This window comes from Gossypium arboreum, chromosome 1 (genome assembly GCF_025698485.1).
Source record: "Gossypium arboreum isolate Shixiya-1 chromosome 1, ASM2569848v2, whole genome shotgun sequence".
Taxonomy (NCBI): domain Eukaryota; kingdom Viridiplantae; phylum Streptophyta; class Magnoliopsida; order Malvales; family Malvaceae; genus Gossypium; species Gossypium arboreum.
The window spans coordinates 119769857-119837548 of NC_069070.1; the positions used below are offsets into that span (position 1 = coordinate 119769857).

General features: G+C 32.5%; 2 protein-coding genes and 1 long non-coding RNA gene across 6 annotated transcripts; 1 reads left to right on the top strand and 2 right to left on the bottom strand.

The window, feature by feature from the left end:
• The first annotated feature begins 33272 nt into the window (after positions 1 to 33272).
• LOC108482853 (gibberellin 2-beta-dioxygenase 1-like) lies at positions 33273 to 35073 on the top strand. The gene is made up of 3 exons (XM_017785939.2): positions 33273 to 33729; positions 33819 to 34182; positions 34624 to 35073. Exons 1-3 carry the CDS (start codon positions 33350 to 33352, stop codon positions 34873 to 34875), a joined length of 996 nt encoding a protein of 331 aa, XP_017641428.1. The 5' UTR covers positions 33273 to 33349; the 3' UTR covers positions 34876 to 35073.
• Positions 35074 to 37109: 2036 nt separating this feature from the next.
• LOC108482856 (uncharacterized) lies at positions 37110 to 40073 on the bottom strand. Of its 2 annotated transcripts, none has more exons than XR_008286180.1 (5): positions 39791 to 40073; positions 38701 to 38774; positions 38299 to 38350; positions 38082 to 38168; positions 37110 to 37449 (listed from the first exon to the last, which is right to left on the bottom strand). It is a non-coding gene; the product is annotated as an uncharacterized LOC108482856 (long non-coding RNA). The 2 variants fall into 2 exon arrangements; XR_001870964.2 differs by lacking the exon at positions 39791 to 40073 and adding an exon at positions 38977 to 39172.
• A 4566-nt stretch (positions 40074 to 44639) lies between these two features.
• LOC108482852 (interactor of constitutive active ROPs 4) lies at positions 44640 to 48328 on the bottom strand. 3 transcript variants are annotated; one of them, XM_017785937.2, is made up of 3 exons: positions 48088 to 48328; positions 46236 to 46317; positions 44640 to 46017 (listed from the first exon to the last, which is right to left on the bottom strand). In XM_017785937.2, exons 2-3 carry the CDS (start codon positions 46247 to 46249, stop codon positions 44877 to 44879), a joined length of 1155 nt encoding a protein of 384 aa, XP_017641426.1. In that variant the 5' UTR covers positions 46250 to 46317; positions 48088 to 48328; the 3' UTR covers positions 44640 to 44876. The 3 variants fall into 3 exon arrangements, with proteins under 3 accessions (XP_017641426.1, XP_017641427.1, XP_052887312.1); XM_017785938.2 differs by having other exon boundaries at positions 46236 to 46325; XM_053031352.1 differs by lacking the exon at positions 48088 to 48328 and adding an exon at positions 48005 to 48023.
• Positions 48329 to 67692: the final 19364 nt, after the last annotated feature.

Below are 67692 nucleotides of genomic sequence, written 5' to 3' on the forward strand. Positions count from 1 at the left end.
TTTGGGGAAGACCACTTTAAAGCAATTAGCTATGATCTTCATTACCAACTTGTAAAGAACGGAGCATAGATTTATTGGTCTGAATTGCCCAAAACTCTCAGGGTTTGAAACTTTTGGTAACAGAACTCATTGCATTGTTTAACTCCTGATCAATGGTATGACCCGCAAAGACTTTCTGCACCCACTCGCAGACAGCCCCACCAATTGAATCTCACTGATTCTAGAAGAAGGGTGCAAGAAACCCATCACTACCTAGTGCTTTTATTGTACAAATTTAAAAGGAGTAAAAATACATGGTTATGTTAAATATAGTAAAGTTTCTAATTTTAATAGGTTTTGGAATTGATTTTAATTTTTGAATTTGTTTCACAATTTTAAAAAAATAGTTGGACTAATAAATAAAGAGTTTATTTCATTATAATTCATGCTAAATGAATTTTTATTATAAACATATATTCTTTAAAAGTTGAATTGTGAAACAAATTTAAAATATTATAGTATATTATATTATAATTTATGCTAATTAGATTTTATTATAAGAATTTTTATGCTAATTAGATTTTATATAATAAGGATTGGGTTTTAAAATTTAAAAAAAAACGAAAACATTTAGTATAAATAGATTTCATCAATAAAAAGTTGATAGAGTCATTAAATGTATATAGCATATAATACTAATAACAATAATAATTTAAGACATTAATTTTATTGATTTACAAAATATATAAAAAATATAAAATTATTTAAATTTATTTATAATATCAATCATAAAATTAAATTTATACTAAACTATAAAATAATTTAATTATATTAATTGATATATCAAATTAAGTGGTGCGGATAAAAAAACTAATTTATCATATGCATTACCTAAAAGAGATACAGGTCGGCAAAAATTTTATCCATCGTCCGAAATTAAATGAATGGTCACAAACTATGTATCATTATTCATTTCAAGCCAAGAATTGAAATATCATAGTAATGACCAATAAAGAAGCAACTTTCAATTTCGTGTCCCTTTTTTTTCTAATGTGGATTTTTCATGTGTTTTGACAATACATTACCAATCAATTTTACTAGATATAGAAGTCTAAAATTAAAAAAAAAAAAAAACAAAATACGTAAACTGTGCAATTCTACGTGGAGTAATTGGATCCATACCAAATTTTAAAGTCATAAAAATTCAATTTCAAACCAATAGAATATATAGCTATAACTAGATGAGTAGATAGTAGTCATTGCCCCCTCTCTCACAATGATAAATTTATTATTAAAAATTTTGTCAAAATCGTAAATTATTATAACAATAAAATTATATTTTAATTTCTTAAAAATTTATAATTTATTTTTACCTTTAAGGTCACTCTTAAAATAACCTGAAAAGCAACATCTTGACCTCACTTCAAATAAGACCTTTCATACACGTATTTTCTCCATTATCATCTTTAACCTCATGAAAAAAACAGTGTGAAAGAGCATCCCGAGATATATAGAGGCATCTTGTACATACTCAATCACACAAGTTACTCCAATCTTCAACCATCTTAGCATATAGAGGCATCAACAATCGATTTCTTCAAAATATCAACAACGACACGAGATTTTTTTTCTTCTTTCTTGCAGTGAAAAACTGACCCAAGAATGAATAGTCGTTTTCTACTATGATTACAGTTAATTATTAGACGTGCACATAAGAATTTCTTCAATTTTTTTCATTAAATTTGAGGGTTACTTCAATCGATTTGTGTGACAGCAATGGATATCCAAATGGGAGCCAAAAGGGTCCACCCCTTTTTAATTTCCCAAAGAAAAATATTTCTTATATTTTTATATCTAATAATTGTTCAACTTTTTACATATAAATTATGATCAAACATTTTTGTGCACAAGTTCCTCAATCAAATAATTAAAAAGTTCAGATAATTCAAGATTTGAACCGACCATTTCCATAGAATGCTATATAATATTAAAAAGTATAAAATAGTGCTTTTAGACACTGAGTTTTCTAGATTTCTAATCATTAAAAGGAGGACCAACATTTTAAAAGCATGCTTGATATTTTTCCATGCGTATTATAACACGTTTCTTATAAAATTAATTACCAGAAAATATTCAGATACAAGCTTGATGATTATCTAATTATTATTAATAAAAATTGGTTGAGTTTTAATTGATTGATATTAATATTATTATTAATATAAGAAGAAATGGGTTTAAATGCTGAAGAGTAATATTATATAAAAAAAGCAGATATGATAATAATTTATAATGATATTAATATTAAAAATTATTATTAATGAGAAAATATATTATTATTATAAATAGAATTACCATTTTGGATTTACTTCAACCATATATATTTGATGGTAATTCAATTTTTGAAGTACATATCGCACATATAATATGGGATTAGGTATGAATATTTACTCCAATTTGAGAGTATATTTAAAATAATAATTTTAAATGATTTTTTTGAAAATTTTAAAATAAAGGAAAAAATATATCGACATCAAAAGTGGCCGACAGCGAAAGGTACAGACGAGATAAAGCCACGTAATGTAATAAAGAACGTGGCGCTCGCAGGGATCCACGCGTTTTATACAAATGGAGGCTGCTCTTTTTAGGATTTAATTTATTGTTATTTTTATTGGAAATACCCAAAAAGTGTTTTTCTTTTTGATTTTTTTTTATTTTAGAGAATTCTGCCAAATGTTGATGGATCAAATTCATCTGGGATTTCCTTCTTCTTCTTCTTTTTGCATTCGAATAATCTGAATTATTATTTATTAATTTAATTTAAGTTTAATTATAAAAATATAGGGCAAGTCAAAATTGTGAAAAGGTAATAAGAAAAAGGATTTCAAATTACAAATTGATCCAACCTATAAATAAATAGGATTTAGACTTAATGGTCAACCTTTCATTTCGTTATTGTTTTTATAGGACAAAAAGGATAAATGTAATTGACTACATATGAATATAGCAAATAAATGTTGTATCACATTGCACATGCTTTGTTTTTTACACTTTTAACATTTTTCCCCTTCTAGGCATCTTTGAATGTTCATTCATAGCCCACTGCTCGCCTACTTATTATATTCTATGGTATGGAAGCTTGAAATTTATATTTTTCCTTTTTTTATTGAAATAACATTATTTTGGGAAATAATAATTATAATAATAAATATGCATACTCATGTACGGATTCGTACCTAACAAATATAGCTTTTATTACCATTACTCACTTTCTGGAGAGGGTGTAACTTGTATGAATACTACTAGTATATTATTTTTAATATAATTTTAATTGTTGAGGTAAGGTTTGTTGCAGTGAGTTGAGTGGAATTTGGTAGTGCTGATTATAATTCATCACGAATATAGGGAATTTACTTGTCATATTTGAGTTAAAAATTTAATGAAGTAAAATTTTTGAACAAGTTATTGTGCTGATATTTTGAAGATACTATGTTTCATCTATGAAAATTGATCCATGGCCATTGAAGATTGGATTAGATTCAAGTGAATCAAGACAACCCTTATTTTGTGAAGAACTGGTTGAGATTGTGATATTGATTTTGGAAGGCCATATCTTCATCAAGTTATGCTTTTATTAAATGAATTGTAATAGTTATTTTTAAAGAGTTGCTATGTATTCATTCAATTAGCATTTTAGCGAGCCAAGATTGATATATGTTAAGAGACTTGTCTAAGTTATGTATGAGAGCATATTCGGAGCACTTGAATTTGTTAACTAAGAAATTATTTTGTGTGAGAGTGCAAACTGAATTGTAAACCTTTAGTGTTTACTTCCTAAATTTTTAATGGGAGAATTTAGAGGTGAGTCTTTTAGCCTTTAGGTACAAAAGTGAGATTTCTATACTTGGGGAGTGATAGAATGTGATTCATTTATTATATTGTGAATTAAAAATAGTAGAATTACTCACTAAGCTCGACTCCGCAAACATAAGGAAACCGAATTGCATAAACAAACCTTGGTGTTATTTGTGTTTTCGTTTGCACAGTTTTTCATAATGCCAAGCTGTAGTGGCTACTACAATCAAGCACTTCCATTAACTGTTGTGTTGTCATAGTCAGATTTATTAAATCCTAAGTTATTTAGGAAAATTTTGAATTAAATTGAAAAGTTTTCTAGTCTGACGGGTCTTTTTTGTAAATAAATGTTTTTGGCGGGCTATTGAGTAAAAGTCGAACTTCAACTTTAGTCCGATTACTTAAGAACTATATAGTTCTTAGTAGGAGACAAAATTATTAATATTATTCTAGGTGGTCGTTGATTTGGTATTGATGAAGGATGTGTGAGAGGATTATACATAGGAGAGGTGTTAATCTCCAAGATTGCTCTTTCATTTTTTTTTTGTTCCTTCTTCATCTTTCCTCTGGTTTGTCATAGAAGAGAGAATGCTTTAGGAGCGTTGGTGCATAGAGGATGAAATAAAGGTTTGAGGTTTAGAAATCGAAAATTTCATAAGCTGGTAAGCTTCTAAACCCTTCCATGCTAAAGGATATAAGAAAAGGAAATAAGGTTGAGGATTTTAATTACCTATCGAATCTGTTCTGTTAATTATTTAAATGGCCTCTGTATGAGAGCAAAGTATGCTTCTTATGATGATAAAGTATGCTTCAATGAAATCTTCCATTTCCAAGTAGTCAAAAATAGGTCAACTGCAATCAAGTAAGGTATGGAAATCCATTAAGTTCTTTGGAACTTATTTGTGTTATTATGTATTGCATGTGTAGTGGGCCAAATTTGCCCGGCCCGAATAAAAACAAAAAGATAAATAAAAACAATAAATATTATAAAAATCCAGATATCAATAGTCCATTATCTGTCCAGTTACAACCCAAAATCAAACCAAATTAACCCCAATGATCCAAGACCCAAATTACAAGTCCATTTACAAAATGACATAGCCCAATACCCCAAACGGCCCAGAAACTGAGCCCAATTTTGGCAAACCCTAAGGCAAGGGTCTCCTTGCGCCGCAGCCCTCACTAGCGGCCTAACCACATCGCGCCAGACAACGCCTCCAACAGTACCAGCGCACAGCCCTCGTACGCCACGCCCGCACCTCCGTACGATGCCATCGGACTCCGTACCTGTGAAAAAGACACACAGAGCAGCAGCGAATAGGGAAGAAGAAAAATAGCATTTTCATTTTTTGATTTTTCTTTCTTTTCGGCTATAAAGGCCATGTAATAGCCTAGGTGAGTTTTTTACGCAACATAAAGGCACAATAGGCTATACAGGCACAATCGATACATTTTGAAATACAAAAAAAAGCAACGAGCATTCGAAGGTGATTCCGATTCAAAATTTCTGAGATTTTTCCTTTTCTTCTTGGCTTAGTATCATTCTTCCTGGAATTTCTTTTTGTTCTTTCGCATTTTGGGTTGTATAAAAGAGAGAGGAAATGAAACCTTACCTCGTGAATACGCCGTGAGATCTCTTCTGCTTCGTTGAAATCGGGGTCCGAGGAGAGTGTAAGGCGGAAAGAAAATCACCTTGAGGCTCGAACAGGTTGATCTCCATTCATTGCGGTGGATTGGCATGGCAGATGGAGGGTCAAGGTTCGTTTGAGGGGAGTAAAAATAGAGGCTAGGGTTTGGGGGGCTGGCTTAATCTACTGATTGAGCCATTTTATAGGACCTCAAACGGTGTCGCATTGACATCAAAGCCCGACCCGATTCAATTCCAAACTCGATGACCCGCATGTTTTTATGGTGAGGGACTATTTGCACATTAAATCCCTCCCTTTTGTACCGTACTTTAATCAGCCCATATATGTATTTCATTGTTTTTTTTAAATTATCTCTGCAATTTGTGTGCGTTTACAATTTGGCCCGCATTTAAACGCTGCGCCTTGGGAGCCGGTATATTTCCAGTTTAGGTCCCTCTACATGCTTGCGCTTTAATTATCGGTCCCTTTATTATTCTTGTTTTATTTTCAAATTGTCCCTGCAATTTTAGTTTAATTCCAATTAAGTTTTCTTTCTTTCTTTCTTTCTTTCTTTATTTATTTTGTTGTAGCCTTTTATCCTTAATTATTCATTTACATATTTTAAAATACTTAGGAAATTGTTTCGTTCTTATTGTAAATCTTTTTTGTAATGTCATTTTCACATTTTGTATGTTTCATGTAACTGTTTTATATACGCTATTATGTATACACATATACTTTGTATTAAAGTCTTTTATATACTATTATCAACCTCATATTATTTTTGTCATATGATTCCTTAAATTTATTTTTGTACTTTATTATATAATTCTCTGAAATACATCTTTTAAATTATTATTATTATTATATATATATATACCCATATGTAACTATATATATTTATTTATTTATTTTCTTTTAAATTTTTCTGTTTAAAGTGTTCTTCTATATGCATATATATATATATATATAGATAGATATTATAACAAGGCTCATTTTACTAATCCTATATTATTTTATGTATATAATTTCTTAAATTTGCTCCCACTCTTTATTGTATAATCTTACATAATATATCTCTCAAATCACTATTATATAATTTGTCATAAAATTAGTTTAAGCATGCATGAATTTCTATGTTTTTACAAATAATTATTTTTAAAAGTTATTTATATATGCATATAATTTGTAGGTCATTATGTTTTTAAAGATTATATCATATTATACTTTATTATTATTATTATTTTTTACACATATTTAAAATTTTTACACTATAAATCCTCATTTTAAAACCAATATTATTTAATGCTTTAGTATGATATTCGATTAAAACATTCATTTTATAATATATATTTTATAAATAGATTTGAAATGCACCAATTCATTAATTTGCATGTCGATAAATTATTGGTTCATTAGATCATCTTTGTTTCGACATCGCCTTATACTACTTTGACTTTTAAATTCTATTTTGTTTTGCATATATTTTGTTGGTTGTTTTATATTGTAGCATATACATTATCATTGCATGGTATTCATCTTGTTGATATGTCAATTATTGTTCATACGCGATTGGAATTAGGTTATAATTTAGGTTAATTATTTAATTGTTTATTCTGCTAGTTGATTAATATTCTCATTCATCAAGTATGGTATCTCATATGTACATATTACCCCATTCATCATTTTCCATTTGATTTTCGAAATGTGGTTTTATAAAATCCAAATTTTATGATTAATTTCGTCTCATTCCAAAAAATGCATTAATATGTTTTAAGCTAGTTTTATAAGTATTCATTTAGAAATTCTTTAAAACAAAGATGAGATTCGATATTTGGCAATTCGTGGAATAGTGCCCTAACGTGTTGGGTTGCAATTTCGCGTTTGCTCAAAATAATCAAATATCCCTTCAAAATTTCACGCATGTCTACTAAAAATCATTTAAAACGAAGGCAATATTCGGCGTTTGACAATTCGGGAATCATGCCCTAACGTGTTGGGTTGTGATTTCCCATTTGCTCAAAACAATCGAATATTCTTTTAGGTTTTCACTCATGTTTATTAAAAACCTTTCAAAACAAAGGATGTTTGACGTTTGGCGATTTGAGAATCGTGCCCTATCGTGCTGGGTTGCGCTTTTTCATTTGTTCTAAACAATCGAAGATCCCTTCGGAATTTCACTCGTATTTTCTAAAGTGAGGCAATGTTCAATGTTTGGAAATTCGAGGAATCCTGCCCTATTGTGCTGGGTTTCGGTTTTTCATTGGACCAAATAGTTGGGCATCCTTTTGTAATTTTCAAATTATAAACTTTCGGATGTCGAAACAAGAAGATTTTGGCAACCAACTCGGGTTATTCAAATGTTATTAAAAGGAACCACATTTCAAAAACATTTTTAAATTTCAGACATAAGGACAATATTTAATCGATTTGGTACCAATTTTGAGCATAATGAGGGTGCTAATCCTTCCTCATACGTAATCGACTCCCGAACCCGTTTTCTCATATTTACGTAGACCAAAATTTTTGTTTTAGTAAAAAGAAATATTTTATTAAAATAACCAAATTTCTAGGTGATCCGATCACACCTAAACAAAAAAGGATTGGTGGCGACTCCATTTCCATTTTTCAAAAAGTCGATTGCCCGTTTTTTAAATTTAAAATTTTTACAAAGATGGTTTCGACAGCATGTAACTTAGGAATTGTAAGAGTTCGAAAAGGGACTAGGCCAGAGTTCATTATGCAATGAAAACTTTGTTTCTTAGTCGTAACTTGCATGTAACTTAGGAATTGTAAGAGTTCGAGAAGGGACTAGGCCGGAGTTCATTATGCAATGAAAACTTTGTTTCTTAGTCGTAACTTGCATACAGCGGAGAGACCTAGTGGCGGAGTCTCAAGGTTTTTGTTGTAAATGAAATTAAGTGATTTTTAATAGGTTAAGGTTTACTAGGTAATATTGTTGTATACTAAATTAAAGTTTTATTAACGACATAAATTCTTGGAAATTTTTTAATGTACTTAGTGACAGTATCAAATTCTTGTCTTTATTATTTTATTATTGCAGTTAATAATACTTAAAGTACAAGTTAAAGTTTAAATTGGAATGTAGTATCTTATAGTTCGGACCCGCAACCGGTTTGAGTATAGGTATTACATGTGTTATTCAAGAAATGAAAATTGTAGGTAGCGGCACAAAATAATAATGAAAATCATACATTTTCTTGGTGTTGGAAACAAAACCCTAAAATATGATTTTTTAGTAATTCTTTAGATGTTATTTTAAAGTGCTAAATATTAATTTTAATTGATATACAACTGTAACACTAATTAATGTGTTATTTGATAAATTGAAATATTAAGTGCTGAAAAAATAAGTGTTGAAAATTAAAGCTATAAAATTTGTTTGATATATTTCTTAAAATTAATTAAGAATGATAATTAAATTGTTTGATAAATATAGAGTTTAAATTATAAAAAATATTTTACATTTTGTCGTTAATTTTAAGCATTTCATCTTATTCTAAACAAAAAAAAACAAATTTTAAACATAAAATTTTTATAGGATAATATAATATTAAAAATAAATAAATAAAATAGAATTAATTGAAAATATTCTCCATTAAGTGATAAGTAACTTTTATATACTTATTATTTTTTACACTTTTTGTAAAAAAATTATCGAATTGTTTTAATTGTGGATTATCAAACATGTGTAACAAAATTAAATCATCGAAAATATTATTTTTCAATATTTATCAACTAATACCTAAATAAAAATTAATCTAAAATAATAGGCCTAGTTTAATATGAATTAAAAACAATTAATTAATAATAACTATTACACTAACAATGAAAATATTATTGATATAATTATTTAATCTGATATAAACATAAAATGTATATATTAATTTTATATTAAGATTTAATAGAAATATTATCAATAAAATAAATATTATCATATTTAAAATAAAATCATATTTATAGATTTAATTTTTATTAACTATAAAAAATTATTTTAATATAATTAAGTATTATCATATTTTAAAAATATTCTTAATTTACCCAATTATATTCAATAATTTTATGAATTTACAATTTTATTAATTAATAATATATTATGCTATTTTTTTACTTTTAAAAGATTTGACCAAATTAATTAATTTCGCATTAATATATTATGATATTTATTAATATCACTTCTATTATTATCACACAATAATATTAATAAATTATTTTAATATCAATTTAGTAATATAATTAACAATAAAGGATATCTTTTTAATTAAAAGTTTTTTAAACTCGTACTTATATGCATACTAGCTTCTAATGTCACACGTGTTATATGTGAATTTATGTATTTAATATTTAATTAATTTTTTAATTATTGTATTTTTAATTACAAAATTAGCATAAAATAATATTTTTATTTGAATTTTTAATATAATTAAAATATATTACCTTATCAATTCAAGTATTATAATAAAAAAATTTCAAATAATAATTAAAGCATTTTTAACATATTCAATATATAATTTATTTTTAATTTATGTAATTAGTGTAACATACATTGCTCAAAACAATATAATTAAGATGTTTAAAATTCTATTCGAGTAATAGCTCTATTTTACATCAACAAAATTAACACAACTTTTTATGTCAAAGTTTTTAAAATAATAATTAAGAAATATAATTATAATTATCACAATTTTTTCCTGATAATTCTATTCTACATCGGCACAACCTTTTAACTAATAATTGTAACTTAATTTTAATTATTTTTAAATGTATAAGTATTACAATCCTATTAAATTATAATTATTTTTAAATGAAATTTTAGTAATATGATTGAAAATAAAAGATATTTGTCTGTTTAAACTCGTGTTTTTTATATAGATTATAATTATAAATAATATAAAACAATTGATTTAGCTAGTAGTAAGAGAATAATGATATTCAAAGAATAGAATAACATGCTTTTTGAGAACTCTTTTAAGACATAAATACTTTTTGAAGGACAAACCTTGGTCGATTAGAAGCTTACTTTCATTGGTGTTGCCTAATTTGTCAATATCATGGTTCAATGACATGGACTAATAATAGACATGCACTAATAATAGGAGTAAGAATACTGTACCAAAATTGACTGTTAAAGTCGTTGATTAAACATTTGCCTAAAAAACACAACATGTACTTGATTAAACAAATTAGAATTAATTTGTATAGGGAGATGAATTTGAAACATTAACATGCCATCTCCCAACTGTATCCATGTGATCTTAAATTATTGTGTAGAAGCTGAAATTCCATTGTCAAACAAACACTATTCCTCTTTAAACAAAATGGTTTGATATTATTTCTTGTGGAAGTTTTGTTTTTTAATTTTTCAAGTGTTAAAAAATGAACAATCGATTAATAAAATGAGAATATTTCATCAAAATTTTAAGAAAATAAATCATCGTATTGCATATATTTAGACTTAAACCTTAAATCTAAAGTTTATAGGACATTTTTGGGTGAGAATGCTACTACTTGAGTTAGAGCATATGTTTGAGTTCAACTATGTCAAGCATGATTCACTTTTTCAAACAACCAATCAAATGCTTTCATTCAATGAATTTATTCCCTCTCAACATACGAAACTTTGCAGATTTCTCTCCACGAAATCAACCTCCCCATTCTAAATTTATTATTCAAGAATTATTTTTGGTAGCAATTAGCTAGATATTTGGTTTAATAACAAATTGTAGCGACGTAAAAATTAGCTTTAGCTTCGGTCGCTAATTGTGGCGATTAAAAACTTGGAAATTAAAGTTTGATTTAAAATAAACCGGGAGTCGCCACCGATCCTTTTTATGAGGTGTGACCGGACACTGTTAGATTTCCTTTTTAAAACGAGAAAAGGCCGAGTTAAGGTCTACGTTAAAAGCCGAGAAAAATTAGGGTTCGAGTTTGATTCTGCGCGAGGAAGGTATTAGCACCCTCGCGACGCCCAAAAATTGGTATCTCATAAACAAGTGTTGTCTTGATTTTCAAAAATATGAGTTCAAAGTAATATTCAATCGTGATCCGATTCAAAACACGAAAACTTTCAATTTTGATTTCCTTTTTGAGAAGGGTATACCGATTAAACACGAACCGACAAATTCCACTCAACATAGCAATGGAACCGTCGACTTGGTATTAAACCGATATATTGCCTTTGATTATCGAAATTAATTTAGAAACAAAACGTGATTTTTAAAACGTGTAAGACAAAACGAATACGAAAATAAATAAACAAATGAAAGGACTAGGTATACATATTTAAGCGGATGACAAACATAACAAAAAATATTAAAACAATAACCGTGCATGCAAGATTAAATATGATATAGTATTGAATACAAGAACACAAAAGAATACGATGAATATACACATGAAAATAATTAAGAGTGTATATGTAAAATATGTATATGTAAATATTAATGGTATTAGCAAGATGTATAAGATAATAAAATATATAACTAGTGATGTTAAATATATATTCATAATATTTACGTATGTACACAAAATAAATATCGAGGAACACATGCATCTAAAGAACATATATACCAATATATATAACGATATTATGAAAGGAACGAAACAAATAATGCATAAGGTTAAAACGAGGTTTGAATAAAATTATTACCTATATACATATATAATAATAAAATGGATACATGAAGTGACATGAGAAATATACGTATGAATTTAGTATACAAGGCTAACAATTGAATAGAATCATACACATGCACAATATTAGAATGTATATACATACATAATAATAATGTTAGAACACCTATTAATAATATTACGTAGATATATGCATATATGTATAATAATGATGAAAATAATAATAATAATAAAGAAAATAGGATAATAATAAATATAATAGTAAAAAGATAATACTATATTAAATGTGTATATATATATATAATAACACACATATGCTAATATGAATAACGATAATAATACTACTAATAATAATAAAATACGAAGAAGTATATATAACATAATAATAATATTAAAATACAATAATTAAAAATAATATTATATATGAATATATACAATATTCACATGTAAAAAACGTATACTAATACATAGTAATAATAATAACAATAATAATAATAATACTAATAATAATAATAATAATAAATAAGAAAAAAAGGACAAAAAATGAACTAAAAACAAAGCTTTGGGACGAATTTTTAAAAAAAATAAAAGGGAAGGGACCTATTTGAATGCGCTTAGAACGATAGGGGGCTTACAGCGCAATTTTCTGGCGCATTTAAACGGTGCGTATCATAGGGGGACCAAATTGCAGAACGCAACAATCAACGGGGCCAATTTTAAAAAAAATATAAACTAAATTGTAAAACGCCTAAAAAGCGGAAGGGTCATTCGCGCAATTAGACCCTTCCGCAAAAACACGCGGATCCTAACCCTGGAGCGGATCGGTCGACCCGACCTGTCTCAAAACGGCGTCGTTTTTGTGTTTAAATCCGGGTACCAAAACGGTACCGTTTCGCTGGGCTATAAATAGCCTAAAAATCTGAAAAAAAAATCATTTGTGAGGTGGGAAAGAAAAAAAAAGAAAGAAAGAAAGGGAGAGAAAAGAAAGGGGAGAGGGAGGGAGCCCCGGTGGGACTCCGGCCAGGGGTCCGGTCGCCGGACGGTCGCAGGACCACCGTCTGTCTCAGCCAAGCCACGCACGCGGTGGCCGGAAAAAAAAATCTGATTTTTTGTTTTTTTATTCTGTTATTTTATTGTATTTTTTGATAAATATATGTGTATGAATTCGCCAAAAACGAAATTAGAAAAAAACAATCACCTTAGATCGGTTCTGATTTTAGCTCCTGATTTGTTGATTTTGTTTTTTTGTGTTGATGTCTACCTCGGACTGGTATTCTTGTTATATCTACTGACTTTTTCGAAATGTATGTGTATTCAAAGATCTAAAAAAGGGGGCCGTTTACAGTGTTCCATTCGGCTTTTTATAGCCTGTTTTGTTACATATTTTGTTATTATTTTTGCCATTCTTCTCTGCTTTTTTGTCTGCTGTTGTTTGTTGTTTTGCAGGGCATGGGCGATGGTGGCATGAGGAGCTACTGGCGCTTGTGGCATGGGTTAATGTCGATGTCGAACAGTGGAAGCCGAACATGGGGCTAGGGTTTTGTTGCAAATGGGTGGGTAGTTAATGGGGTAGTTGGGCTTGGGTTTAGTTGTTTAGGCTTAGTGGGCTTATTGGGTTAGGGGTTTTGATTAGGGTAGGTTAGTTTAGGTATTGGGTATGGGTTTGGCATTTTGGTAATTGGGTTTTGGGTATTTGTAAAAGGCCCAAAATTGGCCTACAACAGCTGCCCCTCTTTGCTCATTGTCGTGTAACGAGAATAGGGCAAAGATACAAAGAAAGGCCAATTTTGCCCAATACTGTCAAGTATTGACTTCTTTGGTGCGCTTCTTGTTCAGGTAATCTCATCTTGTAGCTTTGGTTCACTCCACTGCATCTTCTGATGTACGCCTTGTAGCTTCAATTTGCTCCAATGTAACTTCACGGATATGAGATTTGTAGCTTCAATTTACTTTCATGTAACTTCAGAAAGATGAGATCTACATCTTCAATCTGCTCTTCTATTGCTTCAGTTGAGATGAGATTTGTGGTCTTCTCTTCTGTAACTTTAGAAAGGCAAGATCTGATATCCTCGATCAGCTCCACTGCAACTTCCGGGAGTCAAGACTTGCAACTTTGACCTGCTCCATTGCAACTTCAGGGAGGCCACATTTGGTGTCTTTCATCAACTTCAATCTTTATTCTTCACTCGACATGTAATCTTGAGTTCAACTCATTTCTCGCAATATGAATTGACTCCTTAAAAACAGACATTAAAAACAAAAATTGAAAATAACGCAGCACGTAAGCCACAGCTCAACTCGTCTCTCACAACATGAGCTGGTCTTTTGAAACTTAATTTGAAAAGCGGATTTTAAAAATACCTAAGGCTCAACTCACTTCTCGCAATATGGATTGATTCTTTTGAAAAACAAAAATTAAAAGGTATAACTCACCTCTCGCAATATGAGTTGCTTTTTAAAAAACAACAATTAAAAGGCTCAACTCACCTCTCGCAATATGAGTTGATTTTGAAAAAGTAGAAATTAAAAGGTTCAACCCACCTCTCGCAATATGAGTTGATTTTAGATTTAATAGGAATTGAAATTACCTCAACGTGCCTCGAGGTTCAACTCACTTCTCAAATATGAGTTGATTTTTGAAACATAAATTGAAATTACCTCAACGTGTCTTGAGGCTCAACTCACCTCTCGCAATATGAGCTGATTTTCTTGGAAAACATGAATTAAAAGCAGAAATTGAAAATACCTCAGCGTGCCCTGAGGCTCAACTCACTTCTCGCAATATGAGTTGATTTTTGAAACATAAATTGAAATTACCTCAACGTGTCTTGAGGCTCAACTCACCTCTCGCAATATGAGCTGATTTTCTTGGAAAACATGAATTAAAAAGCAGAATTGAAAATACCTCAACAGTGCTCTCGAGGCTCAACTCACTTCTCGCAATATGAGTTGATTTTTGAAACATAAATTGAAATTACCTCAACGTGTCTTAAGGCTCAACTCACCTTTCGCAATATGAGCTGATTTTCTTGGAAAACATGAATTAAAAAGCAGAAATTGAAAATACCTCAGCGTGCCCTGAGGCTCAACTCACTTCTCGCAATATGAGTTGATTTTTGAAACATAACTGGAGGACAGAAATTGAACATCAAAAATATCAAAACCTGTCATTTGGCAGAATTCAAGTGTCTTTTCATTTGATTCAATGCGACTCTCATTCCAGATTTCTTGCTTTGCTGGAGTTCCTGTATATGCCATGCATGATGTTATCATGATATGCACATGCTTGTCTTAAATGCCTTTATGCTTACATGATTATGCAGTGCTCTTTAAGTATGTTTGTCGTATGTCTTTTTCGTCTCGATTCTTGTGATGGTCCGCATTCATTACTTCGGCTCTTTACTTTCTCTTTACGCCATGTACATGTCTTCAAGCTTCACGAGTAATCGACGTTTCTCAGATGTCACTCTTTTGTCCCCAATTGAACTTTGTTTCTACTTTAAGACTCTTGCGCTTATTAAATTTTCATCCAGGTAATACTTAACATTTCTTTTGTTTAGAGCATGTCATTTCACCATTTATCATGTAAATAAACACATAATGATATGTATGAAAATGGTCAGGTAGGGACAAAAAGACATCTCATATTCCTTTATTTCAAATGTGGCAAACAAAGAAAGTTAACCAATGATAGTACAAATGTGCAAAGGAAAGAAGAGATCGTATTTAACGGATACAAATGCTCTAGATATTCGACACATGAACTCTTCGCGTTCCTCAATCAAGAATCTTTTAGAGTCTGGCTCCTTGCGTAGAAGATTTCGAGCTTTCAGAGATGCTTCAAACACTATAGTCTCACTGTTTGTCGTACAGTTTAAAACGCCTTGCCTTGTAAGCCGAATATTTGCTTCATTAGAACGCCCTCTTGGGTTTTCATCCTAATCTTTTACGTTTAACCAAAGCGCCCTTTTCGGGTTTTCGCTCTGATCCCCCCCCTTTTTTTTTTTTTTTTAGATGCCCTTTTCGGGTTTTCATCTCAAGCATAATATTTCTTCACTGCATCTGAGTTTATTGGATTCGGTAGCTCCTTCCCATCCATCTCAGTAAGGATCAAAGCTCCGCTTGAGAATGCCTTTTTTACAACGTATGGTCCCTCCCAATTTGGTGCCCATTTTCCTCGCAGGTCTTTTTGTATTGGGAGAATCTTTCTCAGCACGAGTTCTCCTTCATGGAATTCTCTTGGTCGTACCTTCTTGTTATGGGCTGCGATCATTCTCTTTTGGTACATTTGCCCGTGACAAATTGCCCTTAGACGTTTTTCTTCAATGAGGTTCAACTGATCATATCGAGCTCGAACCCATTCCGCTTCTTCTAACTTTGATTCCATCAATACTCGCAGAGAAGGGATCTCGACCTCGATAGGTAGCACAGCTTCCATTCCATAGACTAGAGAGAAAGGAGTTGCTCCCGTAGATGTTCGTACAGATGTGCGATATGCAAACAAAGCAAATGGAAGTTTCTCGTGCGGTCTTTATATGTCTCGATCATTTTCCCAATGATCCTCTTAATGTTCTTGTTTGTCGCTTCAATGTACCTGCTCATCTTTGGGCGATAGGGCGAGGAATTATGATGCTTTATTTGGGCCGCCGCACACTTCTTTCATCATTTTATTGTTCGATTCGTGGCATTATCTGAAATGATTCTTTCAGTAAACCATACCGCAAATGATTTCCTTTTCAAAAACTTACAAACCGCAATCCTCGTCACATTGGCAAATGAAGCAGCTTCTATCCATTTTGTGAAGTAATCGATAACCACAAAAATGAATCGATGTCCATTAGATGCTTTTGGAGAAATTGACCCTATAACATCCATGCCCCACATAGAAAAATGCCAAGGAGAAGTCATGACGTGAAGGGGCGAAGGGGCTACATGAATTTTGTCGCCATAGATTTGACATTTGTGACATTTTCTGGCAAAACTAATACAGTCGCTTTCCATCGTCAACCAGTGGTAACCGAGTCTCATAATCTTTCTAGCCATACTGAAGCCGTTGGCATGTGTCCCACAGATTCCTTCATGGACATCTTCAAGTATCTTTCTGGCTTCGACATTATCCACGCATCTTAAGAGTATTTGATCCTTTCCCCTTTTATACAGGATATCCCCATCAAGAACGAATCCTGCTGCCATTCTTCTGATTGTTCTTTTGTCGTTCTCATGTGCTTGTTTGGGATAGCTTTGATTCTTGATATATTTTAAGATATCATAGAACCATGGTTGTCCGTCTGCCTCTTTCTCAATGTTACAACAGTGTGCAGGGACCTCGTATATGCTCATTTTGAGGGCATTATTTCGCTTCTTTACTTGCTTTGAACATTGAAGCCAAAGTGGCCAAGGCATCCGCCATTGGTTCTCTTCTCGTGGAAGTAATGAAAAGTTATTTCTTTGAATTCCTTGATTAATCCAGCCACTAAATTGCTGTACTTAATCAATTTTGAGTCCCTCACTTCCCATTCTCCACGGATTTGGTAAATCACTAGGGCTGAGTCTCCGTATACCTCCAAGATCTCGATGTTTCGCCGATAGTCGCATGAAGCCCCATGATACAGGCCTCATATTCTGCGATATTATTGGTACAGAAGAAGTTCAGTCTTGCGGTGAACGGATAATGATTCCCGTCCGGTGATACCAGGATTACTCCAATTCCATGTCCTAACGCATTCGACGCACCATCAAAGCACATCTTCCATGACCTCTCTTTTGATGACTCGGATTCTATTTCTGAGATGCACATTAAGTCTTCGTCTGGGAAATCGAATCTTAAAGGCTCATATTCTTCTGTTGTTCGAGTTGCTAGAAAATCAGCTATTGCGCTTCCTTTTATCGACTTCTGACTTACATAGGCAATGTCATATTCTGAGAGGAGATTCTGCCATCGCGCCATTCTTCCTGATAGTGCCGGCGATTCCATCATGTATTTTATCGGGTCCACTTTGAAATCAACCATATCGTATGGTACAACATGTATTGTCTAAGTCTCCGAGCTACCCAAACCAAGGCACAAAATATTTCTCAATGGATGAATACTTTGCCTCATAATCGGTGAACTTTTTCGAGGTAGTAGATCGCTTTTTCTTTCTTTCCGACTCGTCGTGTTGCCCCAAGATGCAACCCATTGAACTTTCGAACACAATCAAATACAATATCAAAGGTCTTCCGGGGTTGGCGGTACTAGCAATCGGAGGACTAGACAAATATTGTTTTATCTTATCAAAGGCCACCGGCATTCCTCGCTCCATTCTCCCGGTTATGTTTTCGAAGAAGCCGAAAGATTGGGTCGCATTGGTTGGTAAGCTGAGCGATAAATCGGGCAATGTAGTTTAATCTCCTTAAAAATCCTCTAACTTCCTTTTGCGTGCGCAGAGGTGGTAATTCTTGGATGGCTTTTATTTTATCTAGATCAACCTCAATACCTCTTTTACTGACAATGAAGCCTAGCAACTTTCCCGAGGTAGCCCCGAATGTACATTTGGTGGATTAAGTTTTAGTGAAACTTTCTCACCTCTCGAACAACTTCTTGAGGTTCACCACATGCTCTTCTTCCCTGGATTTAGCAATCATGTCGTCGACGAGACCTCTATTTCTTTGTGTATCATGTCATGGAATAACGTTACCATAGCCCTCGATATGTTGCCCCAAAGATTCTTTAACCCGAATGGCATCACCTTGTAGCGTAACGTTCCCCACATTGTTATGAAGGTAGTTTTCTCCATATCCTCGGGGCCATTTTGATCCGATTATACCCCGAGAATCCGTCCATGAAAGAAAACAATGAATGTTTTGTTGTGTTGTCCACCAACGTGTCAATATGTGGCAAGGAAAATTATCTTTTGGGCTTGCTCGATTCTCGTCATGTAATCCACGCACATTCGTACTTTTCCATCTTTCTTTGGTACCGGACTATGTTAGCCACCCATTCGGATATTTGGAGGATTGTAGGAAGCCGCCAAACCGCTTTTGACTTCCTCTTTATCTTCAACAAAGATTTCGGTCTCATCCGTCTTAATTTTTTTTGGATGGGCTTGCATTCGCTTTAATGGGAGCTTATGGACCACTAAATCTTCATCTAGCCTGGCATGTCCTGGTATGACCATGCGAAAACATCTTTGTATTCATGAGTAAAGTGATCAAACTATGCCCGTACTCTCTCAAATAGAAGTCCCAATCTTCACTTCTTGTTTCCTCTCTTGATTGCCCAAATTTATCGCTTCCACAGATTCTTCATGAGGCGAGAATCTGTTTATCCTCTTGCTCCACCATTCTTAACAATTCAGAGACGAGACATAATCTTCACATTTTCTTGACTTCAAATTCTCCTAAGCAAACAACCTTCTCAAAATCGATTTCAAGATTCAGAATCGGCTTATTCATGTCGTCAATATCCGAGCACCTGAAAGTTGAAATGGAAAAGGAAGCTATAGGGGGACATCCAAGTATTGGAAACAACAAACAAAATGTTATGTCATGGTAATGAGGCAAATGTAAAGATAGGCTATGAAATGAGAAAATGATCATGAAATTAGTGATAACGCGAAAAATCGTGACAAAATGCATCTTCATCGATATTCATTTAAATGATAGAGAGCGAATGAAAGCTCTTACAAAAGAATTCTATTATATCTAAGGACACAATAGAAGGTTAATGTTTAGCATTACTCTGAAGACTTATAAACTACAAGAAGCTCCTCAGTAGTCCAATTGTTCAACATAAAACCAGGAGGGCAAAGGCGTATCCTCGAGACATCTTTACTTGCACCAGCTTCTTTATCGATGACACTTATACTGACATTCTGAAAACCCCTTTCAATTAACCCCAGCATGTTTCGTAGATCATCTTGTCCAGGGTACAACATTCCCGCAGATGTAAATATTTTTGACAAATGAGGGTACTCTATCGGTTCCCATTCTAGTTCTCGGCCTAAAGTTCTTGCAATTCTTCTCTCTTGATCCTTCTTCCACTGTCTTCTTCTTTGACGCATGTCATGCTGGAACCCCAAACCATATCGGGCCTTGTGGTACACTGGCTTTAAAGCCCTAACTATTCCTTGTAGATGTCTCCATAAACCTCTTCTCGCACGAGCTCCTCTTCCTACAGTCAACTTGACACCCATTCTGGTATTTTTCGACGCTTTGGCATCGAATTTTGTTTCCTTCAACGATGAAAGTGGCATTGACGAATTCGAGGATCGAAAGGAACATTCCATCGCGTCCTTGCTTACTTCCGGTATGGCGATCAAGAGAGATAGATGCGACAATGTCTTCTTCACCTCGATTGTGACCAAACACCATCCATGATAAATTTCAACTTTTGATGGAGGGATGATGGAACTGCTCCAGCAGAATGGATCCAAGGTCTTCCTAAAAGGCAATTATAAGAGAGTGCAATGTCCATGACTTGGAACTCGACCTCATAGATGTAAGGGCCCACTTCCAAAGGGATTTCGATCTTTCCCATGACTTCGTGCCTCGTCCCGTCGGATGCCCTTACCATGGAATGACAGGCCTTAAGTAGGACAAATCCATCCAGATTCGGAAAGCGTGGCCAATGGCATAACATTTAATGTCAACCCATTATCGATGAGTACGTTCGGTATTATGTAGCCCTTGCAATGATTCGTGATATGCGCGCTTTCACCGAGCCTCTACCATTTAGCGGTATCTCGTCATCACTAAAAGAGATGAAATTGTCCGCATTCAGATTGTTTACCCATCTATCAAGCTTTTCGACAGATATGTTGTTGGCCACATAAGCTTGATTTAACACCTTCAATAAAGCATTTCGATGTGGCTCTGAATTTAACAGTAGAGATAGAACCGAGATTCGTCTTGGTCGCTTGCTCAATTGTTCCACCACACTATACTCGCTGTGCTTAATAAATTTCAAGAATTCTTGAGCTTCTTCCTTATTCACGTGCTTTTTGTTTCTTGCACGGTGGAATTTCTTGCTCGACCTCGACTTCGTGCATCACCGCTTTCCTTTTTGCTTCAAGTCGCTACTTTTCTTTATCGGTTCAACTTCTTTAGAATAGCACCGTCCATCGCGGGTAAAATGACCTACTTCCCCAATGTCTTCGCCAGGGCTTCAAGCTTTTCACCTTCAGTGTAACGGTTGACATCGTACTTCCACAGATCGCTTTTATTGTCCTCATAGGGAAAGGAGATGGTACTTCAATTATCATTTTGGTTTCACCGGCTCCTTCTTCGCGTCATAATAGATTATTAACGGTCGGCCGCGCTATATGGGAAACCCGATGATTGATTGTCGAGGCACATATTTCTCCACCGTCGGCCTCTTTAGCTTTACAAAAATCCCAATCTCCTTATTGTCCATCATACTTTGCAAGAACTTCAATTCCTTACAGGATCAATGTTATGCTCCCCAATACCATGGAGCTTGCAAAAGCGTGACCTTTTGCACCTTCTCCTTTGGATACTCCGTTAAAACGACAGAGCAACCCTTTCTCACTTAGTATCTCCTGCATTCTCTCGCAGAGGTGTTCGTACTTGAAACCCATCTTCTATTTTGTTGTTTATCCTCCTCTCCTCTCAGCCACATTCCCTTCTGTGGTTTGGGAATGGATTCCGGTCTTCTCGCCAAGACCATCGAATCGCAAAATGCCCGCATCGATGAGCCCTTGAACTCTCCTTTTGAAAGCAAGACAATTCTCGAGAGAATGCCCTCGTTCCCGCATGGTATGCGCAACTAGCATTTGGATCGTACCATTTTGGGTATGGAGGTTTAAGGGGGCCATGTAATGGGGAGATATCAATTGTTTTTCCAGAAGTTTTGGGTACAGTTCCCCATATGATACAGGAATAGGGGTGAATTGTCTTGTCTCTCGTGATTAGGCCTTGTTGGTCTTGGTTCATTTCTGGGTTGGCTTTGAATGGGCGAGTGTTTTGTGGAAATGTGGTGACGGGCCTTTGGTTATTCATGGCGTATCTGAGGTAGGACGGATGTGATGCTTGGTAGTAAGGTGTTTGAGGAGGGTAATGGAAATTCGGGGTGGATAATTTCGAGGTCGGGGTTGGTTAGAATAAAATTGGGAACGTAATGACTCCAGTTCCCACCATGTGGGCTTCGCTCTTTCTTCCTTACGGTGTTTGCTTTTCTTGAGCCTTCCGATCCTTCCATTCTCGCTCTTGACGGCATTCTCTATGAGTTTACCAGATATTACGATATCCGAAAAATCCTTCGTAGCACTTCTCACCAACTTGTCATAGAACGGTGCTTTCGAGTATTGATGAAAAGGACTGTTATCTCAGTCTTAGTCAGTGGAGGCTCCACTTGGGCCGAGATATCTCTCCATCTTTGCACATATTGTCTAAAGGATTCTGCTGGTTTCTTCTCCATCATTTGCAAGGTCATACGGTCCGCACCATCTCCGATACATGCTTGTATCGATCGCAAAATGCTAACGCCAAGTCTTTCCAGATCGAATCTTTTCTCTACTAAGTTGATTGTACCACCGAGAGTCACCTCGTTAGACTATCTTGGAAGCAATGTATGAGTAGTTTATCCTCGTTCACATAACCAGTCATTTTTCGACAAAACATGACCAAATGCGCCTTTGGACATCTTGTCCCATCATACTTCTCAAAATCGTACTTTAAACTTTGGGGCAAAATCGGATCGGTGCCGATCGAGTTCTTTGGCACCTAGTGCGGAGAAGACTTCATGTCTTCTATCGCTTTGAGTCTTTCCTCTAGACTCCTATATTTTACGTCATGGTTATCCGATTTCAACTTGGCTACCTCTGTTGGGTCATCCAGTGCCGAACTAGTGGATCAACAGGACTATCCCCAGGCTTGACGCGAATATTCCTTGCCCCAAATTAGTGGGTGGAGCAGTGGCATGGGTCGATGTTCCAAGCCGCTGGGTTCCCTTGAGTGCACCCTCTTTGTGTTGTATATGCGAATGGTGGAGTGAATCACGGGGATAGAGTGGATCCCGATCGTGGTGAATTCTTGATCGGATTCTTCAATGTCGTGGCTCGCATGGGTCCTTTCCCTTTAACTAGAGCGATATCATCTCCATCATTTTGGCCATTTGATCTCTTTGCTCGAGTGATTCCTCTCGAGATCTCATCATTAGGTCTCTCGTCTCTTGTTGTGATTTGGCCGATTGCTCTTGTAATTCTTTTTGAGTCCTTTCCATCCTTTCAATTCTCTCATTGAATTCACTTCCATCACTCTAGCTTGTCGCTGCTTTTATACCGATGACGTGGTTCCAGTCTTGTGGTATTACAACTGCGAATTATATATTTTGTCTTCAGCGACCGAGTATGGGATATGCAATGTATGGATGAATGCATGAATGAATGTACGAATGTCAAAATGTTAGTATGTTAATTATGCAAGGAATGCAAAAAATTGGTGTTAATTTCAAGGTAGCCCCATATTTAGGCATTTCATTGATCAACATAGCCTATTACACAAAGTTTTCATTTTTCAACGGTTACACAAATTTCCTAGCCACATTGCCTTGTTTCTTTACTTGCTCTAAAAACTCTGATATGTTCGATCTTTGGCTCGGAGGGAATTGGTAACTGAGAACTTCGGCTTCATCTGATAATTGAACAATTTGCATAGCTGCTTTGCGAATTTCATTGATCAAGAAGTCGAGTTGCATTTCTCTTTCTTTGAGAGATCCTTCATACGCGTGAATGTCCCTATCGTACTGCTCACTCTTTTCTTCTAGAGCCTTCAGGAGGCTATCTAGTTATTGTTGATGAGATTGCAGCATATTTTCTAGATCTCGTGTTTTCCTTTTTAATTCTTGATGTTCAGACTAATTTTTGCCAATTCTGCAGTCGCTATTTCATACTCGGCGTTCTTCCTTCTTAACTCTATCAAAGCGCGCGCAGCCTTTTCCTCTTCTTTCTTTACTTTTCCCTTCCAAAACTCCATTCCTTCCTTGATATTGCTAATTTCTTCCTTCCATTCTGCTGTCGACTTGCCCAACCCGCTATTCTTTATAGTGTTTCTTAATTTCTTGTTTTCCAAATGAAGGTCCCTTAAGTCGTTTCTCACAATCTCGGCTTCTCTTTGTACCTTTTCGATTCTGGATCTTTCAACTTGAATTTCAATCTTCGTTGATAGTTTTCTTCTTGAAGGGCACTAAGGTCTCGAGACATCTTGGCCTTTTCTCGTCAATTCTTGTCTTGCCATTTCTAGCTCGACGGCATTTCCTTCGAGAAAGGATTCGGATGGGGTGGTTTGTTGTCGAGATTTGTCGACTATTTACCCGTTGCTTCCTCCATACGTTGTAATCTTGGGTAAGGGTATCAGCATACAAGGCTAATTCCATGAAATGAATTTCCTTCCAAGCCTTTGCGTTGTCTCGGACTCTCTTCATATATCCTTCACCCGTGAAAGCGAACTCGAGTGTGCTAATCCTCCGATTCTGGGAGGAATTGTCGCAAGAAAATTGCCTTTGAACCAATAGCGAGCATATCCAACTCCTCCCCATAACCCAAGTAAAGGTACCCAATCTTGGCTTCCACATTTGTACAAAGAAAACGAAGGACGGATCCGTGGTGCTCTCCATGTTATATCCTCTGCGAAGGTTCTCGAAGATCGATACCCAATGTTGCTCGGTGACTTCCTTCTACCATTCTTTCTTGAGGAAAGCTTCTAGCGGGAGAATGTTTTAGAAAACATATGGAATGGAGTGCGCTCTACCTTCCGTAAGTGACTCAAAATCCAAACATTGAGTAATCACACAGATCCGATAAATCGTCCCTCCCTTTTCTTCGACAACTACTCAAGGACCAAAGGTCTCGGCTAGGATGGTTGGGACAGGTTGATTCCTTGTTTTAACCTTTCAAGAAATCAACTATCGCCACTTCGAGATGTCCGAGAACCTTTGGGAAAATAACCGCACCATAAATGGCCAAAGCGAATAAATTTACCCTTTTCAAAGATGTCGGGATGGTTCGAGTCAAATCTCGTAGGGAGGACCATGGAATACAAATGGTTTCGTTCTTCTTCTTCATTTGTTTTTCAGCCCATGCATCGGTCATGTCTGCGGCCTCACTAACTTTTTCTTGAAGGTCATCGGCTTAGGCTCCTTCACATATATTTTGTCAATTGTACATTGTTGATGCGAGTAAAGCAAAGATACTCTTCTATGGTCGGAGTCATGTCTTCTTGATTGAAGGTGAAACATTGATAAGTCGGGTCCCGAACCAACCATGGCTTGAATCAACTGTTCGTCTACGGATGGTAATCGGTGAGCTATATCTCCATACCTCTCAAGAAAATGTCTCTAGTGTCCGAATCCCACCGATTCCAAATTTGAACCAAATCTTCTAGGTTATTTTGGCGAACGTTCACAGTTATTTGTTCGGGCAAATTGGCAGCACACCTTTCCACAAGACTATCCCCCTTGTTCCTCTGAGTTTTTAGAGACCAGTCCCGAACCACGGCATTCTTCTCGGTTATTTGTGTAATTGACTCCTCCATTAGAAACCCGTTTTTTGGCAACCAACTTTTAATCAACACCTTCCTAATATGATGCCTATGATGCATGATAAAAATAAAAACAAACAAACTTGGTTAGTAAACACAACAAACATAATTTGAAAAATAAACTAAACTACCCGATCCAATTATTTTGCATAAATAGTGTAAATGAAAGGCATTTTCCCCGTGTACTTATTTTGGTGACTATAAGCGGACAGAGGTTCGGCATGGCTCTAATTGGATAGCTCGTATGGTTCATTATATGTAGTCTCGGTTCTAGACAGGTACTCGAATTGCTCGTACTATCATTTTCTAAGATCAGCACGAAGCCTCGGTCATAACCTATCACAGGCTCACGAGTTCAATTCGAGGGACTACATTTACTTATGCCTATGCGGAGGGACAAGCTAACTCACGAAAGCATAAGTCATATGTAACCCGAAAGTATTCACTAGCCTGTGCGGAGGGACGAGTTAACTCACGAAGGCGTAGCGTTTACTTTCACTTAAACGGACGGAGCCCGGGTAGAGAGCTCATGTTATGCGAAAATGCAAGTGCACGGTGTGTGGGGAAAAACTCATAAACCTTTACGTTTTACTTAAAGAAACTAAACAAAAATTAAAACCATAAAAATTGAAAACTAAAAAACAACCAAATAAGCAAGTTAGAAGAAATATTTACAACATGATACAAATGCATGAATTTTGAAAACGAGATTTTCGGATCACGACCAAATGTTTACTTTGAACAAGGAAATTTGAAAATTTGACAAAACGTGTTTAATTCCAGACACGACTCTCAAAAATTCATCCCCAATGAGTCGCCAAATAGTATGACGTAAAATTAGCTTTAGCTTCGGTCGCTAATTGTGGCGATTAAAAACTTGGAAATTAAAGTTTGATTTAAAATAAACCGGGAGTCGCCACCGATCCTTTTTATGAGGTGTGACCGGACACTGTTAGATTTCCTTTTTAAAAACGAGAAAAGGCCGAGTTAAGGTCTACGTTAAAAGCCGAGAAAAATTAGGTTCGAGTCGGTTCTGCGCGAGGAAGGTATTAGCACCTCGCGACGCCCAAAAATTGGTATCTCATAAACAAGTGTTGTCTTGATTTTCAAAATATGAGTTCAAAGTAATATTCAATCGTGATCCGATTCAAAACACGAAAACTTTCAATTTTTGATTTCCCTTTTTTTGAGAAGGGTATACCGATTAAACACGAACCGACAAATTTCACTCAACATAGCAATGGAACCGTCGACTTGGTATTAAACCGATATATTGCCTTTGATTATCGAAATTAATTTAGAAATAAAAACGTGATTTTTAAAACGTGTAAGACAAAACGAATACGAAAATAAATAAACAAATGAAAGGACTAGGTATACATATTTAAGCAGATGACAAACATAACAAAAAATATTAAAACAATAACCGTGCATGCAAGATTAAATATGATATAGTATTGAATACAAGAACACAAAAAGAATACGATGAATATACACATGAAAATAATTAAGAGTGTATATGTAAAATATGTATATGTAAATATTAATGGTATTAGCAAGATGTATAAGATAATAAAATATATAACTAGTGATGTTAAATATATATTCATAATATTTACGTATGTACACAAAATAAATATCGAGGAACACATGCATCTAAAGAACATATATACCAATATATATAACGATATTATGAAAGGGAACGAAACAAATAATGCATAAGGTTAAAACGAGGTTTCAATAAAATTATTACCTATATACATATATAATAATAAAATGGATACATGAAGTGACATGAGAAATATACGTATGAATTTAGTATACAAGGCTAACAATTGAATAGAATCATACACATGCACAATATTAGAATGTATATACATACATAATAATAATGTTAGAACACCTATTAATAATATTACGTAGATATATGCATATATGTATAATAATGATGAAAATAATAATAATAACAGTGAAAATAGGATAATAATAAATATAATAGTAAAAGATAATACTATATTAAATGTGTATATATATATAATAACACACATATGCTAATATGAATAACGATAATAATACTACTAATAATAATAAAATACGAAGAAGTATATATAACATAATAATAATATTAAAATACAATAATTAAAAATAATATTATATATGAATATATACAATATTCACATGTAAAAACGATACTAATACATAGTAATAATAATAACAATAATAATAATAATACTAATAATAATAATAATAATAAATAAGAAAAAAGGACAAAAAATGAACTAAAAACAAAGCTTTGGGGCGAATTTTTAAAAAAAATAAAAGGAAGGACCTATTTGAATGCGCTTGAACGATAGGGGCTTACAGCGCAATTTTCCACGCATTTAAACGGTGCGTATCATAGGGGACCAAATTGCGAGCGCAACAATCAACGGGCCAATTTTAAAAAATATAAACTAAATTGTAAACGCCTAAAAGCGGAAGGGTCATTCGCAATTAGACCCTTCCGAAAAACACGCAGATCCTAACCTCGAGCGGATCAGTCGACCCGACTTGCCTCAAAACAGCGTCGTTTTGTGTTTAAATCCGGTACCAAAACGGTATTGTTTATTGGCTATAAATAGCCTAAAAATCTGAAAAAAAAATCATTTGTGAGGTGGGAAAGAAAAAAAAAGAAAGAGAGAAAGGGAGAGAAAAGAAAGGGGAGAGGGAGGGAGCCCCGGTGGGACTCTGGCCAGGGGTCCGGTCGCCGGACGGCCGTCGGACCACCGTCCGTCTCCAGCGCCTGCCACCGCACGCGGTGGCCGGAAAGGTAAAATTCTGATTTTTTTGTTTTTTTTATTCTGTTATTTTATTGTATTTTTTTGATAAATATATGTGTATGAATTCGGCCAAAAAACGAAATTAGAAAAAAACAATCACCTTAGATCGGTTCTGATTTTAGCTCCTGATTTGTTGATTTTGTTTTTTTGTGTTGATGTCTACCTCGGACTGGTATTCTTGTTATATCTACTGACTTTTTCGAAATGTATGTGTATTCAAAGATCTAAAAAAGGGGGCCGTTTACAGTGTTCCATTCGGCTTTTTATAGCCTGTTTTGTTACATATTTTGTTATTATTTTTGCCATTCTTCTCTGCTTTTTTGTCTGCTATTGTTTGTTGTTTTGCAGGGCATGGGCGATGGTGGCATGGGGAGCTGCGGCGCCAGGGCATGGGTTAATGTCTGATGTCAGAACGAGTGGAAGCCGAACATGGGGGCTAGGGTTTTGGTTGCAGATGGGCTGGGGTAGTTGGGCTAGGGTAGTTGGGCTTCGGGTTTAGTTGTTTAGGCTTAGTGGGCTTATTGGGTTAGGGGTTTTTGATTAGGGTAGGTTAGTTTAGGGTATTGGGTATGGGTTTGGCATTTTGGTAATTGAGTTTTGGGTATTTGTAAAAGGCCCAAAATTGGCCTACAACACAAATGTATATACATTTGCGTGAAGGAAGTTTCTATTTTGACTTTTCGAGAAAAAATAGTATAAATATTAGCTATTTAAGTAACAAGTTCCTCCTTCCTCAAAAAAGGAATTGCTATTAATTAAGCTTGTTTTTGTAAATATGAGAATACACGTTTTAACTATAAATTCTAAATGAATGGTACTACAAATATTTAGATTTTCTTTTATACTCTATATCTGCTTTTATAGTTCATATTCAAGTTCGTGACTTTTTTAATAATGTTATCTTTAAAATTTAAACTTACATTCTATCCTTAAAAGTATAAAATATTTTACCACTAGACTCAACGGTTATTAGTGGACTTAATTGAAAACATATTTGGACATTTTAATATGAAGATTTCTTATTAAATATTGGAAACAAAATGATAAAAATTTAAGAAGTAAAAATAAAACCGTCTGCAATTATGCAATCAAATTAGATCGTAGGGATTGTTTGGATATCAAACTTTAAATTGATGTTAATCGGAGAACTCAACGTAATTTTTTTCACTTCACCTATATTTCAGTCAACTGACATCCAAACATAGATAGTGCTACACATACTCAAGATAGATATCCACATTGTCATTGAACTAAACGTTTGAGATGCCAAGTTATTAATTTGTAATGACTGATTAATTAGTATCAATAATTATTAATTATGACATGGATGTTGTTGAATACAAGAATAAAAAGAAATAGTTTGTAGATATTTTCTATTTATTTATCTGTCTATACATACACGATGATGTAAATATATGAAATGTTATCAATGATGTCTTGACACTATTAAAAGAGATTAGGCATTGGGTATTATTTATCCAGATTCAAGTTTTATCATGGATTATTGTCATACATAAGTTTTGAATTTTACTATACGCAATTATCACGTGTGTTTTATTTAATTATATTTTGAACCTTAATCTATTTTGTTTTATATTGATTTGATTCTATTAATTTGTAATTGCTTGATTATGCTTTTATAATTGTATGGCTACTACATCAAAATAGATTTTCTATGGCGTTTTTCACTAGAGTAGTAGTGTTTGTAATAGCATATAGCAACGTTTATATACGTCCCCAAATACTAGATAGAAAGCCAGATAGTTTTGAAGGTCACAACGTTTCTTATAAAAATACGTGTGTCGAGGCAATTATGAGAGCAGTGATGCAGAACAGTTACAACTGCACTTGGCACTTCTCAAGTTTTATAACTTGCTTTATTTTGAATTGATAATCTTTTGAAACAAAAACATTTGGTCCATAAACTTATATGATATTTTGGAAGTGTGTTGGCCCATTTAAGATCAGTCATTTGAAGCAACAAATTATTGCAAATTAGATTAAATCGAATCGAGTAAATCAGATTTTTCAATTTAAGTATATTGAATCGATTGACTTGAAAAATTAATTTTGGATATCTCTAAATATCCTAGACTTTATGAGGATATTCTTGATGCTACTTTTGTTGCTACTTTGGGGGATTGCATTATGATTGATCTCAATGTTAGCAAGTCCAAAAAGGCTTTATATGCAAGACTTGCATAAGAATTATATAAAGAGTGAGTTTCGGCATTTATTATGTTCTTTAGATATTATTTTTGTGAGTGTATTTTGTGCAAGAAGAATAAATGAATCACTTGGTTTTATAAATTAGGTTTTTAAAGGAAAATTTAAATCTTTAGTGCAAACTTTTTCATTATTTATATGTACTAATTTTCTAATGGAGAATATGTAAATAAAGTTTTTTTTCTAATTATGGAATTGGAAATTTCTAGTGATTTAACAAAATGTTTAATAATGATATCTATCTGGACTAATTTTTTAATTTTTGTAAAATATGATGACCAAATTTTAACAAATTAATATAGAGAAATCAACTTTTCAGTTTTCATAGTAGAGTTAGACTTAGAATTAATCTTCTTTTTTTTTTCATTTTAAAATAATTAAATTATTAATATAATCTTAATAAAAATAAATTATTTATTTTATAATTTGGTCCATGAAGCATAATACTAACTCAGTAATCATATTTTGGTTAATAATTTTAAATTTCAGGGTTTTTTAAATCATAGTAATTAAGAAAACAAAAATATTAAATGTAATACCTTATATATAACATTATACCGATATTCATGTGGATGTCCTTGCAATAAAGTTAGAAGGGCCTAGACGCTTGTAGTTGCATGCCCCACAATGATAAATTATGTGAATTTTGTTTATCTTTTCGAACTAGATTTGCAACACGTGACATAATAATATTGATAATTTTTTAATAAATATCGACATAATTAATTCATGACTTAAAAAAACAATTTTTAAAAAATTGTTAATGAACAAATTGAAATTTAAAAGTGGAAATGAAAATGAAATATCATATAAATATCATAGATAATATACATCAAAATAGATTTATTTTCCGATGGAATTTCAAGAATAATTTCCTTTTTTATAGAAAAATAAATATGCAAAAGTGAATTTCCAGCTCTTTTCATCGGAAAATATCTCGTCAATAATATCTATATTAATTGAGATTTAGATAAGACTCAATCGATATTTATTTTTATGTTCAGTGAAATTTTTAAACATATATTAATTTAAGATCATATCATTAAATTAAAAACATGTTTTTATTAATTAGGTATATTTTATACTTAATCTTAAAATCAAAATATCAAAACATATTAACAAGTAAGTCCTACAATTTTATTGTATTTTATATTTATTTAAATTTAATTAAAATATAATTATATTCATATTTTTAAAGGTGTTTTTACAAACACCATGAACTTTAGATACTCTCAAACCAGACCCTTACAATTATATACAAAGTAGGTCCTATGGAGAATCAAACCTGATATAATTGTACCCTCCAACTTTTTAAAATAAACAAGTGAAATTGTAGCAATGTTTTCATTATAGTCCATGATTTTTGAAAAGTAGATTAAAGAATATACAAGATAAACTTATCTCCTTACCTATAACTTAAGTTCAATGAATTTACCTACCAACAATAATATCATTATATTTTAATATAGAAAAGAAATTAAAAGGAAACAAATTGATATCATATATGTGGTTCATTGAAATGGAATTTGATTCTTTTAATAAAAGAATTTAAGTGAATGAAGAATTTAAGAATTTAAAATATTGATTATAAATAATTGAAAAGGAATATTTTGTTAAAGAAAGATTAATTGAATTGAATTGGATTGGATTGGATTGGATTGGATTGACAGGTTAAATCGGGAGTTGGTTAGAGTATTAATTGGGAAATGGGTATTGAACCAGTTGGCTGAGGAATTAATATGAATCAGTTCAATCGGGTTCTTGAACTAATCTTTTTACATTTTATGATTTTTTAATAATTTATTTAATTAAATAGGACGAACCAATTGAATTGATGGTTTGACTAGTTCATCCATTTGTCCAATTTTAAAAACCTTGACTATAAGTACAATCATAAATAATTCAATTATAAAGCATGATCAGATTGATAATCAGAATTTATCTCAACTTATTTCAAGAGAATCTTAAATAGAATCTAAACATGGTATGAATCAAAGATGTTTGAACCGGACTAAACTAGCTTGTTGAACTAGTTAGACCGAAAATTAACTGAGGTATTATTTTAAAAAAGGATTTTGAACCAGTTAGATCAACAACTGGCTAAAAGACTAGTTGAACCAATAATTAAATTGATTGAACAGATGTTCTTTTTCTTAAATTTTTAATAAATTTTTAATTAAATCAATTAAATTAATTAAACTGTCGAACTCATAACTTAACCAACTTCATTATCGATTCGATTTAAAAACATTGTAAAACTCTAAAAACCTCAAAATAACATTAACAATCACATTGGAATATAAGATGTACGAAACGAAATCGGATTTTGTAATAAAATTAGGTGACTGGTGTTGACTAGACTGCTTTTTTCGTGTGAAGCCCGTATGGCCGACCTAAGCATGTTAGGAAGTAAAAATAAATGTCAAAAAACAATGTATCTTATCTATTATTTTTTAAAAGAAAATAATAATAAAATAATATTTTTAATTAAATATAAAACATTTGTTGCTTATCTCCAAAAACTCTCACTTCCTCTATTCCTATAAATAGCCAAGCAAAACCCAATGCCTTTTGTTCATGTACCCTTCATTCAAACCTCTTATCAATCTCAATATCCATCCATACCCCCACATTGAATAACATAAACTACTGACAATGGTGGTGGTGTCAAAACCAGCAATTGAACAGTTCTCTTCTTACCTGAAAAACAACAAACCAACCACATTGTTCACTCAAATCCCACTTGTAGACCTCTCAAAACCTGATTCAAAACACCAAATAATCAAAGCTTGTGAAGAGTTTGGGTTCTTCAAGGTGATCAACCATGGGGTTCCAATGGAATCCATTTCCGTGTTGGAATCCGAAGCTACCAAGTTCTTCAGTTTACCACTTTGTGAGAAACAAAAAACAGGACAAACTCAACCTTATGGCTATGGTCATAAAAGGATTGGTACACAAGGTGATGTTGGTTGGGTTGAGTATCTTCTTTTGACTACTAATCAAGACCCCAGTCTCCATAGCTTCCAAACTTTGAGGTCTGTAAAACAGAACACTAAAAGAAATGGGAATTCTTTTTGTTTTTTTGGGGGGTGTTTCAATTTTATTTATTGTTTTTCTTTTTCAGGGTGGCTTTGAATAATTATATGAAATCAGTAAAGAAAATGGCGTGTGAGATACTTGAAATGATGGCTGATGGGTTGAAGATACAACCCAGGAATGTGTTGAGCAAGCTGTTGATGGATGAAGAGAGTGACTCTGTTTTCAGGGTGAATCATTACCCACCATGCCCTAATGTTCAACCTTTGAGTGGTAATGGCAATGGCAATGGGGATGTGATTGGATTTGGTGAACACACTGATCCACAAATTATCTCAGTGTTGAGATCTAACAACACTTCTGGTCTTCAAATCTCTCTAAGAGAAGGAAGCTGGATTTCAGTGCCACCTGACCAAACCTCATTCTTCATCAATGTTGGTGACTCCTTACAGGTATGGTAAATATAAAAATACCTTAAAAATATTAATAAAAAATTAGATTGCATTAAAATTTTCATCTATTCCTATTATTAAAATTAATTTCTAAAGATTAATACAAACTTCCATAATATTTTTACCTCCATAACTCATGCTAGAAAAATAAGAAATCCCTATTTCATGGATTCTTTTTACAAGAAAAAGAACTAATTGGAATATTCTTTTTGAATTGTTTTCATCACTTGAATATCTGTCATATCTCACTTACATATTACAGTCCCCACTTAAATAAATTTCTTTTTTCTCCCTTTCTTGGTTACACAATACAGTTTAGCTGTAAGCTTCCAAACCCTAAAAATACAAAGGGAAATCAACTTTTTGGGATCATCATTTTATTTAGATTTGAAACTTTGGGTCAGTTCTTGAATTTTCTGTAACGGATGTTTGTTTTTGCAGGTAATGACCAATGGAAGGTTTAAAAGTGTAAAACATAGGGTAGTGACCAACAGTGTGAAATCAAGGCTATCAATGATTTATTTTGGTGGACCACCATTGAGTGAGAAAATAGCACCTTTGCCATCTTTGATGAGAGGTGATCAACAAAGCTTATATAAAGAATTTACTTGGTTCGAGTACAAGAAATCTGCTTATAATTCCAGATTGACAGATAATAGGCTCATTCACTTTGAAAAAATTGCTGCTTCTTAATCTCTTTTTTTTTTTTTCACTTTTGAGTAGATTTTTTTTATACTTCAAATAAAAAATAGGATTAGGAAAAAGTTTGTAGTATCAAAAAGGCTTGTGTGATCTTTAGGTAGCTCTTTTCCTTTGTACTTTTTTTTTTCTTAATTTTGTTTCAACTCAATGTAACTATCCTTCTTGTTAATATAGTACAAATTTTCATCCCATCATGGATACTATTTAATATAGCATGAAACATTATCAATTCGAAATACGACAAGGATTTGCAGGTTACTTATTATTTACGAGTTGAGTTAGAGTTTTTTTTTATATAATGTCTAAAATGATTCATAACTCTTTTCCAACTTATAAATTAGAAGATAATGTATTTCAGGTATTCGAACCTACGTTTTCCTATATTGATAACAACACTCATACTAATTAAGGTAAGATTCAATTGACAAATGAAAAATAATAATTAAATACGTAACTATATCCAAATTTGGGTGGTCAAATTATACTACATTTTTTATGTAATTCCCTATAAAACCATTACCAGAGATTGTTGCTACAAGTTTGAACTACAATTGGCATCAAACAGATTTTTTTCTTTAAATAAACAGTCAATTTTACTTCAATTATAAAAGGAATTGTAGTGGTCAAAATGTACCGTCTTGCTAGATCCTATTAAAGAACTTAAATAAAATAGGTTTTTTACCCTAATATTATAAAAAAAAATTATACACGAAAATGTGTTGTCAACTAGATTAATTATGAAAATGGTATAAATTTTGGGGTCGCGCCTATTTGACTGGCGCAACACAATTTTTTAATATTAAATTTTTTTTTGTTTAAAAAATTTATTATATTATTATTATTTTTTAAAATATTTAATATAATATATAGGTAAAAATATGGGTTTTATACGGGTGAAAAATACCCGAAACGGGTCGAGCCTGTCAAGTAGGTGCGACTAGTCGCGCCTGACAGGTTGCGCACTGCCATGTCAACTCCCCTACTCTCTTTTTTTCTTCTTTCCTGAATTGCCCTTGTGTTGCACATTTTCGTAAAATATTTGTTCTTTTTTAGCAGGATTTCCAATACCTCGTATAATATGTCATGCACATTTTATTTTTATTAAAAATATTTAAATTTATATTTAAATCTTCGCTAAAACTATAAAATTTATATTTAAAGTTTCTTACGAGGCCGAGTAAGAGGAGTTTTTTAAATAAAATTTTTAAATCAAAAAAATTATATATCTAAATAGGTTGTCAGCTAAATTACAAAAAATTTAGGCACATCAACATATTATACAGGGTATTGGAAATCCTGCTAAAAAAGAATAAATATTTTACGAAAATATGCAACACAAGGGCAATTCGGGAAAAAAAAAAAAGAGAGCAGGGGGAGCTGACGTGGCAGTTGCGCCTACCTGTCAGGCGCGACTAGTCGTGCCTACCTGACAGGCACGACCCGTTTTTGGGTATTTCCCACCCGTATAAAACCTGTATTTTTACCCATATATTATTTTAAATATTTAAAAAAAATAATAATATAATAATAATTTTTTTAAACGAAAAAAATTAATATTAAAAAATTGTGTTGCACGTGTCAAGTATGCGTGACCTCAAAATTTATGCCATTTTCGTAATCAATCTAGCTGACAACTCATTTCGTATATAATTTTTTTTTATAATATTGGGGTAAAAAACTCAATAAAACACCATGGAATATACTATAGAATATAGATTGACCATGGAAATTGTTGGTCCATTTAATTCCATTAAAATCGAATAATAAAAATAATTATTTTTCTTTTTTAAATTTATTTTAATCAATGAGATTAGATTGTTAATATTGAATTAAAAATATAATTGAGATGCATATTTTGTAATTATTAAAAATAGTTAATATTTGTGTATATATTTAAAGAAAATGATTAAAAGTAAAAAGGGATGGGACCATTAATAAAAGGAAGAAGCAGAAACCGGGACTGCTTCCAGGGCGGCCCAACTGAAAACCGTGTGCACAGAGTGTGAGCCAGCAAATCTCAGGGAAGATCTGAAAATCACATCTGTTGGGGTTTTGACAGTAGAGGAAGAAAACAGAAGCAAGTAACCTGGATAATGTAAAGATTAACTTCATTACTTGAATAACCAATATGCCATATACATAAGTAGTCCGGATTACATGTGTTAGTTTACTAAGGAGAAAAAAAAAAATGAATGCAAAGAAGTTTGAACAAGAAGAAAACTGAATTTGATCTCCAAAAATCAGATCTTTTTCGTTGACTTGAGAAGCATTTATGTTACAATGAAATATGCCAGTTACCTAATGTGTAACTGCTCCCACTAATACATGACTAAAGCTTAGCTTACACACAAAATGTAGCTAACATACCAGTCATAACATCAAACATAAATCAACAACTACTCCTACTAACTTTAAGTATAAATTACATTGGAACTAAATCAAGTTACAAATGAACAAAATAAACAAAATGCTACTGCTTCTCTGGTTCAACTTGGATGCTGGTCTGCATGTTGGTTTGCTATTGCATTGCAGGCCAAAGTTCAACAACATCTTGTACCTTGCATACTAACAAAGTAGTGCATATTCCTTTTAGTGCATTAAGGAGAATTATGGTTATGGTATGTTAGACATCAATAGAACCTATATATTCTTAAAAAGAAAAGATATAAAAAAGTAGAGTGTTGAAATGACTATTCAATGACATTGAAAATAATATCCGGGTGTCCAAAATTCAGATTCAAGGGCATAAGCAAAGCAAATAACAAAGATAATGTAGAATAAATTCATAGCTTCAAATAAGCATGTTAGCAATATCAAATCAAACTGTTGAAGAGTCATAAAAGAAGTCACAAGAGTCTTAACAACAAAAATTCCCACTGCAAGCATATTCAGAAGCAAAAGTTTCCAGCATTGATCATAAAACATTTAGCTAGTGAATTCACTCAGACATGCATTTTATTATATCGCCAAAGGACCAACTATCACCTAACGATCCATAAAATGGAGCAACAATAAACAACAATTTCAAGCATTGTAAAAAATTTTAAGTTATAATGACTTTAGCCTTACATTATTAGAGACTCTTATTTTAATCAAACAATATAGAAGAAATTAATGCAAAACAATAGGAGTGTCACGATCTGAATTATAACTTGTACATGAACAAATAAAAAATCAATTGCTTATGGACTGCCCACCTCATCTGACCTTGACTCGTCTTCAATCACAGCCCATTTTTCTCTCTTAAGATTTAAAATTTCTTCATCACCGTCATTATAGTGCACCTATAAACAAATGAAAATTGAAGAAAATAATTTAATACATTCTAGCATGAATGGTCAGAGGAAAAACTTCCAGTAACATACTAAGGAAAAGAAAACACTAAAATGAATTTCTACTCATTAAACGTGTCACCTTGTGCTTCTTCTTAGCGGAATCAAATGAATGAATAAAACCTTAATAAAACCTGCAAAACAAAATTCATAATGGGAGAAAGAAATTAGAAGACATTCCACCTTTGAAAGAGAACAGTCTACATTTATCAAATTTTTTTTCTTGCAGCAAATAAAAGATCCAAGTGTGAGAAAACAAGGGAAAAAGAGCTTATATAATGATAATAAGCTTCAAGGCTAAGCAACTTTAATTCGTTGACATTAAAATTTGAAGGAAGGGGGCTCCAACATATATAAGCACAATCACACATTAGATAAATGCCCGCACGTGCATACGCATAAAAAAAAGATATAAACAAAAAAAATTCATGGTTTCTACTTCAGAGGATCACTTCTGCAACAATTGAATAATATATATACTTACTCACGGTCTTTGGGCCACCAGACCTTTACCTTCAAGCCGACAAGATTCTCACCATACTCCATAGAATCAGAAGCCTGGAAAATAATTAATAAAAAAAAAAATCATTTGTCTCCATAAGAATGATATGTAATATCAGTGCCTCAACCATGTTTAGACTGCGACATGCATGAAGAGAGTTTAATAAAAGGATTACTCCAAATTCCAATATTAAAGACAAAACACATTTAGCTATGATCTCAAGAAACAACAAATGAAAATACACAAGTTAGCACTCACACAAATGCAATAGTTGTGCAGCAGAGCATTCGATTGGTGGGTTTTCTAGGAAGGAATAAGGACAACATTGCAGGCATACTGTTTCCAAAGAAACACAAACAGGAACCTTGTGAAAATATCAAACTAATGTCAAATGGCTCTTGAAAGATAAGTTTCCTCAAAGATGGTTAAATGCAGCATGTCGCTAGACAGGTATAATTGTGAAAGAAGAAAAATCCTTAAGAAACAAAGGAAAAAAAATGACTGAAACAGAGGAGAAATTGTATTCTCCTGATGGGTAGAAAGAGTAAAGTAAGTACGACTTTGCATGCTTTGCTTATCTCGAAAGTAAGAAAGATTCTAATTGAATCCGTGAATCATTTTTCAGTCATTCATTGAATGATAAATAACTACAAGTGACAGAGATACACGAGTTAAATAACGAAAGATCCAATATTTAAAAATTGTATCTAGAATGACTGGAAAAGTAGAAACAAGACCAGATATAATTTGATCATTATGAGCAAATCCAAAATCTTTGTATATAGAGCCAATCATTCAACATGAAAGACAGACAACTTTTTTAAAGGCTAAAATTAAAAGACAACTTTTTTAAAGGCTAAAATTAAAAACTTCAAGAAAAGCTAAAGGTAAAAATCTAGATAATCACATGAATATTCAGAAGAAAGCCAATATGAGAATTAAGAAGAAAGCAAGAAAATATAAATGGCCTGTGAATAGCAAAATGACCATCAAGGATGCAAGAATGGAGAAATCATTAAGAGTTCAAGCCCACAAACATCATCAAAGGCCACATACAATGCTGGACTTTTACCTGGAAGAGAAGATGAAGAACAGAAAAGAAATGAAAAACGGAAGAAGGAGAAGGAGATGACGAAGAACCGGAAAAGGTCCTTGACCAAACTAATTTGCAACCCAAGGGGAAGGGGAAGGTGAAGGTGAAGGGGAAAGGGGAGAAGAAGGTGTCATTTCCCGAAAAATGTCTTACCGAATTCAAAAGGGTAAGACATTTTCCTTAAAAAAATACTTACTTTTCCCATGTTTGTAAAATATTTTACTTTAGAAAATCATTTTCAGCCCACCAAACATCAAAAAAGCCTGAAAAAGCTTTTATGGAAAAGCTTTTTCAGGTTACCAAACGAAGCCTATATGAATTTATGGTCATTGAGTATTGGGTTTATTATTGCAAGAAACAACATTTCTCATATTATCATGGAACTTGATTATTAAGGGGTAGATTGTATTAGCTTAAAATTTCGGTAGTGTCGGAATAGTGATTCAAGATCACTAAATCTGACGAATAAGATTAGAAAATTAAATAAAAATAATATTTAAAAGTGAGTGAGATATTAGAAATATTTTTAAATAGGTGAAATTAAAATTTAAGGAGAAATTATTAAATAAATTGAATCGAAAATGGGGTATCGAGACCTCTATTTCATAAAATTGAGTCGAAAATATTTTTTTAAATATTTATAGAGTGTTATTAATGTGGTATTAAAATTTCATTAGAAAATTTTAACGTTTGGGTGGTAATTAAATAAAAAGAACTAAATTGAAAAATGTGTAAAAGTTGTTAGAAGGATTAAATAGCTCAGTTACCAAATAAGAAAGGATCTAAAGTATAAATAAGCCAAGGGAGATATTTTGGGTGGCACAAGCAGAGAAAAATCATAAAAATTGAGGAAATGAGGGTAAAATTAGAAAATTACAAAATTAACTAAATAAAGATAGGATTAAAGTGGAAATATCTAGATTTCTCTTTATTTTCTTTATTCTCATCAGCCAAAAATGCCATAGGAGGGTTTTATGAGCTGGTTTTTCATAATTTTTGCATCAAGTGAGTAAATTCTTTCTTTATTCTTGTAAGTTTTGTATTTTTAAAACTTTTACAACTAGGTCCTACTATCTAATTCATTAGTTTTTGATTCTATGGATGATTTTTTAAGTTTCCATGGATGAGTGCTGAAATTTTATGGTGAATTAGTATGAAATGAAGCTTTAATTTGGTTTTGAAATGATTTATTTAAGTAATTTCAATAGAAATTAATGTTTTGGACCTAATTGTGAAAAATGTTGAAATTAGGTTTGGTGTTGAAATTCTGATTTCCAAAGGTTATGAAGTAGTTTAAAATGATATAATAAAGTGTTAATTGATGAAAAATCAGCTCAATTGATAAGTTAATTAAGTAGGGACTAAATTGTAAAACTGTAAAGTTTGGGTAAATGTGTAATTTAAAAAATTGAAGAGCATAAAGCATGAATTGAATTGGAATTGAAGTAGATGCTGATGAGTAAATAATTTTATGTTCTAGATCAAGAATAAGAAGATAAAAGAGGAAAAGGAAAAGTTGTCGAATAGTCCCTGAAATAGTACAACTTTTACAAATTGGCTCAAGTAAGTTCATATGGTTAAATTGTGCAATTATTTGTTAAATTAAAAATGATGTAATGTCATCTACATGTTACTATTGTATTGTCAATAATGTGAAATATTATAAAGATCGGATTGGAAGTTCAAATTGAGGAAAACGCAGGATTGAGTACATTCGTGTTGTGACAAGTGATGAATTGATGGATAAGACCATGGTTAATCCATGGCAAAGTTATGACACGTAAGTATGGTATTATCCATACTGAGCTATGATACGTAGGTATGGTATTTTCATACTGAGCTATGATACGTAGGTATGGTATTATCCATATTGAGCTATGATACATAGGTATGGTATTTCCATATTGAGCTATAATACGTAGGTATGGTATTTCCCATACCAAGTTGTGAAACGTAGGTATGGTATTAACCATACTGAGTTGTGAATCGTGGCACTGAGCAAACGACGTACTCAAATCCGCAAGTTGTCCCTTAATTTGACATGTATGGGTAAGTGATAGTTGAGGTTAAGTGTTGAATTATGAATTGATATTTGGGTATTGAGCTCAATTGAGTGAACTCATCGTTTGAAATTGTATTTGGCAGGAATTGTATGTTTAATTTTATTGATTGAATTAGTTGTGAATGCTTGGTAAGATTGTTATTTAAAACCTATGAACTTACTAAGCTCCCAAACTTTTTTTGTGTGTTAATGGTTTTTGTAGATTGCATGATATCGGTGGATCGGATCAACACATCGTAAAGCACTATCCAGAGTTACACCGGTAGATTTTGAATGCAACTTTTGATTTATATGGCATGTATAGGACAGGGTTGAAAGATGTAGTTTTGAAATATTGAAGATTGTATGTTTGAATATTTATGTTTTGAAGTTATTTTGGTAAGGTAATGAATGAAACCATTTTGACAAAATTAGGATAAATTAGTATATGGTATGTTGGTAGATGAAAAACTTGTATTTTGGTTGATTTGGTTGATTGGTTTGGACATATTTGTGTATTTGAAGGTTGTGTGCAGGTAGATTATAAAAAGGGTGAGAAATGTGGTCTTAAAATAGCCTCTTTTTTTTCACATGGGTAGACACACGGGCGTGCGCCTAGGCCGTGTGTGACACATGGTTTGCCCCACGAGCATGTGTTGTAGCCGTGTATCCCCTGCACCTTAAAATTTAGAAGCAGAATGCTCGGAATTAAGCACACGGACAGAGACACGGGCATGTGTCTCAGCCGTGTGGGTAACTTGGTCATAGACACGGTCATGTGATTTTGCCGTGTGAAACCTACACTTAAATTGTAAAATTTAAAATAACCACACGACCTAGCACATGGGCGTGTGACTTCAATTTGTTCATAGGATGTAAGTCAAAGAGTTACACGGGGTTAGGACATGGGCGTGTTTAACCACACAGCCTGCCCACACGAGCGTGTGAGCCATGCATGTGTGAAAAATTTTGTAGTTTCATGAAAATTTCTCTGAGACTCCGAATAAGTCCCAACTCGATTCTAATGTTTATTTTGGGCCTCAAGAGTCTATTAAGGGACAGTTAAAATGTTTTCATTTATGAATGGTAAATTTGACTCGATTTGATTATACATATTCAGTTATCCTCGATAATACTCTATAACTCTGTTCCGGCGACGGATACGGATTAGAGGTGTTAATAGATATTGGCCACAAGTTTTAAAGCTGCTTCATACCTAAGACGAGGATCGAACCCTCAACCACTAATTAAGGTAGTAGAGACCCTTACTATGACACCTAACTCCGTAATTTATTTACTTTATATATATATATATATATATATATATATATATATTATTCTACATGTGAAGTACTTTCTATTAAAGAGGTACAAGATCCCCGCATCTCACAATTTGTTGCAATTTTGCTTGCTCCATCTAAGGTTAGAATTTTATATGAGAATTTTGAATTTAATTGTTTAGAAAAAAAATAATTAGGATAAGTGATTGTAAAGCTGAACCCATATGATAAAATCATTATGTAATAAAAATGAATTTATTAAATTTTATAATTTTACCAAAAGCTTGAGACTAAAATATGTTAAAAAGTAAACTTATAAAAGACAAAATTCTATAACAAGAGCGATATAGTAAAAACTGTTTATAGATAATTTTATATTTTATTAATTAAATATTTAAATTTTATATTCTAATCAAATAAATAAAATAAGGTAATGCAATATTCTATTTGTAATTTTATATTCTCATAATTTTATTACGAGAAAAATGCAACCTTACTACATACTTTTATTTATGATTGCAAGATTCTCCTTGAGGATTTCCAATACCAAATGAAGCACGTGTAGGGAGTGTAACCATTGTGCTAACATGCTCGTAGGCCGAGGGAGCGATTTGGTTCATCCCTTTGTTACAAGTTTTTGTTTGTTTTATGTGAATAGTAGAATTGTTCATAAGTCAACTTAATCTTGGTATGTTTGAAATTTGAAAAGATTTGAGTAAAAAAATTTAAAGCGGTTTCAAATATGAATTGGGAATATATAATACAAACCCTAGGAATGAGGTAATTCAAAGGCCAAAAAATCCATATCCCAACCTGTTAAATCTTCTTCAACCAAGCGGTCTACTGTTTTCTTCTTCACCTCGTCATCAACAACAATAACATCAAGAGAACCGAATCTTTCTTCGTCGGCTTTCTTCACCTGATGTTATTGTTGTTGATGACGAGGTGAAGAAGAAAACAGTAGACCGCTTGGTCGAAGAAGATTTAACAGGTTGGGGTATGGATTTTTTGCTCTTTGAAATTACCTCCTTCCATGGGTTGAAAAGACGGATGAAGATGAAAAGAAGCAACTCTTAATGTTGGGAGAGGTAAAAAGGGTGGGGATTCTCTGTTCATGTGCCTTAGAAAACGATCTATCCTCACCTTTTTTACTTTTCTAGAATTAAAAGTTGGTTTCAAATTACCCACGTGATAGATTGGATATGATTAGGGGTGAAAAGGCAGCTGCTTTAGAGGAGAAATGGAGGACGTTGCAAGTTGTTCTTGGAGAGGAATGATTTGATAATGGAACAAGCTAAGTTGATGTTAGAATCTTACAAGTCCCAAGAAGCATAAAGTAGCTCTCTTGTTCATTGTTAAGACAAATTTTCTAGGATTTGCATAATCTGTAACTTTTGGTGTTTCTGTTAGGCTTTAATTCCAGTTTTCCTAATGTACTTGTTTTTGTTACAACATGCTTCAAGAATGGCCAAATCAAGCTCTACAAATCAAATGAAACATAGCTAAATTTGAATGAAATAGGACATAGATGATGCAACCTTGGTTTTTTTACAGAGTGGTTCAACAAATGCTCCCCATAAAATAACACAACATATTAAAAGATCATCCTTAAATAACATTACATTGCATACTACGATATGGCAGCCAAAAACCGACTGCATCGATCGGAACACATGGACCAACAAAAACTGAAATGGTGAGTAACCATTTCACAATAATATGCCACTTTGTCGTCATTCAAGTTTTATTTCTGGCTCTTCTTTTTCCATAAGTCTCCGAACATTTTAATCCCAGAGCCTTTGCGTTTTCCGCTTCCGAAACCATCGTCTATATCATCAGCTAAGCCTGGTGATCCGACATAACCAGCAAACCCACCAGCTGGTGTCTCGAACACGCCATTGAAATGCTTATCCATTGAGCTACACCGGTTTGAAATCCTCCCGTTCATTTCCACGCCACCGGAAAGAATAGCTGCTGCAGCATCTGCTGCCTTTCTCCATTGTTCTGTTTGTACCCTTAGCTTCTTCATTTCAGCTTCCAATGCCCCCTTTTGTTCTTCCACTGATTGAAGCTTTTCCTTCAATTGAGTTGTATTTGTTTTGCTTGCTTCCAGCTCCTCCCCTACTTGGCCCAACTTCAATGCCATTTCTTCTTCCTTAACTTTAGCACTTGAAATGTTCAAGTTCGCTTCATTGAGCTGCTTTTTCAGGTCCTTGTTTTCTTGAGTGAACACACCAAGCTCCTTTTCTTTTTCTTCTAGCTTGGACTTCAGCATATTGATCTCATCGTTTTTCAAAGCCAAGTCTTGGAAAAATTGTTTCTCCAGCTTGGATTCTGCTGGTGGTGCACTCGATATCTCTATTGCATTGGTTTTCTCATCTACTTGATCGACTTCTTCGGTTTCCACCTTAGGCTCAATTGCTGTTTTTTCCACTGTGACTTCAAACACATCAGTTTCTTGTTGGTTATCTTCAGAAACTTCTTCTCTGATGCTACAATCAGATTTCTTAGAATCTCGAGTTCTTTTCGGAGAAACCTTCTCATTAACTTCAACAGCTTCCCGAGCTTTAGGCTTCTTGGTCTTATTTTCCAGCTCTTGTTGCGCTTCTTTCTTTGCAGCTTCTGCTGAAGCCAACTGGTCTTTGAGATTCTTCAGCTCTTCTTGTGCTTGCCCCAGTTGAGATTCTAAATCCGCAATACGAGTGCCAAGCTTCTTTTGGTTCAATGGATCAGATTGTGGAGCACCTCTTGGTGAACGACGATCTCCAAGCTTAGGACTACTACGATCAGTAATGGATCGATGATGCAAAGGGTCTGAATCAGAACTCGATGGCCTAACCTGATGCGTCCCTCGAGGAGATTGCCTTTGTGGCATGTCCGAGCCCCTAGTCCTCATAAAAACACAAACATGTCATGTCAGGAAAAACAACAAACATGTAACACAAGCAAATCATGTCATTTTGCTTGAATGCCAAGATTATTCTACATACATGGAACTTTCCATTTCAATAAAAAGTATTAAAAACCCGAAAATATACTAGATTTAACAGTACTAAAACACAAACAACTATATTCATTAGTTCATGGCATATTAGATTCTCACCTTGATCTTGGCATCTTGGCACTTTCAATATTGAAGAAGTTTGTGAAGAGAAAACAGAACTAATTAGTCAAAAACTTGTGACCTGCAAAACTTAAAAGTACACCAAAGAAAAAAGTGAGAATGGCATATATAAATATACAATATATATGTATGTATATAAGAACACTTCGATCCACCATTGTAGCACCTTGCATCTGATTATATATAAGAACAATATATATGTATATATATAAGAACACCTTGGACTACCATATATATGAGGTGGGCACCTGCATTTGACTATGGTGTACAAAACCATGTAACGGAGGCAGGTTTGAAATCAACTTTCTTTTTCAATTATTTAAGGCAAGTGTATGGCTTTTGACTTTGACTTCTGGGGTTAAAAATCTCTAAGTAAAGAGTGATATCATATTTTCACCACAATGTAGAACATGAATTAAATGAGGCAAATAGTGGCACTGCTACAATGGCAATTTTATAATTCTGGGGCTCTCAAATTTTTGGTTTGGGGAGTTAAATCCTCAAACTTGTCTCTAAGATTCCTTCCATTTAAAGCTATAAACCATTGCCAAGTTCAGTTTTTTCCCCCTCAAGATCCCACTTTGGGTTGCACAAATGATCCTCTATAAAAAAATATCTATATATATACACACTTGTAGCTGCATTGGGCAGATGAGAAAAAACGAGACAATGCAAAGGCCATTTAAGATTATATCATTATCATCATCTAGTTTTAATTTGTTAGCAATTGAGTATCCACATAATTTTTTCAATACTACTTGGTCAATTTCCATACTTGCATAAGGCTTATCATACCTTTGTTCTAATACATATAGAGATAAAAAAAGAAATGGGGAAAACCCTAATAACAAATGAATTCAAGTATCAGATAGCAAACTTGTAAAGATCTTCTGCATAATATTTTTTTCCCACAGATAAAAGTAGAAAGTCATCCTAGTAGTCAAACCAAACCACATATAATCAAAGCACTATCAAACAAAAAACATATCCTCTAAAAATGAAAAAGAGATAATAAAAAAATCCCAAAAACAGTTTTCACTTTTCCAGTCCCTCATGTCTTTTGATGCCTCATATATATTTTTCATGGTTATTTTCACTAGCTTTTCTAGGGCAGTGCAAAAAAGCCCTTTTTTCACTCTCTATGTATATGTATATGTATATGTATATGCACCCCATTATATGGACAGTTAACCATGCATAAAAAATATGCATTTATAAACATTCCAAGGGCATTTTAGTAAATTTGAGTAAGCTAAATTTTGGTGTATGATTAAAGGAAGGGAAGCTAGGCATGCGTTGCCTCGCCTGTCAGGGTTTTCCGAGTCAAAATCAATGTAAGCGCCACCATGGCGCGTGATGGTGAGGTCAAGCAAAATGCAAATCAAAATATTACAAAAATAAAAATAAGGTTTGAAAATATTTGGCTTATTATGCAGACAATCAGACACAGTTCTTACTTGTTTGCTGCAAATGAGAAGAATTAACTCAAAAAATATTAAAACAATCATAATCTTAAAAAATAATAATAAACTTCAAAGCATTCTGCAGCAGAAGCCATGCAATGGTTAGCTAATAGAACAACTTTGTGGATCAGATGAAGTAGAACCCAGTTTTCATGTTGAAGATGAAGTTGAACCCAGTTTTCACAAGCTAATGCATGTTTTCCATAGCAAAGAAATTAAGGGTTTTAAATCACATAAAATGTGAAACTAGACTATGCAAGCTTCATAGCTGGGATTAAAACATACATGATAAAACCCTTCTTCTCATAAGAAAAAAAAAACAAGAAATAATGAAGAAGACGAAGAAGAAGGGATTATATATATCTTACCCTTATAAAAGAAAGTAGATGATAGCCATGAGAAAGCTTTTTGAGTACCGAAATGCAAGGCAATGAATGAAAAATAAAAAAGGGGAAAATGAAGCAGGATGGGGAGAGAAAGAGAATTTCAAAAGTTTGAATAAAAGCTGCAAATGGAGAAGTGGCATATACTACTCCATTAATAACATTTCATGAAAAAAAATATTTGATAATTTTGAATTTGAAATACTAAAGCTACAATTTTTTTTCTATTATTGTCATAATTATAAAAAAGGAAAAGGACAAGAGTGTAAATATGGGGAAAAGATAGATGGTAAATTAGAAATAGAATCTTGGAAATCCAAACTGTATCTTGAACTCTTGTCTTTTTGTCTCTTTTCAAATCTTCAAACCTTTTTTTTTCTTTTTCTTGTATTACTGTGCATGCACATGCATTTGCATTACTATTCTTTTCATTATTAATCAACCATTCATTTCAATATTTCTATTATTTTTGTATTTAATTTATTTAATATATTATGTTCATTTTGTATTTTTTTACATTTTTAATTACTTTTTGTATTTTATTTATATTGTGAACGGCATTCATATGAAAATTTATATGTATATTTTTTATTTATTTTGAAGCGATTTGATAAATAATGTAAGTTTAAGGGTTAAAAAAGTAAAAATTAAATGAATAACTAAAATAAATTTTTATAAAGTTGAAAGGTAAAATAAATTATTATATATTTTTAAAATTATATATAAAAATTTTATTTGAATATATGAAAATAAGAAAAAAATACGTATTGCATTTAATACAATAATATTTTTATTATTATAAATAATCCATTAATTGATTATGAAATGTACTTAATTGTGAATAAAACCCTTTATTATGCAAAGTAGAACGCTATTATTTGGAAAACACTAATATAATTACACAACGTAAGATGAATCAACTTTATGATTAATTTTATATAATTTGGTTAATGTATTTTTTTTAAATATTACTATTATAGATTCTGATCATATTTGTTCTTTTTGAGAAAATATCTAAAATTACCTATAACTCCTCCCAACCTATAAATAGGAGGATAATTCATTTCAGCTCACTTGAAGTTGAACCCACAATCCTCCTGCATTGACAATAATACTTATATTGACCGAACTAATACTCAATCGACTAATTATATCTTAATTAACTCTAAAAATGTACTAAGGGCTCTCTTTAACCGCAAAAAATATATATTTTTCTAGTATATCAAAACACGTCAACTTATTTTTAATAAAGGTAAATTACACCAACAATCATTCAACTTTGAGGTAGCTGACAAAACAGTGACTCTGGTTTCAATTCATTCACTCAACTTTCGAAAAATATCAAAACAGAATTTTTATCCATTTTTCGTTATAGACGTAACGGAAAAGTGACATGGTAGTTACCTGACCACCACGTTATTTCCAACCCAAAAAATATATAAGGGTAAATGACAAAACAGTCACTCAACTTTCAATTCAGTCACTCAACTTTCAAAAAATAACAAATCGGTCTTACTAAATTTAAAAAACCGGACACCCAAAAAGAAGAACAAATAAAACCCTCGAATGAATTCTTCTTGTTCAGGAAGAAAGCAGAGAACCATGGCTTCCTCATTGTCATTAACCCAAAATACCATTTTCGATATCCTTTCTAGATTACCCCTTAGGTTCGTGACTTGATTCAAATCCCTTTCCAATGACTGGGCTTACCTCACCTCGACCCCAACTTTCGTTGCCAATCATCTCCACCGCTCTTCTTCTGATCCATCTCTCATCCTCCTTTGCTACAACACCTAGTCCAATTTCGACTTTGGGATCTTACTAATCACTTACCTAACCTAGAATTTCACTTGTCAACATTTGGTTGTCTCTTTGGAGGAACTGTTTCCTTTGTTCCCAAAAATCATGGGTTCAATCGATTGTTTGGTTTGTCTGGATGTTCCCATTGTTTTGTTTTTTTTTTTATGCAACTTGATAATGTTGGCAATGGAGTTAGTGTTGTTTAGCTTAATCAACAACCTTTTTGTTTATATCATCATATCCCATGAAGATCTCGACAAATTCGAGTCATTTTGGTTCTTGAATCACTTGCATGTTGCTTTGGAGGATTTTCTCCTCACCGGTTTGGTTGTGGGTACTGATAGTTTGACCCAAAATTGTCTTCAATCCCATTTCGATCTAGTTTTTTTAGAGTTAATGGCTTTGGACAATAGAAAAATACAGTAGGATCCCAACCATGTGGCTCCTCTATTGAGGGGTTGAAAAAGAAAAAAAAAAAGACAGGGTGGTGGATTGGAGGTCAACGATGGTGACGCTAAAGATGGTTGTGGTGGAGACGGTAACGGCAAGATTGTTGGGATGGAGAAGAAGAAGTATAAACATATTGGGTCATTTACACAAAAAGTAAAAATATTGGGCCATTTATGAAAAACGAAAAAGGAAGGACAAAAAAAAGTCACTCAACTTTGCCTCGTCTAACTTGGCAAGTTAATTAGCCACATTAGCTAATTTACTACCATGTCACCTGTCTCGTTAGGCTTGTAATGAAAAATGTTAATGGGTGACTGATTTGTCACTTTTCGATAACGTTAGTGATAGATTTGTTATTTTTTTTAAAGTTGAGTGACTAAATTGAAACTTTGTCTCGTCCAACGTGGCAAGTTAACTGGCCACGTCACCTGTCTCGTTAAGCCTGTAACAGTAAATGTTAATGGGTGACTAATTTGTCACTTTTTGATAACGTTAGTGATTGTTTTGTTATTTTTCAAAAGTTGAGTGACTGAATTGAAACCAGAGTAACTATTTTGTCAGCTACCTCAAAGTTGAGTGATTGTTGATGTAATTTTCCCTTTTAATAATTAATAATATTTTTTATATTTTAAATTGAAACTTTTCCTTTCAATATTAAAAATAGAAAATAAAATAAATTTATAAATTTGTTTTACTTGATCGTAAAATCCAAATAGAAAATTGCAAAAGCAGTGACATTTGTTGAATGAATTATACATTTATATGCAACTTGTTGAAAAATAGCACCAAAATTTAAGAAAAAAAAAATTTAAAATCCTTGCATTGAATTTGTCTTCAGACTGTTATTTTTCAAATAATCCAAATTGTGTGCATGCAGGTTCATGCAAATCAGTTTTATTTATTAAATTTGTTCTTTTGCTCTCTTTTCAGCTCTCATTCCAACATAAAAATAATTCAATATGATTTAATTTTCTTGGAATTGAAGGCTATTTTCTTTCACTTACCCTACCCTTTTCTTTTTCTTTTTTTTTGTCAGATTTCCCTCTCTAATTAGCCAACTTAATTCAAAGTTAACCAAAAATTTAATGAATCCATGGAGTTCATTAGTTTGCTAATTTTGATTGTGGAGAATAAATGGTATGAGTAGGCAAAAAGGTAAAGCTAAAATAATATAAATAAAGCAAGCATTTATTAGAATAGTGTGGTAGATGAGTGATGGTGGAAGATGCAATTATGCAATAAAACAACTATTAAATATAGTCGATAAATAGCATAGGATATTAATGTACTCTCTTTTGGGGAGACTTTATTTATATTCATATTTGCTATGAATAAATGCACTAAAACATCAATGATAATGGTATATTTTTTGTGAAAATTAAATATAACTGAAGTCAGATGAATTGACCCATTCAATTTACGCGCGTTATTCATGAATATTATCATCATCATTCAGCATAAAAAGTATTAAAATTAGATTTTATTTTATTTAAAAATAAACATATTAATTTTTATATGTCATACTACATTATTCTTTAATAATAAAAGAGATAAATTTTTTAATAAAAAGATCAGTTTATTGTTTAATTTTACGTACAATAACAATAAAAATACACAGCGTGACGTCGTGTTCCTCAAGTTTCTTGATTTCCTTCTTTCAGTTAAATTCTGAATTGGTCTCTAATTAATCTAGGGATGTTTTAGTTATAAAAGTTATGAATTTCAGCCTATAAAAGGGCTATAGTTACCCTAGGTTTATACATAGAAAATAACACAATTAAGAAAGAATTATATGTTTCGGTTTCAAGGGGTTTTGCTTTTGGGGTTTCGTGTTTTTTCTTTGTTTTGACTCTCTCCATTTTTCACTTTTCTCTTATTAATTAAATCTTCTTTTATCGTAATTTTTTATCTTCTTTAGAGGAGATTTTTCATGTAAAATTTATGTGTTTGGTCTTTTTAATTTCTTTATTATTAATATTATTCGTTGCTTACACAAGTTTTTCCTCAACATAATATAAGGTACTTTCATATTACTTTTACCCGCACAATATATTTTCGAAATTTTAAATATTACATTTTTTAGAGAACTTTAAAATGATATACATAATTGAAAAAGATAACTATGAATCTAATTGAGAGAGTTGAATTATTTTTACCGTATCTATTCATACTTATATCTTTAATTTTACTTTTTACATACTTATCTCATTGATAAAAACTACATATTAATCATGTTAATGTAGGCTCAAATAATGAAAGGTTAATTTATAAAAATAGTCACTTTTGTTTACTTCATGTTACATTTAGTCACTTATATTTGAAATGTTACATTTTAGTCACTTATGTTACTATTTTGTTATGAAGTGATCACTCTACCGTTAAGTTCCATTATCTCTCTAACGGTAATCCTACGTGGCAGTCCAACTAGATTTTAGATGCCAACTTGGATTTCTAAATGGGATGAAATAGATTTTTAATTAAAAATTTTAAACTTAAACCTTAACTAAAAAAACTGTTCATCTCCTCATTTTAATTAACTAGAAATTTCAAAATAGTTGAAATCAAATTTGTAGCGACATAATTTTTACTTTCGATCGCTATATTGAGATGACTTATTGGAAATTTGAAAATCGACTTTCGGTTTCATTAAAAAAGGGAGTCGCCACCGAACTTTTTTCTAGGTGTGATCGGACACCTAATAAATCATCTTTTTTGAAAAGAAAATTTATTCTTGAACAAAAATGAAGGCTAAATTTGGGTCTACGCGAAAATCCAGAGAAAAATAGGGTTCGGGAGTCGGTTACGCACGAGGAAGGTATTAGCACCCTCGCAACGTCCAAAATTGGTATCTTTATTAAACTCATGTTGTCTTGATTTTCAAAAGTACGAATTCAATTTGACATTTAATCGTGATCCAATTGAAAAATGAAAATTTTTAGTTTTCGATTTTTTAGAAGGGTATTCCATTTTTAACACGAGCCGACGAATTTCACCCAACATAGCGATGAAATCGATGGCTTAATGTTAAATCGGTACATTGCCTTATTTATTGAAATTAAAAACATGAATAAAAATCTTTAAAGCGGTAAACAGCGAGATGATACAAAATGGGCAGGAAACAAAAAATAACAGAGTTTGAGATACATCGAAACAAATAATCTACGATGATAATATTAAAAAATAATAACAACGTATGCGATATTAAACATGATGACAATAGTATTAAACACGAAATAAGGATGAACGATATATAAACATATAATAATAATAAGTAAAGTGACGTAAACTTAATATAAAAAAAACTAATAGTGCTATATGCATATATATACATTAAAGTATATACGTAATAATAGGAATGAAAAGTATTTACATAATAGTACCAAATATATACATAATATATATATATACACATAATAATATCAAACGAATGTATACAATATATATTAGAAATACTAATTAATAACAAACAAATATATATTAATAATACTACACGAATATATACGTATATATTAAAAACTAAACACATAATAACATTAAAAGTATGTACATAACATAGTTATTAAAATATATATATATACATATTAGAAATAATAATAATGTTACAAAACAATTATTAATAGTATTGCATAAATATATACAGATATATATTAAAGATATATACATATATACTAACAATAACAATAATAATAATAATAATAATAATAATAATAATAATAATAATAATAATAATAATAATAATAATAATAATAAGATGTATGTACACCAAATAACACACAATAATAAAATAATAAGTCATAATAATGAAAATAATAAGTATAATAATAAATATAACACTATATGAAAATAATATTATGTAGAAAAAGTATATATATACCCATATAAAATATATGTACTAATATTAATAATAAATATAAAAGGGATAAAATAGATATAATCATAACATATACATAATATGGTATTAAAATTTATAAACATGTATACATATAAATATATATATAATATAATATTTCAGAATATGTACATGAGATAATGTAGAAATATATATATGGAATAGTATAAGAAATATATAACTAATAACATTAAAATATGTACATAATATATATAAAATATATAATATATATATATATGTATTAGAAATGATAACAAAATATTAATACACTACATAAGTAATGCATATATATCTATATATAAATGTTAAGTGAAAATACTAGTACTAATAATATTAATAATAAATATAATAATAAAATTATATGCATATAATAGTAAAAACGAAATAAAAATATATATATAGCTAAATATAATATAATAATAATAATATAAAATATAGTGATAATAATACTATATATAACATGAATAATATTTAAAGTCAATTAAATAACAAAAATAATATAAAATTCAGGATAAATACGAAAAATAAATGAAAAAAGGACTAAATTGGATTAAAATCAAAGTTTTGGGGCAAATTTAAAATAAAAGATAAACAAGAGGATCCATTTGAATACGCGTGCAACTGCAGAGGATCAAATAAGCAATTTACCCGAACCCTTAAAACGATGTCGTTGAATGGGAGGACCAAATCGCAAAGCGCGATAAATTTCAGGGCCAATTTAAAAGAACTAATAACTTTATTGCAAAATATGGAAAAAGCGGAAGGACCGCACGCGCAATTAGCCCCTAAGAGCAAAAATACGCTGATCCTGAGTGGATAGAGTCGGGTCAACCCGACCCAGGGCAAAACGACGTCGTTTTTTGCCCTAGGTTTTAATGCCAAAACAGCACCGTTTTTAAACGCTATAAATAGCCTAAAAATCAGAAAAAAAAAAACATTTGTAACCAAGGTAAAAGAAAAAGAAAAAAAAAGGGAGAGAGGGAGAGCTGAGCGATTTCCGGCCACAGGGCAGGTCACCGTCCACGGTGGCAGGAAAAGGTAAAATTTTTTATTTTTTTATTTTTTTTGGTATTATATTTTTTATATATTTAATGTTTTTAATATATGTGTGTGAAAGAATGAACCCAAAAACAGAAGTTAAAATGAAAACAGAACCACCTTAGGTTTTTCGCACTTTTGATCCTTCGATATCTGATATTGCCTTTAATTTGATGCTATTCTTGCATTTAAATATTGATAGGATTGCTATTCTTTGCTCAAAAGTTGAATGCTTTCCTTATTTTTTTTGCTTGAACTGCCGAAGAAGAAAAAAAATTTTAGACTTGGCTTTTTATAGCCATTTACAATGTCCTAACCTATTACTTGCGTGTTTGCTTGATTGTGCAGGTCGGTTGATGGCCGGTGGAGGTGATTGTGGGGAAGGTGGCGCCAGGGGATGGTGCTGCAATGGGCAGGTGGTGGCAGAGGCAAGTGGGGAGCTAGGGTTTCGGGATTGGGCTTGGTTATTGGGCTAGGTTAATTTTAGGTTTTGGGCTAGTGGTATTTGATTAGTATTGGGCTGAGGATGTAAAATGGGTCTGTTGGGTAGTTTTAGGTTTGATTTAAGTGGGTTATTTGGGGTTGGGATGTAATGGGCCCGGGTAATTTGTAAACAGGCCCAAAATTGGCCTACAACAGCTGCCCCTCTTTGCTCATTGTCGTGTAACGGGAATAGAGCAAAGACACAAAGAAAGGCTAATTTTTCCCAGTCTTGCTGAGTTTTGACTTCGTTGGTGCTCTTCTTGTTCAGGTAATCTCTTTCCAACCCATTGCATCTTGTAGCTTTGGTTCAATCCACTGCATTTTCTGATATATGCCTTGTAGCTTAGATCTACTCCAATGTAACTTCAAGAATATGAGATTTGTGGCTTCGATCTGCTTCATTGTAACTTCAGAAAGATAAGATCTACAGCTTCAATCTGCTCTTCTATTGCTTCAGTCAGATAAGGTTTGTGGTTTTCTCTTTTAGAAAGGCAAGATCTGATATCCTCGGTCAGCTCCACTGCAACTTCAGGGAGACAAAATCTGGTGTCTTCAATTAGCTCCAATCTTTATTCTCAGCGTGTGACTCAAGGCTCAACTCACCTCAGCGTATGACCTGAAGCTCAACTCATTTCTCGCAATATGAGTTGATTTTTTTGAAACATAAGTTGAAAAATAGAAATTGAAAATACCTCGGCGTGTGACCTGAGGCTTAACTCACCTCTCGCAATACGAGTTGACTTTTTTTAAAAAACAGGAATTGAAAATACCTCAGCGTGTGACTTGAGGCTCAACTCACCTCTCGCAATATGAGTTGATTTTTTTGAAACATAAATTGAAAATACCTTGGCATGTGACCCGAGGCTCAACTCACCTCTAGCAATATGAATTGATTTTTTGAAAAACAGAAATTGAAAATACCTCAGCGTGTCCTGAGGCTCAACTCACCTTTTGCAATATGAGTTGATTTTTTTGAAAAGCAAAAATTGAAAAGCAGAAATTGAAAATACCTCAGCGTGCCCTGAAGCTCAACTCACCTCTCGCAATATGAGTTGATTTTTGACAAACAGAAATTGAAATTACCTCAGCGTGTCCTGAGGCTCAACTCATCTCTCGCAATATGAGTTGATTTTTTTTTAGAGAAGGAAATTGAAAATACCTCAACGTGTCTTGAGGCTCAACTCATTTCTCGCAATATGAGTTGAATTTTGAAAACAGAAATAAAAATATCAAAATACCAAAACCTGTCATCTGGTGGAACTCAGGTGTCTTTTCCTTTGATTCAGTACAGCTATCATCACATCTTCTTGCTCTACTGGAGTACCTGTATATGTCTTGCATGATGTTATCATGATATGCACATGTTTGTCTTAAATGTCTTTATGCCTACATGATTATGCTATGTGCCTTAGGTATGTTTGTCGTATGTCCTTTTTCGTCACGATTTTTATGATGATCTGTATTCATTACTTCGGCTTTTGACTTTCTCTTTAGGCCCTGTACCCATCTTCAAGCTTCACGAATAATCAACGTTTCTCAAATATCACTCTTTTGCCCCTCGTTGAACTTTGTCTTACTTTGAGACTCTTGTACTTATCAAATTCTTATCCGGGTAATGCTCAACATTTCTTTTGCCCAGAGTATGTCATTTCACTATTTATCATTTAAATAAACCACATAATGAGATGCATGAAAATGGTTAGGTAAGGACATAAAGGGTACCTCACATTTATTTATTTCAAATGTAGCAAACGAAGAAAGTTAACCAATGATAGTAAAAAAGTGTCATAAAGAGAAAAGGGATCGCATTCAATGGATACAAATGCTCTAGATATTCAACGCATGAACTCTTCCACGTTCTTCAATCAAGAATCTTTTCGAGCATGGCTTCTTGCGTAGAAGATTTTGAGCTGCTGAAAATGCTTCAAATACTGTAGTCTTGTTGTTTGACCCACCGTTCAACTGGCTTGCTCTTTAAGCTCGAGTTTACTCCATTAGGAAGCCCTTTCGGGTTTTCATCCTAATCTTTTGTGTTAATCAAGACGTCCTTTTCGGGTTTTCACCTTGATCTCATCTTTTTTTTTTTTAGGCATAATATTTCTTTACAGCATCTGAGTTCACAGGGTTAGGTAACTCTTTCCCATCCATCTCAGTGACAATCAAAGCTCCACCCGAAAAAGCCTTCTTTACGACATACGGTCCTTCCCAATTTGGTGCCCATTGTCCTTGCAGGTCTTTTTGTATTGGAAGAATCTTGCTCAACACGAGTTCTCCTTCGTAGAATTTTTTTGGCCGTACTTTCTTATCGTGGGCCGCGATCATTCTCTTCTAGTACATCTGTCTGTGACAAATTGCCTTTAAGCATTTTTCTTTGATGAGGTTTAACTGGTCATATCGAGGTTGAACCTATTCTGCTTCCTCTAATTTTGACTCCATTAAGACTCGTAGAGAAGGGATCTCAATTTCGATGGGTAACACGGCTTCCATTCCATAGACCAGAGAGAAAGGAATTGCTCCCGTAGATGTCCGTACAGATGTGCGATATGCATACAAAGCAAATGGTAGCTTCTCGTGCCAGTCTTTATATGTCTCGATCATTTTCCCAATAATTTTCTTAATATTCTTGTTGGCCACTTCAACAGCTCCGTTCATTTTCGGGCGATAGGGTGATGAGTTATGATGCTTTATTTGAAATTGCTCACACACCTCCTTCATCATCTTGTTGTTCAGATTCAATGTATTATCTGAAATGATTTTTTCAGGCAAACCATATCGACAAATGATTTCCTTTTTCAAAAACCTGCAAACTGCGGTCTTTGTCACGTTGGCAAACGAAGCGGTTTCTATTCATTTTGTGAAGTAATCAATAACCACAAAAATGAACCGATGTTCATTAGAAGCTTTTGGGGAAATTGGCCCTATAACATCCATGCCCCACATAGAAAAATGCCATGGAGAAGTCATGACATGAAGGGGCAAATGGGCTACATGAATCTTATCGCCATAAATTTGACATTTGTGGCATTTTCGTGCAAAACTAATTCAGTCACTTTCCAGCGTCAGCCAGTAATAACCGAGTTTCATAATCTTCCTGGCCATAGTGAAACCATTAGCGTGTGTCCCGTAAATTCCTTCATGGACATCTTCAAGTATTTTTCTAGCTTCAACATCATCCACGCATCTCAATAGCACTTGATCTTTTCCTCTTTTATATAGGATGTCCCTATCAAGAACAAATCCCGCTGCCATTCTTCTCATTGTTCTTTTGTCGTTCTCATTTACTTGTTCGAGATACCTTTGATTCTTGATGTATTCTAAGATATCATGAAACCATGGTCGTCCATCTGGATATTTTTCAATGCTGAAACAATGTGCAGGGAATTCATATATGCTCATTTGAAGAGGCATTATTTCTGTTTCTCTGTTCGCTTTGAACATTGAAGCCAAAGTGGCCAGGGCATCAGCCAATTGGTTTTCTTCTCGGAGGAAGTAATTAAAAGTTATTTCTTTGAATTCTTTAGTCAGTCTTGCCACTAGATCGTTGTATTTGACTAATTTCAAATCTCTCACTTCTCAATCTCTACGGATTTGGTAAATTACCAATGCTGAATTACCATATACCTCTAAGATTTCGATGTTTCGTTCAATAGCTGCACGAAGTCCCATGATACAGGCCTTATATTCCGTTATGTTGTTGGTACAGTAGAAATTCAGCCTAGCAGTGAACGGATAATGGTTCCCTTCTGGTGATACCAAGACTGCTCCAATCCCATGCCCCAAAGCATTTGATGCGCCATCAAAGCTCATTTTCCATGACTTTTCTTTTAATGACTCGCACTCTTTTTCTATAATGCACATCAAGTCTTCATCTGGGAAATCAAATCTCAATGGCTCGTATTCCTCTGTTGTTCGAGTTGCTAAGAAGTTAGCTATTGTACTTCCTTTTATCGACTTTTGGCTCACATAAACGATATCGTATTCTGATAGTAGAATCTGCCATCGTGCCATTCTTCCTGAGAGTGCAGGTGATTCCATCATGTACTTTATTGGGTCTAGCTTTGAAATTAACCATGTCGTATGATACAACATATATTGTCTGAGCCTCCGAACTACCCAAACTAACGCGCAACAGAATTTTTCAATTGACGAATACTTTGCCTCATACTCTGTGAACTTTTTGCTAAGATAGTATATCGTCTTTTCTCTTTTCCTCGACTCATCATGTTGCCCCAGTACGCAACCCATTGAATTTTCAAACACAGTCAGATACAATATTAATGGTCTTCCTGGAGTTGGTGGTACTAGCACCGGGGGACTAGACAAATACTGTTTTATCTTGTCAAAAGCCATTTGGCACTCATTGTTCCATTCTCCCGGATTATGTTTTCGAAGGAGTCGAAAAATTGAGTCACACTGGTTGGTAAGTTGAGCAATGAACCGAGCGATGTAGTTCAACCTCCCTAAAAATCCTCTGACTTCTTTTTGCATGCGTGGAGGTGGTAGTTCTTGTATGGCTTTTATCTTATCTGGATCAATTTCGATGCCTCTCTCGCTGACGATGAAACTTAGCAATTTTCTTGAGGTAGCCCCAAACGTACATTTGGCTGGATTGAGCTTCAGCTGGAACTTTCTCAGTCTTTTGAACAACTTCTTGAGGTTCCCAACATGCTCTCTTTCCCCCTTGGATTTGGCGATCATATCATCAACGTAGACTTCTATTTCTTTGTGCATCACGTCATGAAACAGCATCACCATGGCCATCTGATATGTTGCCCCAACGTTCTTTAATCCGAACGGCATCACCGTATAACAGAATGTTCCCCACATCATTACGAATGTAGTTTTCTCCATATCTTCAGGAGCCATCTTTATCTAATTATAACCCGAAAATCCATCCATAAATGAAAATAATGAATGTTTGGCTATATTATCCATCAATGTATCGATGTGTGGCAAAGGAAAAATTATCTTTAGGACTTCCTCGATTCAGATCGCGATAATCCACACACATTCGTACCTTGCCGTCTTTCTTCGGTACTGGGACTATATTAGCTACCCATTGTGGATACTTGGAGACTTGTAGGAAGCCAGCATCGAATTGTTTCTTGACTTCTTCTTTTATCTATAACAGCATTTCAGGTCTCATTCATCTTAGCTTCTGTTGAATGGGTTTACATTCTGGTTTCAGTGGGAGTCTATGGACCACTACATCCTCATCCAATCCTGGCATGTCCTGATACGACCATGCAAATACATCTTTGTACTCATGAAGGAAAGCGAACAAATCATGTTTGGTGTTATCTAAAATGGAGGTCCCAATCTTCACTTCTTGCCTCTTTTCTTTATTTCCCAGGTTTACTATCTCAACAGATTCTTGCTGAGGTAGAATCTATTTATCTTCTTGTTCTACCATTCTTAGTAATCAGGAGACGAGACATTGTCTTCAACATTTTCCTCAGCTTCGAACTCTCCTAAACAAATAGCTTTCTCGAAATTGATTTCAATATTTGTAACAGGTTTGTTCATATCGTTGATATCTGAGCACCTAAAAGTTGAATGGAAAAGAAAACTACAGAGGAGCATCAAAGTATTGGGACCAACAAACATAATGACATGATGTGAGATATATGCAATGACAGGCTGCGAGAAGAGGGAAAAATTGTGAATTTAATGAGAATGAAAAGACTATGACAAAATGCATCTCCATTAATGTTCATTCAAATGATAAAGAGCAAACATAAGCTCTTACAAAAGAATCTCACTATTACTTAGGGACACACAAAAAGAAGAGTGTTAACATTGAGCATTACTCTGGAGAAAACTTAGAAACTACAAGGAGATCCATAGCAGTTCAATTGTTCAAAACGAATCTAGGAGGACAAGGGCGTATCATTGAGACATCTTTAATTGCATTATTTCCTTTGTCAATGACATTTATACTGACATTCTGAAGACCCCTTTCAATTAATAGCAGCGTGCTTCGTGGATTATCTTGCCCGGGGTATATTATTCCTGTAGATGTAAATATTTTTTACAAAGGAGGGTACGTCATGGGCTCCCATTCTAATTCTCGATCTAAAGCTCTTGCAACCCTTCTTTCTTGATCTTTCTGTAATTATTTTCTTCTCTGTCGTATATCCGGCTAGAACTCTAAACCGTATCGAGCCTTGTGGGGCACAGGTTTAAGAGCTCTAACTATCTCTTGCTGATATCTTCCCAAACCTTTCCTCGCTCGGGCTCCCTTTCCCACAGTCAGCTTGATTCCCATCTTGGTATTCCTTGACAGCTTAGGCATGGGAATTCTATGTCAAAAAGGTAAATTTTTTTTTGGTATTATATTTTTTATATATTTAATGTTTTTAATATATGCGTGTGAAAGAATGAACCCAAAAACAGAAGTTAAAATGAAAACAGAATCACCTTAGTTTTTCGCACTTTTGATCCTTCGATCTCTGATATTGCCTTTAATTTGATGCTATTCTTGCATTTAAATATTGATAGGATTACTATTCCTTGCTCAAAAGTCGAATGTTTTCCTTATTTTTTTTGCTTGAACTGCCGAAGAAGAAAAAATATTTTAGACTTGGCTTTTTATAGCCATTTACAATGTCCTAACCTATTGCTTACGTGTTTGCTTGATTGTGCAGGTCGATTGATGGCCGGTGGAGGTGACTGTGGAGCAGGTGGCGTTAGGGGATGGTGCTGCAGTGGGCGGGTGGTGGCAGAGACAAGTGTGGAGCTAGGGTTTCGGGATTGGGCTTGGTTATTGGGCTAGGTTAATTTTAGGTTTTGGGCTAGTGATATTTGATTAGTATTGGGCTGAGGGTGTAAAATGGGTCTGTTGGGTAGGTTTGGGTAGTTTTAGGTTTAATTTAAGTGGGTTATTTGGGGTTGGGATGTAATGGGCCCGGGTAATTTGTAAACGGGCCCAAAATTGGCCTACAACAAAATTGACTGCTTCATAAAGATGGATTCAATGGAGGGTTCAGGTATGTCTTCTTTGCATTCATCTATCTCTTTTATTCAATACTAAAAAACAAAAGATTGGATTTAATGAAAACCCTAAATTAAAATTCTTAATATGAATATTAACAACTAAAAGAATTTTAGATCAGAAAAAAGGGATACCCATAAAGGGTGAACAAACAAACTGATTTAGATAAGAAAAAATCGGATTGAGAAACCAATTATTCAAGAACATGAAGAATTGGAAAATACAATGATTAGGAACAAAAATGATTACCATCTTCTTATTTGTCGACAACCACTTCATTTTAAGTCTTAGAACATAAATTTGTCGATGAAGAAGACATACCTAGACCCTCCATTAAATCCTCTTTTGTTTTTGTATGTGAATAAATTTTTTTGATAATAATAGCTTTTTTAGTCAATTGAAAAAGAAAACTAAAAAAAGGGGGGAGATGAACGGTTTTTTAACTAAGATTTAGGGTTTAAAACTTTTAACTAATTAAATTTATTTAATAAAAAATCTATTCTCATCCCATTAGGAAATTCAAGTTGGCACTTAAAATCTAGTTGGACTTCCACGTAGGATTACCGTTAGGGAAATAACTGAACTTAACGAAAGAATGATCACGTAACAAAATAATAACATAAGTGACTAAAACGTAACATTTCAAACATAATTGACTAAAATGTAACCTGAGGCAAACAAAAGTGACTATTTTTATAGTTTGTCCATAATGAAAAGCTTGCTTGCTATAGGTTCAACCTAGTTCCATTTGAATTTTGATAGACTCAGAAAAAAATCCTATTAGTCCATTTGGATGACACAGACTAATTAAATGAAAGTGTAATGATTAGGGTAGTAATTTTTTAGATGTGTTTGGTTAATAAAATGTACTTATATCGTAATTTCTTATATCATGTTTGGTAATATAATTTATAATTACACAATTACATAATTTATAATTTAAAAAATTAATTACTATAAAAAGTTATTAGTATGATAAAAACAATTTCTAAACAAGTAACAAATATTAAAATCAAATTATCATATGTATTATATTAAACTAAAAAAGTAGTTGATAGTACGATTACATAAATAAATATATTATTTTAATAATATATAGCATGAACACATAAATAAATATTGTTCATACATAATCATAACTTTTTTTTCATAAATAAATATTTGGACCATAAGTTTAGAAATTCTTTAAGATTTAAATAATATTTTTTATAACTTTATTGAATACATAAATTATTTTTAAAATATAATTTTTTTCTATAACCATCCCAAACACTAATATATGTTCATAATTATAATAATTCTTATAATTTTTTTATAAAATTAATTTTTAATTGAATTTAGGTGTAATTAGATGCATGTACTTTAATTCTCACTCTCCTTAAAAATTGAAAAGTGTAATTGTGGTCTCTCTTTGAAAACAAACGTACATGATTATTATAATTAATTAGCAAGAGGGCTTATTGGTGGGAAAAATCATTTGTGTATAAGTTGAATTCATAATATAATATCTTAATTAAGTTAATTCGGTATTTTTTTTGTTATTTAAATTTGACAATTAAATTTATTTTGATTTTTATATTTGGAATATATAAAAGTTTAATAACATGACATTTTGATACTGTGCTAGATTCTTACTTGAAAATGAAAAAAAAGGTTAAAATTTTCAATTATATAATCTTAAAGTGTTACATACAATTTTCTAATAATTGGAAAAGTAGTTGAATAGATCAGACCACTAGTTATTGATTCAATCAATTTGATTAGTTCAACTATTAGACCAATAATAATTAATTAATTCAAAATTCAAAATAATTAAAAAATATTAAAGTTGTTCAACTATTGGTTCTTGTCTCAGTTTTCGATTTTTATTGGTTTCGAGTAATTTCTAATTCAATCGGTTCAACCCTTTTGTTTGGATCAGTATATCGATTCTTGATCCAATTGGTCTAACCAACCAACCCAATCATGTTCTGAAAACACTAACTCCATTATTAAATCTTGATAAAATTCAAGTTGATGAACCAAAAACCAAAACTAAATCTAGTTATTAACTTCGAAAACCAAAATTTATATTATCACTTATGAGCAATAATAAGAGAGAAGAGAAAAATGTAGAAGTACGGAAGTTTTATTTATAAGGCTTCTTAATATCTTCATAAAATGTATAATCAAAGTGGTATAAAGTAGATACAAATTTTCTAATAAAAGAATTACATAATTTTTTTCTCTTTTTTCAGAAAAATCCCAATTTTTGGAAATGGCTGTCCACAACTCAACAGAAATGAGTTGTCAATTTTTGCTGTTGGTCCAGAAGTAAAGACAGAATTGTAGGAAAATTAAAAGAAAATGAAAGATTGATTTTAAGAAAAAAATCTTTTAAGATAAACAAAGTGAAAATCAGAAAATAAATAAACCAAATGAATAATTACACTTATTCTTAAAAAATTATTTATTAAAAATGTAACTTTTATAGTTAAAATTTTGTTTTTTTATAAGAAAGAAAACAATAATATAAGTATGAACTAACTTTATTTATTTATATATATATATATATAAATATAACATTGTAATAAACAAAAAAAATTGAAGTGGATCAACTACATATCGTGGGATTGAATATACAAAACAAACTCTTTAAATACATCATTTAAATTTAAAATAGTAATTACCAATTGATTCGTAGTATTGATACTGTTGGTAGTGTAAGAATATGTAGGTTCGAGTATATTTCAGTGCATTATCTTCTTATATAAGGGTTGGGGAGGGATTATACTTAGTTCTAGACATTATATCACAAAACAAAACAAAAATAACTTTAACTTAATATGTCAAAATTTATAAAAATTCTCACATTGACCAATTTATAATGAAAAAAATCGCAAAACTATTAAACATATAAAAAATACAAATTGACATTGTTAGAGATTGTGTGATCCGTATTCTGTCACTTGTTGAAGAAATAAATTCTATTTGACTTTGATTAGAACATAGTTTTTAACCCTTAAATAGATTTAGTTAAAACTCCTCTTGTATCATTCGTTCTTTAATATTAGTAAATTTCACATCCTGGTGGTTTTTTCCTAAAAGGGTTTTCACGTAAAATTAGTATATTTTTTCTTATTACTCTTCGATCGTTGTATCATCATTATCGACGTTTATTATAACAAATCTTAATTAAATTGGTATTATTATTGCAACCAGCTGAAGAATATAAATTGTTATTTTATTTTTCTCTTTCCTTCTTTTATATTCTTTTCTGTTTTTCTTTTCCTTTTCACCCACTCAACAAAAGATGGAAAAAAAAAAGTGAAGGATTCATGAGGGAGAGCACATCTACAATCCGCCCGTGTATCTTACTTTTGTATATATTTATAAATGTACACACACAACTTTTCACCAAGTAATTGACTTATTTGTGATTTCAACTTTTCTGCTATAATATTAATTACACTTAACAATATAAAATATATGCATATATCAAAATTTATATAATATTAATAAAAATATATATTCAATTATTATTAAATTTTGATTAATCTGTTGGGGAAGTATTTGAGAGAAAATTGACCATGATGAATGTTTATTTTTTTATGTTCTCCTTAAAGTGGCTCATCGATATATATTTAAGGCATAATTTATTGATGTGACGTATTAGAGGTAATTAGACACCATTCATGGCAAAACGTTACATACGTGTGCTTGCCACTTGCATGGTCTTATCCCGCCCACCCATATCTTTTAGGGGTATTTGAAACACGGACAACCTTTAAGAAAATAATGTGTTGTCACGTATGGCACCTAATTACTACTAGCACATCACATTAGTGAACCAAACTTTATATATATATGTTGATGAGGCACTGACAAAACACATAAAAACAAACACTTATTATAAAATTATTATTCTTAATTGTTAAAGATTTGACTTTAATTTAGATAAAAAAATCATCTTAAATTAAACATCTTAACCAATTATTATTACAGAAAAAAAGTTAAATCACACAGTAAGTATATTAAAAAAATTTAAAAAGAAAGTGATAGTTAAAGAGAGTCAAAATTATGATGAGATGATGGATGGTCCCAAAAAAGCCACTAAATAACATATTAGAGGTTTGAATATTTTCTTGTCTCATTAAATCTAAAATCCAATAATTATATGATTGTTTGTAATATTAAAATTATAGATGGAATGTAGGTCGATGTGGTCCTTAATATATATATATATATTATTTTATGAAAAGAAAAATAAGAGCCAAGACATGACAAAGCATGTGAAATCAAATACAAGTAGATGAGGTTTCCTTATGTGAAGGAAAGACAATGCATGTGAAATTTAATTATTTTTTCATATTTTTTCAACTACTCTTTTGGGCAAAGGACCCCAAACCCATTCAATTTTTAATGTTGTGCCCCACAGTTGACCATTTTTATCTCATATTTATATACATCCAACTGTGAACATGTTATTTGTTATTTAATCATAAATATTAGATTTGCCTAGGAATCGGATAGTTTAAGCTAGATCTAAATAAAGATTTTAAAGATTGAATTTGCTTTCATCAAATTATATTCAATAATGAAATATTTTAGTTTAGTTCAATTATAACTATATAAAATTTGTTATGATTGCCGGAATGATCAAATACTCAAGTGGTATGAATAAACTCTCTTAACGGATATTTTATAAGAGTTTCTTGACTTGCAACTTGCTTGACAAGTAAACCTAGCTATTAATGAACACATTACATCTCAATCACCATGTCACATTTGAGATAAACTAGGACAATCTATGCATCTAATAAAAAAACTTGACAAGTGATACCTCGATATAGGAGATAACAAGTATATATTGCCGAGGGACTAAGGATGAGACAAGGACTTTTTTTTTTTCATATATATGAAATAAAAAAGATTGATTAGCAAAATAAATGGGCTT

Bases quoted from the DNA above. Each gene is read 5' to 3' on its own strand.
- LOC108482853 (XM_017785939.2), top strand. From the start codon at position 33,350: ATGGTGGTGGTGTCAAAACCAGCAATTGAACAGTTCTCTTCTTACCTG. The intron at 33,730-33,818 runs GTCTGTAAAACA...TTTCTTTTTCAG, and splicing joins CATAGCTTCCAAACTTTGAG to GGTGGCTTTGAATAATTATA. The intron at 34,183-34,623 runs GTATGGTAAATA...TTGTTTTTGCAG, and splicing joins ATGTTGGTGACTCCTTACAG to GTAATGACCAATGGAAGGTT.